At 42.1% G+C, this 60,948-nt stretch overlaps 1 protein-coding gene across 2 annotated transcripts; it reads left to right on the top strand.

The window, feature by feature from the left end:
• The first annotated feature begins 2,363 nt into the window (after nucleotides 1-2,363).
• LOC121447396 (pseudouridylate synthase 7 homolog) lies at nucleotides 2,364-48,568 on the top strand. Of its 2 annotated transcripts, XM_041650606.1 has the most exons (17): nucleotides 2,364-2,532; nucleotides 6,437-6,872; nucleotides 8,995-9,079; nucleotides 9,192-9,293; nucleotides 13,924-14,068; nucleotides 20,150-20,167; nucleotides 21,559-21,670; nucleotides 23,649-23,726; nucleotides 32,027-32,155; nucleotides 33,415-33,540; nucleotides 37,751-37,812; nucleotides 38,504-38,664; nucleotides 39,625-39,751; nucleotides 40,668-40,769; nucleotides 45,435-45,564; nucleotides 46,846-46,937; nucleotides 47,316-48,568. In XM_041650606.1, exons 2-17 carry the CDS (start codon nucleotides 6,469-6,471, stop codon nucleotides 47,450-47,452), a joined length of 2,010 nt encoding a protein of 669 aa, XP_041506540.1. In that variant the 5' UTR covers nucleotides 2,364-2,532; nucleotides 6,437-6,468; the 3' UTR covers nucleotides 47,453-48,568. The 2 variants fall into 2 exon arrangements, with proteins under 2 accessions (XP_041506540.1, XP_041506549.1); XM_041650615.1 differs by lacking the exon at nucleotides 20,150-20,167.
• Nucleotides 48,569-60,948: the final 12,380 nt, after the last annotated feature.

Genomic DNA, 60,948 nt, shown 5'->3' with positions numbered 1-60,948 from the left:
AATTAATAATAAGTCTTTGAATGGTTATTTGGGAAGCAGCTGGCTGAACAGAGCTGATCATGGTCCCGATGAAAAACTCCACCGCCAGGGTTTCGTCAATACAATGTTCACTGTGCAAGCATGAGTTCAGATCTTAGTACTCGTGTAAAAAGTTAGACACAGCAGGTACCTGTAATACAAGCATTAGAAAGACAGCTTAAGAGCCTTAAGCTCTCTGGCCAATCAGTCTAGTCAAATAGATGAGCTCCAGGGTCATCGAAAAGCTTTCTCAAAAAGTAAGGTAAAGGGATGATCAAGATGGCTCAAAAGGAGAAGGCACTTGCCAAGCAAGCCTGACAACTTGACTTCTATTCCCAGAAACCATGTAAAGGTAGAAGGAGAGAACCAACCTCTACAGAATTGACCTCTGACCTCCACATGTAGGCATGCACACACATACACACATGTCATAAACACACAATGGTAAAAATAAGTAAGTTGGAAAGCAATAAAGGAAAACACCCAATACGGGCCTTCTGTCTCCTTGAACTTAAAAGTGAACAAAGTCTTAGTGACTTTCTTGTGATAAAACCAGCTTAAGGGAGAAAGGGTTAAAGATGGCTGACAGTTCAAGGATAGAGTCCATTATGGAAGGGAAGCTAAGAACCCTGGTCACCTCACACCCACAAGTGGAAACAGACAGCAATGAAAGGGTCATTAGAACTCCCAAGAAGGGGGCGGTGGTGGTGCACACCTTTAATCCCAGCACTTGGGAGGCAGAGGCAGGCGGATCTCTGTGAGTTCGAGGCCAGCCTGGTCTACAAGAGCGAGTTTCAGGACAGGCTCCAAAACTACAGAGAAACCCTGTCTGGAAAAACAAACAAACAAACAAACAAACAAAAAACAGAACTCCCAAGAAGGTCATGACCCACAGGTTGAGAGCCTCTGATTTACATGGTCCAGAATTCCAGCCAGAGAATGATGCTATTCATAGTATGTGGGTCTTTCCATTTCAATTAAATCAACCAGGATAATTCTACATAGGCATGGCCAGGAGCCTGTCTCCCAGGTAATTTTAGATTATGTCAAATTGACAAATAAGACAATCATCACATATGTGAACATAAACACAGAGATACAACAAACACAACACATGTCTAAGAGAAATACAAAGATTTGAAATACCATTTTTATTTGAGACAGGCTCTCACCTAACCCATGTTGATCTGGGATTCCTTACACAGCCCCAAAGGACCATAACCTTCTAGTCCTTCTTCCCCCATCAACTTTGTGCTGGGATAACAAGCTTGTGACACTCCATGTTTTAGTTAGGGTTTCTGTGACTATGAAGAGACACCATGACCACAGCAACTCTTATAAAGTATAACATTTAATTGGGGTAGCTCACATACAGTTCAGATAGTCAGTCTATTATCCATCATGGTGGGACATGATGGCATACAGACAGACATGGTGCTGGAGAAGTAACTGAGAATCCTACACCTGGCAGGCAACAGGAAGTAGTCTGAGACACTGGGTAGAATTTTGAACATATGTGAGACCCCAAAGTCCACCCTCCACAGTTACACACTTCCTCCAACAAGGTCACAACCACTCAAAGCCACACCTCCTAATAGTGCCACTCCATTTGAGAGCCATTTTCTTTCAAACCACCACACTCTTACATATCTTGATTTATTTTATTATTTTTTCCCTGTGTTGAAGTCTGGGTGAAAAATTACATCTGAAATGTTATAGGGTGTTTTGATTTGATCAGTTTGCTACTTGAAGCGCATAAGAATAAAAATACATTTTATTTTTATTGACCCCAAAGCATAAACCAGCAATGATGGGGTTTCTCTGGCAGTCCGACTAGGGAATTCTCAAATGTAAGAAGTGTCAAAACCAGACTGAAGCAGCAGATTGCCCTGAGTTCCAGGCCTACCTGAATTACAGAGTAAGAATCCTGTCTCAAAGAGGGATTGTGAGAGAATGGTATTCTTAGATATTGTTATGTTTGTAAGTATCAAGTTGTAGAAGAGAAAATAATTCTTTTTTCATTATTGTTCGCTGAGTGATGGGATGCAACAAGAAAGAGTCATAATGTCTGAACATGACCAAAACACAACACAAGCATCGAATTGATAGGAAACTCATTCAATTAATATGCGCTCTTACCTATAATAAAAGGCGAAAGAAGCTTTCACTCAAGCGCAATTAACAACTAAAAATGCAGTCTCTGGTTTTTTTAAGTCCTAAATAAGCTCAGAGCCCTTTGCCTGTGGCGAGAGACTTCCCAGGCACCGGTGGGCGGAGCGTCCTCCTGGGACCGCGGGTGGGTGAGGCGGGCTCCGCCCCAGGGCGTGGTCTGCGCAGCGCTGCGCCGCACGTGTGCAGCCCGGCGGCTGGTGGGAGATCTGGTACGAGTGGGTTTCCTCGCGGTGTAGCCTCTGCGGACTGGCGCTGGCTGCGGTCTCCTCAGAGTGGCCGCCGCTCTCCTGCGTCCAGAGCGAGCGCCTTCTTTGCCGCCTGGCCCGCGCCTTCAGGCTCCGGGTAAGTGCTCGGCCAGGCGGCACGGCCCCAGGCCTTCGGAGAAGCACGCGGCCGGGAGGGTGGCTGGCCGCGGTCGCAGCCCGCGCCGTCCCCTGTTTTTCCGCCTCCGGCTCCACATTTCTCGTTCTCCGGTATCTGCTCCAGGCTCCCCGATCCCGGATCCCAGATCCCTAATTCCCGATCGGTGCTCCGGGACCCCGGCTTTTCGCCCTGATCCTGGCTGGTCGTTAGGCGGCGCTGCGTCCCTAACCCCTCTTTGGACGCTGCTCTGTGGACCGGAACCTTTTCCTCTCCTTCCTTGCTTGGAGGTGCCTTAGGCGCTCCCCAAGCTCATTTCCTTCTTAGAAATACAAACCAACCGTTTCCCCAGCCCTGCTCAACCCCCCAAATTGTCCGACCGGCGTGCACGGGTCTGGGCTTAGTGCTGGTGTTGGCCGCAAATGTTTTACGTTCTAGGCCGGCCTCGGGCTGCTGCTCTTCTCACCCTCAAGAAAGCAATCAGGCTTTCTGGGGTCTTTTCTCCAGCCTTTGCTGTGCAGGCAGGCTACTTACCCTTTGGTCCTTACCACAAGCCCTAAACTGAGGGGGCTTTAAAAAGCACATGGTTATTGCTGTTAATCAGCGCCTGTCAAGAAAGTAGGGTTGGGAGAGAGTTACAGGCCATTTCTTAAAAAAAATAAAAATAAAAAATGAAATTTAAAAAAAAAAACTAAAATGTAGGTGTTGTTCTGATTTGTTCCCACTCTAAAATTACCACCACCAACAATAACAACAACAACAAATACAAAATCTGTGGCCATCTGTAAATTGGTATACCCCGGTGGCAGGGCAATGTTTTTATTGAAGGAGCTGTCAAAATTCAGACTATTTGCTTTAGTGAGAAAGAGGGAAATCATGTCCAATAATTAGCAAATAGCCAACAGACAGAAACTATTAATTTAACAAGCTTATTTGGACACATAGTTTTGAGACAGGACTTAGACTGTGTAGACCAGGGTGGCCTGAACTAGAGAGCCTCTTGCCTCAGCCCCCCAAGTGCTGGTCTTACAGGAGAAGGACATCCACTGTATCCCCCTCTGAACTTGACTCTCTCTTTTTGTGGAGGAAGGGTTGAGACAGTCTCCCTACTGTATAGCCTTGCTGTCCTGGAAAACTCTGTAGACCAAGCTGGCCTGGAACTCACGGGCTTGGGCCATCACACTCTACTGTTCAACATTTTTGTTAGAGGATGGGGCAATAGAAGGCACTAATGAAACTGAGATTTTTGCACCCTGGAAAGAAATAACAGACCAGTTGGTCTGTTAGCCTAATTTCTACCTGTGATCTTTACAGGTTCTATTCTGCCCCCGTGGGACTCTCAGGGTCTACTGAGAGTTTTTCAGGTCTACTTTCTTCAAGTCTTTAAAACATCTTTATGGAGGCTTCACACAAAATGACCCTTTCTGCTCATCCATCCCTTTCTCTGCTTTTAACTGGCTTACATGTCCTCACACAGGGTTTGTTTAATTGTATTCTGCTTCTGAGAACATCCCCTGCAAATTTATTTTGTTTTTGAATATGTCCACAAGTAGAATGTCATCTGTTTCATTGCAAGAAGTCATCCATTTTCATTCAGTGCCTACACAGGATATATATACTCGCTATATGTTAGAGTAAATTTTTCTTTCTGAATAGGATGTTGGGTGTGCTCTGCCCTTAAAGAAAGTGTCTCTAAGTCATGCATGCTGCTGCAGGCCTCGGCAGGAGGATCACGAGTTCAAAAGCAGCCTGTAAGGGTATTCTAAGCAATTTAGGAAGACCCTGTCTCAAAGTAAAGACAAAGGTCAATGTGGTTCATTGTTAGCACACTTGCTAACATGCACAGCCCTTCATGAGACCCTCCCTGTCTCAGAAAGCAAAAGTATTTAAAGGAACAAACCATGAGTAAGCATCAACAATAGCTCAGGAATCAAAAAGCAGAGCAAAACCAAGTGGGAAGTCCAGAGATATAGAGAGAGTAGGCAGAGTCAAGGAGACACCATGTAGCTGCCAAAGGAGAAGGATGCAGCAAAGGACACCTGCCAGAACCTTACCTTGCTGTCTTACCTTACCCGTAGTCCACAACCTCGTAGTGATACACAGATAATTAGAAATGGGTTAATTCACGATGTAAGACCTAGCTAGAAGTATGCCTGAGTTATTGGCCAAATAGTGTTGTAATTAATATAGTTTCAGTGTAATTATTCTGGTCTAAGCTGTCAGGAAATGAAAGACCAGTCTTTGACTACAAGGAGACACCTCACTGACTAAGCCACCATCCCTTGCTGTTTTGGAGTCTGAATCTCTTATAGCTCAGGCTGACCTTGAACTAGTCCTTTAATTTCTGCCTCTCAAGTGCTGAGATTACAGGAGTGTGCCATCATACCTGGCTGATTTCTTAGGTACTACATAACAGTACCCCTCTCGTTAATATGCTGCTGTATTTTACCAGTTTTGGAAAGATAATACACGTGCCTGGGACGAGGTTATAATAAAACAATGGTAGTATTGAGTGAAAGCACAGCTATAGCCACCTAGGTCCTCAACTAGAAGTAACCGCCTGTTGCAGTTCCTCGTCACTTGTATCTACATATTATTCAGCTTATTTATATTTCATTTGTCTTACGTGCGTGCATGTGTGTCTACACATCTGTGTGTAAGAACAGAGCTCAGAATCCCCAAGGACTCGCATTGCAGGCAGTTGTAAACCCACTACATGCGGGTGCTGGGAACTGAATGTGGAACTTCTGAAAGAGCAACAAGAACTCTTGACTTCTGAGCCGTCCCTTCATCCCCCGAATTTATATTCTCTTTGGTTTGGGTTTGTTTTGTTTTAATTTTTAAATTTTTTTATGTATGAGAGTTTGGCCTGTGTGTATATAGATACACCACGTATATGTCTGGTTTCTGCAGAAGTCAGAAGAAAGCATCAGATCCCATGAAACAAATTTGGGATAGTTGTGAGCCACCATGTATTAGGAACAAAACCCAGGTCCTCTGCAAGAGCAACAAATGCTATTAACTATTGAGCCATCTTGCCAGCCCCTCTCTAAATTATGTTCTTAAGATAAATCCCTTTTGGGCTGGAGAGATGGATCAGAGGTTAAGAGCATTGCTTGCGCTTCCAAAGGTCCTGAGTTCAGTTCCCAGCAACCACATGGTGGCTCACAACCATCTATAATGGGGTCTGGTGTTCTCTTCTGGCCTGCAGGCATACACACAGACAGAATATTGTATACATAATAAATAAATAAATATTTAAAAAAAGATAAATCCCTTTAAAAAAAAACATTTCTAGCTTAAAACTACATTTAAAGTTTTTTGTTTGTTGGTTTATTGAGGTATAGCCCCGACTGGCCTGAAACTCACAGAAAACCCACCTGACCTGCCTCCCACATGCTGCGATTAAAGGCATGTACCACTGCACCTAGCTGTTCATGAGAATGTTGGTGCAAATTATTGTACTTGTTTTCTGTTTTTATACTTTTGAGTGTGTGCGAATTTCAGAATTACTTACTTTCTCATTAAAAAGATACTTGCATGTTTTGTTTATCTGAATGTGTGTCAGTGAATGCTTCATGCATGTGATTGCCTTAGAAGGCCAGAAGAGAATGTCTAATCTCCTAGAACTGGACTGGCAGGTGGTTATGACCCACCTGATATTAGGTATTAGGAACCACCTGGTATTAGGAACCAAACTTATGTTCTCTGAAAAATCAGCTAGCATTCTTAACCATTGAGCCATCTTTCCATACCCCTGAGAATTATTGTAATAAATGGTTTTTTAAAGGACCCTCTGAACAAGGTTCATTGTGCTTCTGTTTGCCAAAAATCAGCTTCTTTATGGGAGATTGTTAACTTCTACTCTTTTCTCCTCTCTAAAAAGGTTCTCGTAAATGTTTTCTTGGAACCTTAAAGATGGAAATGACAAACGTGTCCCTGAAACGTGGGTGCCTTGTTGTGGAAGATAATGACGGTGTGGCCTCGCAGGAGGAAACAAAGAAACAGAAGGTCTCAGAGTGCTGTCTGATCGACAGTCAGGATGGAGTAGAACATGAAGGTCTGCACAGCAGTAAGGATGAGCCTGGGCCTCCAGAAGCTGGAAGTACAAAGAAAGATGAAAAGAATTCCAGTGCTCATGTGCAAGAGGAGGAAGAGGAGGAAGAAGAGGAAGAAGAGGAAGAAGGCCTTCCAGAGACAGGGGAAGAGGAGGAGCCAGAGAGCTTTGCAGACATGATGAAGCATGGGCTCACAGAGCTTGACGTTGGCATCACCAAGTTTGTGAGCCCTCATGAGGGCTTCTCAGGGATCTTAAAAGAAAGGTGTGTTAGTGAGCATTATGCATGCTAGCCAAGCTCCTCAGCTACTGAGCTACAGTTCCAGCCCCCAGTTTCCATCTGTCTTTGCTCCCTCTTCCCCTTTTTTCAGTCTTACCCACCTTCTTCTCTTTAAAAAAGATCTTTTTGTTTGTTTTTGAGGCAGTGTCTCTCTAAATAGCCCAGGTAAACTCAGAAGTTGTCTTAAACTTTCAATCCTCAGCCTCTTGAGTGTTAGAAATTTGGGGGTGTGCCTTTACACCCAACTTTCCATTTGGTTTTCTAACCCCAAGAGTTGTTTGCGTTTCTGGTCAGTTTCAGGGACAGTGTGGGAGAGCTGCCTGAGTAGATGGTCTTGGGTTTTAAACGTGTTTGCTTTCTGTGGTCCTGGGCCTTGAACTCAAGGCCTCACGCACACTGGACAGACACTCTTACTATACTGTACCCATTATATTTCTTTTTTTTTTTTTTTAAGATTTATTTATTTTGTATACAACATTCCTTCCATGTGTGCCTGCAGGCCAAAAGAGGGCACCAGATCTCATTACAGATGGTTGTGAGCCACCACGTGGTTGCTGGGAATTGAACTCAGGACCTCTGGAAGAGCAGCCGTTGCTCTTAACCGCTGAGCCATCTCTCCAGCCCCCCACATTGTATTTCTTGCTTTCTTTCTGTTTCTTTTGCCTTTTCTCTCATTATTTCTTGACAGAATCTTGCTGCTTAACCAGTTTGGTCTTTAATTCTCAATCTTGTCTCATGATGAACTCTTAGTTCTTATCAAGGACAGACCTATCCCAGAACTGTTTAAATAAATACTGTTTCCCAGTGGTGCAGATTGTTCATGTATGGGGGTGATATTTGTTTTGTTAAATTCTTTTAGACATTTTCAAGGTATTTATTTTTCTGAATTCATCTTATAATCTTAAGCTGTCTCAGATGACTAGACCATATTTTCAGTAGGAAGTTGTTTGGAGCCAGAAAGATTTAGGTATGACTCTGTTTAGATACTTAATAACTGAATCCTCTGAGCCTCAGTATCCACATCCACAAAATGGGTACCAGTGTCACAGAAAATGTAATGATAGAAACAAATTTTGTGGTAGCTTGTGACAGACTTACTGGGTTCTGATTTAAGTAACTATTTTTTAATTAACTTATTATTATTTAGCTTCAGTTAACTAACTGTATTTACGACTTGATTTAATATGGATTGTATAAGCGTAGGAGTGTATATATGCATGTGTATTTCGAAGCCAGAGGTTAACCTCAGGTGCCCTCCTCCGTAACTCCCCACGTGATTACTTTTAAAGACTGATTTTTATGTGTGTGGTGTGAGTGCCTGCATGTAGTTATCTGCACACATATGTGCAGTGCCCACGGAGGCTACAAAGGGGCACCAGACCCACTGGAACCGAAGTTACAAGCAGTTGCAGGCGGCCATGTAGTTACCTGTGCGCTTAACCATTGACCTCTCTCTTCAGTTCTTCTGCATTGTTTTTCTGAGGCAGTCTCGAAACCCGGGCCTCACCATTTTGTATGGGCTGAGAGCTCCGTAATCCTCTTGTCTCTGCCTCCCCAGCAGATTGCAGGCGTGTGATACCATACTTGGCTTTGTCTTATGGGTGCTGAGGTTCAAATTCAAGTCTTCATCCATGCTTGCTCCTCAAGTGCTATACTGATCGAGCCCTAAACATTGGTGAACTTTTACTTTGCATTTGTTAGTATTCTTTTTTTTTAAATTAAAGATTTATTTATTTATTATGTATACAACATTCTGCTTCCATGTATGCCCGCACGCCAGAGGAGGGCGTCAGGTCTTATTACAGATGGTTGTGAGCCACCATGTGGCTTCTGGGAATTGAGCTCAGGATCTCTGGAAGAGCAGCCAGTGCTCTTAACCATGGAGCCATCTCTCCAGCCCCTTGTTAGTATTTTCTATACTAATATTTTAGTCTAGTATAAAACTGTACGTGTTTCAGTATTCATTAAAATAAGAGAAAATTTCTTGGTAATACTTTACAATAGAGATTCTCTTTAAATCTCTTGTTTTGAATGAGTAAACTCTGTCCTAAAATTAGTAAACAGTAAAATATACACTTATTGAAAACTTTGGTTTTCTTTTTACTAGATACTCTGACTTTGTTGTTCACGAAATTGGAAAAGATGGGCGGATCAGCCATTTGGATGACTTATCTGTTCCAGTGGATGAGGAGGTAGAAATCTCTCTAGAAAAATCCATCTTTTGTAAACAATAGCTCTTCCTAAAGATCCTAGAAAGGTACTTGTACTATCTCTGTGTAACTCACGTGCTTTCTGTGGTAAAAGGACCCTCCTGAAGATGCACTCACTGTTCTGACAGCTGAAGACAGACAGCAACTGGAGGAGCTACAGCTTTTCAAAAATAAAGAAACCAATGTTGCCATTGAGGTAAGAGGTGCAAGAGTGAGGTCTAGGGTTTGTGTGATTCCCTCCTGGTGGGTTCATGAGTAACCACAGAACAGCTACCTGGGCTTTAAAAGGATGGCTTGTCCTGTTGCTCTCAAAGGACAGTCTACTAGTTTTTGGTTTTGTTTTGTATAAATCAGGGCAAAAAATCAATTTCAAGATAAATATGTCAGGGAAAATTTGGTTTGTTTTATTTTTGTTGAATAAACAAGAATAAAAGGATCTCATGGTCCAGCCTGGACTTGGATTTTTCCTCCTCCTGTCTCCATCTTGCAAATGCTGAGATTACCGTGTATTCCAGCACACCCAGCTTTTGTGTTTTTTGGAGAGTTGGTATCTGTCTATAACTCCCCTCTCCCCTCAACCCCCCATCCCCATCCCCTGATGGGCCTTACATTTTGTCTCAGCATCCACCCTGCCTGACTAGCAAAGCTGTGTTTTTCTAAATTCTGTGGCCAAAATGTATCAAAGAGATGTGTTGTTTAGAACCACAGGATGATAGTTCCATGGCTGCAAAGGACCATGGTGGTCAGGTGCCTGGTCTTGGCAGGAAACTCTGGCTTTATGGCTTCTTAGTCTGTTGGGATTAAGAGGGAGAGTCTCAGGGGAAAGAAGGGAGGAAGCCGTTACTCAACCTGGATCTACTGCTAGCTGAGAAATAGAGAACTTAGGTGATAGGTGGAATAGCAAAGGCATTGTTCAACTTTCCTATGGCAGTTCTGTTTTTCCAGGTTAGTCCATCTAATGAAATTGTGATGTTAACCAAACGTGGTACTGGGGACAAAGCCAGGGCTTTATATATGCTAATTGTGCATTGTACTATTTCACTTTTTTGTTTTGAGACAAGATCTCGTGGCCCAGGCTGGCTTGGAACTGAACCTCACTGGATAGTCAAGGATAGCTTTGAGCTTCAGACCCTCCTGCCTCTCTCTCACTCCTAAATTCTGGAATTATGGACACCGTACCCGATTTATAAGATACTAGAGATCAAACTCTGGACTCTGCATAAGCCTAGCATTTTACCACTGAGCTACACTCCCAACCCCTTTACCACATTGTAATGAACTAATAAATTTTAGATTGTCTAGAATTTCTCCTTTTATCACTCAGTGTCATAGAGGAGACACTATGACCACGGCATCTCTTACAAAAGAAAGCATTAAATTGGGGACTAGTTTACAGTTCAGAGGTTTTGTCCATTGTCATCATGGTGGGAAGCTTGGTGGCATGCAGGCAGACATGGTGCTGGAGAAGTAGCTGAGAGTTCTACATCTGGATCAGTAGGCAGCAGGAAGAGAGAGTGACACTGGTCTGGCTTGAGCATCTGAAACCTCAGAGAAGCCCCTCCGTGGCACACTTCCTCCAACAAGGCCATGCGCCTTATAGTGCCACTCCCTGTGAGCCTGTGGGGGCCGTTTTCATTCACACCTCCGCATTCAGTCACTCCAGCTTCTCACAGCTCATTGTCCTCCTCCAGCATCACCACCTGTGTTCCCCACCCTCTCTTCCTGAAGAATACTGAACAATTCACCTGTCGACAAAACCCTTGACTAGGTTGTGGTTTCTCTGTCACTCATCCTTTGTTCTGCTTGTTTGGTTTGACTTTGTGTGTTTTGAAGTAGACTATCACTGTATAGCCTGGGACTCTTGTCCTCAACCTCCCAATTCCTGGGATTATGGGCACTCATCACATGTCCAGCCTTTAAATGTTTAACTGATGTCAGCTGGACTTTATCCCAACTCCTAAAAATAGGGTTTGTTTATTTATTTATTGGTTTTACTTTGCTCAAATTAATTTATTTATTTGGTTTGGTTTAATTTTGGCTTTGGTAATTTTTTTTTTTATTTGAGACAAGTTCTCATATAATTGATCCAGTCTCAAACTCTTGATCCTCCTGTCTCTATCTTCCAAGGCAGAGGTTACTCCTGAGTGCTAGGATTATAGACATGCACCATCACATTTTAAAAAAACAAAACAAAAAAAAAACTTTTAAATTAAATTTAGAATTTTTTTTTAAACTGTCATGAATAATAAGTAGTTTCAAAGCTCAAACCACCAGTTAGCTTCTTCAGCTTCTGGATCCTGCTCCTGTGCCCTCTTCCCTTTCCCCTTCCTCATACTGCCATGGCCAACAGTGACTACCAGAGTCAAGCCACAGATATAGTAAGAAAGGGGTTACCTGTGTTTTTAAGTCTGAATTTAAGAATTGTGTAGAGCAGCAGTTAAGGCTGGAGAGACAGCCAGCAGTTAAGACCCCTTGTTCTTGCAGAGGACCTGAGTTCAGTTCCCAGGACTGGCTCACAACTGTCTGAAATTCCAGTTCCAGGAGATCCAATGCCCTCTTCTGACCTTCTCTGGCAGCAGGCACACGAGTGTTACAAATACATACCTGCAGGCAAACACACACACACATGAAATAAAAATAAATACAGTTTTAAAAAGAAAAAAGAAAGAATTGTCTGTAAGAGCAATTAAAGATAGAGCACATGTTTTCGTGCATGTGTAATAGGGTTGTGTCTTAGGCCCGTGTACATATCCCACGTATGGCAAAACTAGCTCATATTCTGAAAGCTCTGTTGTCGGCTCACAGTTTTAACTTTATTTATTTATTTATTTTTGCTTATGTTTATGGGTGTTTTACCTGCATGTTATATGCCCATGTGCTACGTACGTGCCTGGTGCACAAGGAGGCTAGAAGGGATTACCATCTCCTAGAACTGAAGTTACAGGTAGTTGTGAGCCGCCATGTTGGTGCTGGGAATGAGACCCAGGTCTGGGAAGACATCCAGATCTCCTACCTGCTGAGCTATCTCTACAGCCCCCAGTTTTAACTTTCAAAGGGCATGAATTATGGGCAAGTTACCTTATCTAGTAAATGAAGAGGAAATACTTTGTAGTTTTAGTTTAGTGGTGTTGGTTTGGTTTTTAAACATTTATTTTGTGTATATGCATGTCTATATACCACCTGCATGGCTGGTGCCCAAGGAAGTCAAAAGAGAGTGTCAGATTCCCCTGGAACTGGCATTAGTGATGGTTATAAGCTGTCACTGGTTGCTGGGAACTGACCCAGGTCCTCTGCAAGAGCAGCAGATTCTCTTAGCTGCTGAGCAATCTCTGTAGACTTAGTTTTGTTGCTTTGGTAACCATCTCGTACCCATCATGAAACACACTATGTATGTAGCCCAGCTAGCCTTGAACTTCTGATCGGTGTTGGAAGTATAAGCAGATGCCCTGCCTTGCTAGAACTGGCTAAATTTTCAGTCTAAATATATGTTTATATATGTAAACTGTTATTCCAACTTGATGCTTTCAGCCATTGCTGATCTTGACTCTGTGCTGTGAAGAAATCATTTACCTATGGCTATGAGTCATTTTATTTTTTATATCATTTTGTTTTGCTAAGGTCTAGGATCTAGTCTCTGTGTTGATGTTTTCAGCTTTTAGGTTGCAATAACTAAATCAGTCTGTGAAATCAAATTCATAGATCTCACAATCAGCGCTTTTAATTTTTCTTGCTGTCAGAGGTAAGGAAAGTGGCCCAGTTAATGTATTCCTTTATAACTTGAAAACCTTCATAGTGCGTGCACATGTGGACATCAGAGGAAAATTTGTGTGGCTAAGTGCCTTGACCCAGTGAGCCATTTTGCCAACCCCACTATCAACATTTTTAAGAGAGTGAATTAGAAAAATACTTGTTCACTGAGTATAGCATTAATGTGTTTTGTAAAATCTTTTTTTGTTTTTAAAATATGGCATATCCAGCCTTTTGTGATGTTGAATAGAGGTAAAATCTGTTTCTTGGTGTGAAAAACTTCAAAAGCTGACAAAAAGTTGTCTAAATGATAAGTTTAAATAAGTTTAAATGTTCTTTTTTTTTTTTGGTTTTTCGAGACAGGGTTTCTCTGTGGCTTTGGAGCCTGTCCTGGAACTAGCTCTTGTAGACCAGGCTGGTCTTGAACTCACAGAGATCCGCCTGCCTCTGCCTCCCGAGTGCTGGGATTAAAGGCGTGCGCCACCATCGCCCGGCAGTTTAAATGTTCTTTATGTTGATTTTCTTTATTGTGTTAGATTTTCCCCCATAAAATAACTTAATATAAAATAAAGTCCAGTAGGAGGCAGCTGTGGACTGAGTTGGCAGAAGGATTAACTTTCTGATACCCGGAAGGCTTGGCTCTCAGCATCTTGTTCTGTGACTTCCCCATGCTGTTTATCTGGAAGAGACACCAAAAGCAGCTTCTGGGGGTGATCACAGAGACTACCTGCTTCATGTCAAACCCAGCTCTTGTACCCTGCCATTATGTAACTTCAAACGCATTCTGTCACTCTCCCGAGCCTCCTTCTGACTTCCACATGACACAGTGGTGGGTTAGCAGGGAGCTCGTGGAGAGTGAAGGAGAAGGTGAGTCTGAGGTGCTTGTGAAGCATCTGGAGATGCACTGTCCACAAGCCCATGGCGTTGTCATTATCAGGCAGCCCGAAATGTTTTCTGAAATAATAGCCAAGTGTTCTTGTTGACTTTTGCATAGTTAATAGATTGAGCCATGTCTTCATGTTATCTTCCTATTGATGCTTGTTATAGAGTGTTTGTTACCTGTCTTCTGTTTTCCATAGGTCATTGAGGACACCAAAGAAAAAAGAACCATCATCCATCAAGCTATTAAATCTCTCTTCCCAGGATTGGAGACAAAAACAGAGGATAGAGAAGGAAGGAAATATATCGTAGCTTACCATGCAGCTGGCAAAAAGGCTTTGGCAAGTAAGCATGACATTGGCCCGCTTTTTCCTGTCAGGCGAGCAGGAGGGGCAGGACCTCCCACTCCCACCTCCTTTGCTTTGCTTATTCACGTCTTGCCGTTGTACAAGAGGGTCATGTCACGTCTTCAAAAGGTCAAAAGTCCTTTCAGATGGAGAGCAGCTCTGCACACTCTGTCTGGTGGACTTTCAGTCTTGTATGTGAGTGCAGATTTACAAAAACTACAGTGGTGCCTGAGAGAATCCTGAGAGCAGAGTGAGCTGATTGCCAATTTAATCAGAAAGGGGGGGGGGGGGGTTGTTCACTGCATGCTCTTAAAGGAAGAAGAAGCCTTTCAGATGAACAGAAATGCTGACCTCCACCTCCCAGGGACATATGTCCTGTTCGACTTCCCAAACATGGGTATCTTCGTTCACGTACATAAAACATGGGGTTTTAAGAAGTTGACCCTTCATCTGAGTCCTTTTGTTCTCTGTTGTACAGTCAGTGTGAACATACTGTCGATCACTTTGATGTTTAAGTTCTCATGTGTTCTATACAACCATGAGAATTTCTATTTGCCTAGACCCCTAGAAAAATTAGATATTTCTTGTTTTCCTTATCAAATCAGTACATATGTTTTTCATGAAAACTAAACAGAAGACAGTTATGTCTTGATTTTCTTCCCCTACCAGTATCTGGTGCTGTGCGTCTCAAGTTCTCCCTATTAGCAGTCAGTTACTTCAAAGTACATGTGTCACCACAAACCCGCAGGGTGTTGTTGTAAGAGGCTTGGACCCATTCGGACCTGTCAATATCCTCTAAATGAATAGAGGTAGCGTAGTATATGAATGACGATGTTTGTAATGATGCTTCCAGGAAAATGAAAGGGCTTATGAATAGAGATAGCGTAGTATATGAATGACGATTACATGTTTGTAATGATGCTTCCAGGAAAATGAAAGGGCTTAAAAAAAAAGCCAGGTTGGCCACCTGGAAAAAAAAATCAACCATCAGTGAGAAGTTTTGAGTAATCGGAGGAAAAGGTAGAGACCTGAGGATGCTCAGTTGATACAAAAAAAAACAAAGCTGGGCATGGTGTCACTGGCCTGTAATGGGAGGCTGAGGCAGGAGGATCTACTGTTACTGTTTGCTTCTATGTAAAGTAGTATCTCAACATCCCCCTGTCAGCCAGCAATGCAAAGGAGTCCATGCCGGGGGAAGTGATTTCAGTGACTCTGTTCCTGTATTTTCAGTTTTCCCAAGGGCAGTATGTCACTATTCCAGATGAAGGACAAAGGTGACTTATCACATACAATCATGGGCATATTGGGTCTTAATTCTCTCATGGGTACATTTGGGGAGGCTGTAGTTGATCAGCATTTGATTAACAACCACTCTGCCAAGAGGAAAAGCAAGGTCTTATTCTGCTAGTGTGGTCATGAAGTTGCAGATTGTAGAAGGTACAAACTGTGTTTTTGACTGATTGCCTCTTGAAAATGACCTTCATTTCTTGGGCAATACTATATTTTGTGCATGGAGGACATAGCCTTTATAGTTTCCCTTATGTAACAGAGCCACATCTTGTTCTGTTTACATCTAGGATTTCTGTGCTTATGTCATAGCTACCTTTTTTGTTTGTTTTTGAGATGGGGTCTTACTGTGTAGCCCTGGCTGACTTTGAACTTACTAAGTCTGTCTAGTCTCAAACTCAAGCGATCCACTTGTCTCTGCCTTCCAGGTGTTGGAATTAAAGGCCTGTGACACCACACCCTGCTCGTTCTTGCGCTCGCTCTCTCTCTCTCTCTCTCTCTCTCTCTCTCTCTCTCTCGTGTGTGTGTGTGTGTGTGTGTGTGTGTAATTAAGATTTTATAAATGAGTTGTGTATACGAAGCACCTCCTCCCCATCTCAGTTTGAACATCCTGAGTAAGGCAGACTATTTTACCTTTTATTTTATTTGTTTTGTTTTGTTTTTCGAGACAGGGTTTCTCTGTAGCTTTGGAGCCTGTCCTGGAGCTAGCTCTTCTAGATCAGGCTGGCCTCGAACTCACAGAGATCCGCCTACCTCTGCCTCCCAAGTGCTGGAATTAAAAGCGTGCAGCACTACTGCCCAAGCAGATTGGAATAACATTTTCAGTTTGGACTAGCATTTTCAGGTGGGGCTAGCATTTCCCCCGAGGCCTGAACCTCTTGGACTTGAGGGTTATGGTATATAGTCAGAGTTGGACTAAATCTCCCTTCTGCGTTCTCTAGCTGAGATGGTCACTTGGGAGTCTGCATTCAACCTTTTCTCATGCAGTTTTCCTGCCCAAACTGAAAGTGGCCTAAAGGAAAAGTCACCAAGAGCTCAGGGAGAACAGGTGTCTGGAGACTGATTCATGGCCCTGAGAATGGAGCCCAGTGCCAATGACAGTTTGTTCTCCTGGGCCTTTTAAAGCTTAGCAATTTGTTTTGAAAGCCATCTACTGCCAAACCCTGGTATAAGGTGTTATTTGTGGATCATATATTATTAAACAAATTTTCAGCATTCCTTTTTTATTTATTTATTTTGGTGTGTCATGTAGCCCAGGCTGGTCTCAAACTCACTATGTAGTAACCTTGAACTCTTGATCCTTCTGGCCCCATTTCTGCTGGGATTATAGTTGTCCACCACCATATCCAATTTTGTTTTGTTTTTCAAGTCAAGATCTCTCTTTGTGCCAGAAGCCAGCCTGGTCTACAAGAGCTAGTTCCAGGATAGGCACCAAAGCTACACAGAGAAACCCTGTCTTGGGAAGGGCGGGAGGGGGTGGACAAGAAAAACCTCTCTTTGTAGCCCTGGCTATCTTGGAACTCGCTGTTTAGACCTGGTTATTGTGGAAACTCACTCTATAGACCAGGCTGGCCTGGAACTCACAGAGATCCACCTGGCTCTGCCTCCCAAGAGCTGGGATTAAAGGGGTGTGCCACCACCCAACCAAGACTTACGGGATTTTTATGCTTTCCCCAAATAGAACTGTCCACTGTGAAACATGATATGATAATCCAGTCTAAAAGTGACACATTGCTTTATTTCAATTTGGTAAATTGTATATAATTATTATAACATTATACAAGCAGGTAATACATTGTTATTTTGAGATTATATGCATCCTAACTGCTTTCAAGCACTTGTTTTTAACCACAGACTTAATAAAAGAAACCTGGGCAGCCATTGTAGCGTACTTGTACCTTCTCAGCATTCAAGAGACGATGAAATCGTGAATTTGTGGCTAACCTGAGCTACAGAGTCCAAAAGGGCTATTGCCTCCAGGGAGAAAAAAACCTGTTTTTATGATATATACAAGTTCTTTGTGCTTTCTGAAGTAAATGGTTCTCAGGCAGGGTCTCTGCACCTAGAGCTCTACCTACCCAGAATAGAGCGACACTGGTCTTTCTGGGACAGACCACACAAAAGAAGAAATTCCAGAGGCCACAGAGAAAGTGTTCCAGATTTGATGAAACAGGAACTTAAAAATATGCCCATCACTTAGCAACACAAAAAAATGACTAATGTCTATTAATTAAGCTTGGTATTGGACTAATTAGACAGAAATCAGTTTACACAGTAAGTTGAAACAGAAGGCAAGATATACAGTGTGGTTTTTAAATTAAGCAGTAAAGCAAAGGGAGAGGGGAAAATATAGTAAGGAGAAGACATGCTTGACTTTGAAGATTCTAGAGTCATGAATGTATTTATATAGGAAATGAAAGGGCCAGAGAAAGGGGAAGGTGGAAATTTAAGGACAGCAGTAAAGACAATGGATGGAGCAAGATATTGAGAAAGCTGAAAGGTTGGTATATGGGGCGCATTAATGAAGATGACTTTGAGGAAGCAGAAAGACTTCTGCCCACCACCCCATCTCATCCTCAGGCTACTTCCATCTTTCTTCACCGGAGCCCCTGCATGGTTTCCCTTGTTAATTCGTTTCCTTCTGTGTAGGTCTGGACGGTGATGCCATGCCTTCAGAAGGTAGAACTAGCCTTCTGGAAGTAGGAAGTGAAATGCCAGCCTTAGAATTCTTTGCGAATATATATTTTGGTTTTTTTCAAGACAGGGTTTCTCTGTGGCTTTGGAGCCTGTCCTGGAACTAGCTCTTTGTAGACCAGGCTGGTCTCGAACTCACAGAGATCCGCCTGCCTCTGCCTCCCAAGTGCTGGGATTAAAGGTGTGCGCCACCACTGCCCAGCTATTCTTTGTGAATATATTATAAATTGGAGTGACTCAAAAATATGTGGAAGTCATTCTTCCCTGAACTTAAGTGTTCTTGGAGGCTGTTTTGTTTTTGTTTTTTTTTTTTTTTTTTTTTTTTTTTTCGAGACAGGGTTTCTCTGTGGTTTTGGAGCCTGTCCTGGAACTAGCTCTTGTAGACCAGGCTGGTCTCGAACTCACAGAGATCCGCCTGCCTCTGCCTCCCGAGTGCTGGGATTAAAGACGTGCGCCACCATCGCCCGGCCTTGGAGGCTGTTTTTATAGAGTTTTCTTTTTTTTTTTTTAATATTTTTTATGGTTTATTTAACTTTATTTTATGTGCATTGGTGTGAAGGTGTCAGATCCCCTGCAACTGGATCTTCAGACAGTTGTGAGCTGCCATGTGGGTGCTGGGAATTGAACCCGGGTCCTCTGGAAGAGCAGTCAGTGCTCTTAACCACTGAGCCATTTCTCCAGCCCCTAGAGTTTTCTTTATAGAGTTTTTGCTTTTGCTTATTCAGAATATTTCTAGTGCAAATGTTTTACTCTTTTATATTTTATATTGAGCATTCTTAGAAAATGAATATTTGTATTTGTTAGTTGCAGAGGTCATTGAATTCATGTTCTGTGCCTAGGTTTCCTAATAGAAAGTGCATGTTTGGGGGCTGGAAAGACGGCTCAGAGGTTAAGAGCACTGGCTGCTCTTCCAAAGGTCCTGAGTTCAATTCCCAGCAACCACATGGTGGCTCACAACCATCTGTAATGGGGTCTGGTGCCCTCTTCTGGCCTTCAGGCATACACACAGACAGAATATTGTATACATCATAAATAAATAAATATTTAAAAAAAGAAGAAAGAAAGTGCATGCTTGTAAACCAGACTCACTGATTTGTCCTGGTTTCTGCTAAAGGAAAATAACATTTAGGTTTTTAGTCTTGTGGCTGTATTTATTTCTTGCCTTTGTACTTACATGTGACTGTGCTAAAAACCAGAATTTAAAAAATATAGCCACACTTCATCTTGTGTTACACAAGATGATTTTAGCTTTTTATTGTGGACGTTTTAAATTCTGCGTCCAGATAGAGAATGCAGCCCTGCGTATCCGTCCATCACCTTCAAGATGACTGACATTCCTTTATTTCTGTTTAGTCCATTATACCACACACACCACACACACTTTTTTCCTTTTGGGAGCACTTTAAAATAAGTTAACATGACATGTCATTTTACTCAAATTCTTCAGTGTCTCACAGATCATCTCTTAAATCTTTTAATCTGTAAATTGGTGACTATAGGAAAGTTCTCTCTACTAATCGTTCAACAATGTTCAGTTTTTTGTGAGATTCTTTTGTGTAGGGTAGGGTGGGAGGTTTGTTCTGGAGCTCTCTCTGTAGCCCAGGCTAGCCAAGAGCTCTCGGTGCAGGGAGTACTGGGATTAAAGGCATGCGCAGTCCCCTTGTCCCCCCATTCTCCCCCACCAGCTAATGTGAACGATTTTTGCAGTTCAATGCAGGAAGCACACAAAAGAGGCGTGATGCAAAGCAGCATCACATTCTCATCACAGCAGCCACCCAGTGTTTCAAACATGTCCTAACATGTTTGCTGAAAACCATCTGTTGAAGCAGACACGCTCAATTTTAGTCTTGAAGGATGAATTGTCCTTTGTGAAGATGCAGAGTCAGGAAGGCTGTGCCTAGCGGGGAGATTCCTGTTTGTTTTCTGTTTGCCTCTACAACATCCCATTGTTGTGTCTGAGTGGCTGTTGACCCCCCACATAGTACCAAGTGCATTCCCTTACCATGCGATCATTTGCATGTTCACCTCTAAAGCACCTTAACGGGATTATAAATTAAACATTCCTCTCTTGTGCTCTTTATGCTGTGCATTTGGACAGAGGTCAGAACTGCAGCAGGTAAGAGCGATTGGTATTTCGTGTAGACAAGATGAAATACCAATGTTGTCCTAAGTACTGAGTACAGATAACTTTGCTTAAGTGGGAGTGAACTGGAAGGAAAAAACGAGAAAAGGATATTTCATTCATAACCCTAAGGAAATCGTGAGAATGTCACACCAAGAACTAAGGAGATACTTCTAATATTTTTCTATACATGACAGAAAAGACTCACATATTCATCAAGAAAGAAATTGATTTTCTAGGCATGTTTATATTGTGATGGTTTTGTGAAATGGGTTACTGGTTCTCTACGTTGCTTGGTGGTTTTTACATTGTAGATGAAGTCATTAACCTGTTATCAAAAGGTGCTTTTGCTTGACAAAGCCACATAGTCACTTACCTTCAGTCCCAGGTAGAAGAAGCCTCTGAAGATTCCTAAGTTTGTATGAAAAGATTTTTTAAGGACAATTTTCAAAGCAAGAGGATTCTTTCTAGTTGATTATGCAAAATACTTTCTCATAGGTTATCTCTCATGGAGTGCTTATATCATGAAACTAGACACGTTCCTTGAAAACCAGCTCACCTGTTATATAGGACTCATGAACTTTCTGTATCTGCAGACTGTACTTGTAGCTTATTTTTTCCAGAGTCCTGATTTCTTTACTCTGAGACGTTTACATCTAAATCTTGTGTTGTTTAAAATGTGTTTCCAGATTGTATAATTGAAATATTCAATTAAAAGAACAGTTTTAACCATCAGGGTATCCAGGTTATAGATTGTTTATCTATCCCCAAAGAGCTGGGCAGTCATGCTACACTGACTCAGAAGGTAGCATTTAACATGGCTTACGTTTTTACATACACTATAAGAGTCCGGCTTTAAATGCCAGCTACTTGCTCATGTAGATATCTTTGTAGATACTAACTAAACTTTTGTGCTAGAAATGGCCTTTGGAAAATTTACAAAGTCACTAAAACAACTGTCTCCATCTGTGCTACCATGTGTGAATTCCTAGCGGTGAAGCAGGAATAATAGGGTCTATCGTAAAGGTTTTTCCTCTTGAATGAAGAAGATACAGGGCCCCTTGGTTCTGATGTGTGCTGACCCAGGAACCCGCAAAGCCCTGTGGGTTCTGTGTATCAGCTATGAGAAGACAACTGCTGACTCCCGCTCATTTTCCATAGCACTTACACTTCACTTCTCATTTTAAATGTAGGCAGATACTGTCTAAGTGACTAGTTACAGAAAGCCTAGTATGTATAGTTCATGCGGCTAGTTATGTTTTGTGTCAGGCTACATCTGATTGACTATTGAACGGTTCTGTATCATAAAGTGATCTCCATAGAGTTCATTTTTTTAAAAAAAAATTATTATGATATATATGACATTTAAGTTTTTTGTTTTTAAGATCCAAGAAAACATTCTTGGCCAAAATCTCGGGGAAGCTACTGCCACTTTGTTCTATACAAGGAAAACAAAGACACCATGGATGCCATCAATGTATTGTCCAAATATTTACGGTTAGTGTCTCATTCTTGTTTTTACACAAAATCAGTAAAATAGGAATGTGTTCTCTCTTTCGGTGCCAGTGGGAAGAGATCAGTAAATGCCAAAAGTACTTCCTAATGGGAATGCTTGTGGGAAATAGATCAATAAACTTTTTATCCCTTTGCTAATAATTCAAGATAAAAGTTCTGGAAGTAAATAATTCACATACAATTACAAGTCAGGGAAAGGGATGAAAATACTGCAGAGATCACAGGTTTGGAGGCTAGGTGAAGTGCTATGATTCTTTGTGTGTTTGTGGTTTTAGAAGAAGTGAAGGGATGGCTCAGCTGTTAAGACCACTGGCTGCTTTTCGATAGCATCTGGGTTTAATTCCCAGCACCCACATCATGGCCTATAACCATCTATACCTCTAGTTCCAAGGAACCCGACACCTTTTTCTGGTCTCCAGGGGCATCAAGCATGCTTGTGGTACACATTTAAATGTATGCAGGCAAACCCTCATACAGAAAAAAATATTTGGAAAAGAAATGTTTGTAGATACCACAGCAAATTTGTATGCTATGAAAATTTAACTCAGGTTAAACATGTCTAAACAGGGCATGTGTTTTCAGATGAGCCAAACAAAGTAACCACTAAGTGGCTTACGTTGCAGAAGTTAGTAATAATTCTCTCCCAGTTCTGTAGCCGGGAAGTTCCAAGATCAGAATATGTAGTTTATTTTCTTTTGTTTTTTGTTTTTGTTTTTTTCTTTTTCTTTCTTTTTGTTTGTTTTTCAGACAGGGTCTCTAGCCCTGTCTGTCCTGGAACTCCCTGTGAAGAGTCCATCTGAGAAGCCACATTCTATCCTGGTCATCTCTTTAAAGGCCTTGTTTCCAAATGTTATCTTATGTGATGCTGGGAGCCAAGGCTTCTGCCTAGAAGTTTGAGAGAACGCGGGTCAGCCCTGAATACCACACCTAATTAAATAACATTTCACTTTTTTTATTAGCTTCCTAAAAAAAGTCTGTGGTTTCTTGTTCCATCTTCAAGAGTGTAGACGGCCTCCTAAGGATGTAGACAGGAGGAAACGGTTCCTCTAGGATGTACAGTTGGGAATTCTGGGAGTATGCAAATATTCCTCTGTAGAATTTTGTATATCTCCATACCAGAACTATTTAGCCACTCCTTTAATCCCAGCACTCAGGAGGCAGAGGCAGGTGGATCTCTATGAGTTTGAGACCAGCCTGGTCTACAAAGGGAGTTCTGGAACATCCAGGGCTACACAGAGAAACTCTGTCTTGAAACACACAGACAGACGAGGAAGGTTGTGGGGAAGAACTATCCAGATCCCTGTTTTAGCATTTGACTTTTTTTAAAATACAGAATTGTAGTTTATATTTAAGGTTAAAAAAAAATCACATTACTGTAACTTTTTGAAAACTGAAGATATAAAATGTTCAGAGTGCTACATTATATCTCTGGAATATTTTCCCTTTTATTGTTAACAGTTTTATGCAACTTAACAAATTGTTCTTACTATGGACTTTTGTTTTTGTTAGTTACTGTTTAGCCAAGTCTGAAAGCCAGGTGATTCCCTGACAGCCAGCAAGGCTGGGAATCAAGCCCTGCTAAGAAAGCAGCTGTTGCTGCTTTATTTATTTTATTTTATTTTATTTTTTTTTTTGCTTTTTTTTTGGTTTTTCGAGACAGGGTTTCTCTGTGGCTTTGGAGCCTGTCCTGGAACTTGCTCTGTAGACCAGGCTGGTCTCGAACTCACAGAGATCCGCCTGCCTCTGCCTCCAGAGTGCTGGGATTAAAGGCGTGCGCCACCACCGCCCGGCTGTTGCTGCTTTAATTTGCATGTTTATTTAATTTTTTCTCAATAAAATTTTAACTAAAGTTTCTCCTTATTCTCTTAGTATGTTAATAAGTGTATTTTGAAATAAGTTATTAGAAATGTACTTTGGTTAACATATGTAACTTAGGAATGCTTTGATTCTGTCTCAACAGAGTGAAACCAAACATTTTCTCCTATATGGGAACCAAAGACAAAAGGGCCATCACAGTCCAGGAGATTGCTGTCCTCAAGTAAGTAGAGTTCCCTGAGATTGGCTCTGCAGAGGTCCTAGCACTCACTCCCTTCAGAGGCCTCGGGCTTGCTTTATGAAATTGACCACTTTCAACTTTATATGATATCTCTGCCTTTTACAAACATTTTAGACATTTTTTATTGTATTTATTTATCTGTTTATTATATTGTGTGCATATGTATACACACACTGTAGCACATTTGTTGAGGTCAAGGACATCTGGAGACAGTAAGTTCTCTGCTACACTGTGGGTCCCTTGGACTGAACCCTGGTTGGTAGCAGATGCCTCTTATCTGCTAAGTCATCTTGCCAGCCCTGCTTTGCTTTTTTGTAAATAGTGTTTTTCTACTTCATTTTTTTTTTACCCTGAATCTCTGCTTCCTAATCTTATCAAATATATATTTTCTGAGTAATTTTACAAAGCTGTTGGTGATACAGCCAAAAGAATAGGTGAACTGGGGTTGGAGAGATTGCTCAGTGGTTAAAAGCACTGGCTTCTCTTCCAGATAACCTAGTTACAATTCCCAGCACCCACAAGGCAGCTCACGGTTGTCTGTAGCTCTGGTTCTAGGGCACCTGGCATCCTCACACAGACATATGCAAGCAAAACACCAGTGCACATTAAAAAAGAGAGAGAGAGATAAGTGCACTGTTGCTTTTATCGGCTGCTTTGTCCCACTGAACTTCCCCTTGGGGAAGGGGACGAGTGGGGGTTGTCAACAGCTCCGTCTCTGGGAGACTGGCTGGCTGTAGCAAGCACAGTTTATTTTAGAAAAGGGAAAACCTTCTATGCCCCCCACCCACCTGAGGGAGGGGAAGCAGCAGCGCTGGTATCAGGAGACTGGTTCGGGTCGTCTTGTCTCATGGCATGGCAGCTGTTGCGGGGGCCCCTTGGCAGACCTAGGTTGGCTTAATTTAGGGAAGTTACATACTGCATGCTCAGATAGTCAGTTTAGTCTGGTTTAAGCCACCTAGGCCCTTTGTGCCTGGGCAGATATCCCCCCCCACACACACACACAGTGCACCTTTCTCTCTTGTTTATTAAATATTACAAAACAGTGAATAATATATTTTGTTTGTAACAGACATGCAGATGAAAAAGGTCTCTACTTTTAAAAAAGTTATAGGACAGAAAATAAGTAGGACCCTCCTAGAGTGGGATGAGAGATGAACTAGGGTATGCCTTAGTCTTGATTGCAGACCTGGGACTATGAAGGACAGTCAGGGAAAGTTTGCACAGATGACGGGATGGGATACTGTGGTTTTAATTTAAATAAAGGCATCTCATCTCTACGCTATGTGCTTTTTCAACTGGGAAAGTCTCTGTTGTGGTAACTGGTCCTATTCACTATAAGATATCTACCAGCCTCCCTGATCTCTGTCCTTTCTGTACAACAAGCACATAATAAGTCCCTGCTGCTCATACAGTTGTGAAAATTAAAGCCATCTCCAGACTTGTCAAAGATGCCCTACAGGGGGCAGTGTTGCCTCTGGTAGAGAACTAATAGTGGTCTTGATTCTAGAAGGATGAGATGATTCTTGGGGCATGGAGGTTGTTATTTCCAAGCCAATAAAATAGCTTATGAAGATATTAGAAGGACTTACAAAACACAACACATTTACTACCTGGTAAGCAGTTTTGTGGACATGTAGCAAGAAATAAAGCTTTCTATGTACTCATTTCGATGGCTTATATGCTAAAATTGGAGTCATACAGAAGAGCTAACATAGCATCCACACAAGAAAGACAAATGTTTTGGGGTGTTTGTTATATTTTCAATAAATAGATACTACAGAAGAACATTAGTTATGCAAAATGCCTAAGACTCTGAAAGACAAATATTATACCCCTCCCCATATGTGGACTCTTGGTTTTAAGTGTATTGGTGTGGGGGTATCATGGGAGAGGAAGAAAAGACCTCAAGAGGGAAGAGAGAGAAAAGGGATTGAAAAGGAACATGTGTGGTAAAAAGTGGGGACTATTTCTGAGAATGTTTGGAATCAGCAAGAACTGTGCAGTAGAGAAGGTGGGAAGGATAAATGATGAAACAACATATATCTAAGAAAGTGAATAAGGAAACACATTCACTTTGTATGCTAAACTTAAACGAATAATAAGAGGAAAAACAAAAGTAGATTAAGACTGGAGGAAGGAAAGGAAAGAGGGTGGCTGAGGGAGGGCAGGATCCAGATCCTGAGGACTGCATAGTTTATGTTGAGGTCCGTGTTACAACTGCTTGTATTCCAGCCCTCTTCTGTGGCCTGAGGCAGTGGCCCCTCTCCATCATGTAGTGTGTGTGTGTGTGTGTGTGTGTGTGTGTGTGTGTGTGTGTGTGAGTGAAGGTGTTGCTTTGGTTGGAACTGGGTGAGGATGCTAATTTGAGGTTTAAAAACAGGCATTTCACCAGCCAGCAGGTGTCAGACTTGATCAGGGTACTGGTCTACCCTCATAGACCTTTTTTTTTTTTTTCTCATTTTCCTGTTGACTTTCAGTAATCTCAGCAGGCTTTCTAAATGCTGCCCTTTTGAAAGCACTTTGCACTTATCTCGCGGATACAGGCTGCACCCAGCGTTTGCTCAATGGATCTGTGTGGTAGTCAGATTGGCCTTTCCCACGAGAACTGGTGAATAAGAAAAACCCATTCTGCCACACAGAGATTTTAATTATTCCTGCGTTGATCAATCCTGGGATAAGCAGCATTTCTGTCCACTTTCTTGCAACTCTGAAATACTTGGTAATTTCAAACAGGATCTCCAACTGTCTTATTCAGACTGACTTATTCCTTTTCCTGCCTGTTGCCAGCCTCTTGTCTGAGCTTGGGCCAATATTTCTCCGGCTTTGTTTTTTTTTAAAAAATATTTATTTATTTATTTATTTATTATGTGTACAATATTCTGTCTGTGTGTATGCCTGCAGGCCAGAAGAGGGCACCAGACTCCATTACAGATGATTGTAAGCCACTATATGGTTGCTGGGAATTGAACTCAGGACCTTTGGAAGAGCAGGCAATGCTCTTAACCTCTGAGCCATCTCTCCAGCCCCTCCGGCTTTGTTTTTAAAGGCTTCTGTGTAGCAGGTGTTTGTTAACCCTTATTGCTTAAAACAAGATTGTCACATGTGAATTTACAACCAAAAATACTTGATCTGCAGTCATTAAAATTGGTGAACAGTATTGTCAATACGCACCTTCACCTTCAAGAACTAAAAAGTAGCTCTGTACTTTTGCCGGATGGATGCAGAAATGACTGTCCATTGTATACTGAGGGAAGAGAATATTATTCAATATAAAAAGAGTGAGATACCGGTATATCTTATAGCATAATAAGCTGTAAGAGTTTTGTGTTGTTGGGCATGTTGGCAAAGTCCATTAATCCTAACACTCTACAGAGTGAAGCAGGAGAATAGCAAGTTTGGAGCCAGCCTGTATACAGGGGGACCCTGACATTTAAAAAATGAAGGGAGGGCTGGAGAAATGGCTCAGAGGTTAAGAGCATTGCCTGCTCTTCCAAAGGTCCTGAGTTCAATTCCCAGCAACCACATGGTGGTTCACAACCATCTGTAATGAGGTCTGGTGCCCTCTTCTGGCCTGCAGGCATAATGCAGAAAGAATATATTGTATACATAATAAATATTTTTTTACCCTGTCTTGAAAAACCAAAAAACAAACAAACAAACAAATATTTTTTTTAAAAGATGGAGAAAGGGAAGAAGAAAATTACACTAAGTAGTTGGCCATTAAAAAATCGCTATTTGATTTCTGTTCACATGAAATGTTCAACATGGGAAAATTTGTAGGCAAAAAGTACATTAACAACTACAGTGGCTGCAGGGAAGGCCAGAGGACATGGAGTCAGGGCTGAGTGGATGAGGGTGGTGATGTAGATGCACTGCACACATTGTGAGTATACACTAAAAACCCTGAAAACAAATAAAATGGTGATTTTTTTCTCTTTTTATGAAAAAAAGTGATTTTTATGTATTCTTCTGTCATGTATGTTGGATTGCCTGACTGAGGGTGTTGAATCCCTTGAAACAGGAGTTATAGACAGTTGTAAACTGCCATGTGGGTGCTGGGGATTGAACCCAAGTCTTCTGGAAGACGCAACCAGTGCTCTTAACCACTGATCCATCTCTCTAGTCCTCCCCCCCCCCTGCAAAATGGTGAATTTTATGTTTTTAAAGAAGAACAAGGCTTGGCACTCACCTTTATTCCTTCCCCTCTCCCCCAACACACATACATGCACGCACACTTGAGAGGCAGAGAAAAGCAGATGTCTGAGACCAACCTGATCTACATAGTAAGTACCAGACCAGCAGGGCTACATAGTGAGACACTGTGATGAGGGACAGAGAGACAGAGATGGGGGGGGGAGAGACACTTTCCTGGCATTGGCTAGAAGCTGTCTCCAAGGGTTGCCAGGACAGCCAGGAGCTTGATTCTTTTTTGCTCCTGTCTTTTTTTTTTTTTTAATATTTATTTATTTATTTATTTATTTATTTATTTATTTATTTATTATGTATACAATATTCTGTCTGTGTGTATGCCTGCAGGCCAGAAGAGGGCACCAGACCTCATTACAGATGGTTGTGAGCCACCATGTGGTTGTTGGAAATTGAACTCAGGACCTTTGGAAGAGCAGGCAATGCTCTTAACCACTGAGCCATCTCTCCAGCCCGTTGCTCCTGTCTTTTGCTTATTTTTATTTTATCTATTTATTTTGCTCCTGTCTCTGAAATATTGTCACTTTCTCTAGCATTGTCTCCTGACTAAAGAACTCCTTTGACTCATCCTCACTTCTTATGCTAACCCAGTGCTGTTTTGAATTATTTGTGGTACAGTTTCTGGACTAACTCATGCCTTTGACTTTCAACATTTTCCCTCTACATCTCAATTCAAGAGCCTGGTGCCCTTTTTTTCCTGCCACTGACTTAGCAACTGGAACACACCTCTCCCCTACTTGAGGTTGGTTTATGTGAGGTCCTCGGGATGCACAGGGAGTAAGGGACCTGAATGTACAGGTTCTCTCCATTTCCTGACTCTGGTGGCTATCTTCCTACCTTTTCTATTACTTTTTTTTTTTTTTTTAACTTAACAAGGCTGGAGGTGTGAGGCTCTGGGGTTAGTACCTAGCACTGACCAAAAGTGCAGGAGGAGGTTAAGCAATGAAAAGCTTGGGTAGTCTGCTTCCCTACATTTCAGATGAGGAAATAAACAGGCTGATGTCCATCAAGGGGTTGATTGTCTTCAGAGAGTATTGGGGTATTTTTGCTTAAAAATTCCCGAAGAGCTTAAGGGGGTATGCCTGCCTGGCATGTATGAAGCCATGAACTCAATTCCCAACACTGAAATAAAAAGAATTCCAGGAGCTCAGATATTATATAGGTGATTTTTTAAGCTGCGTTTTATTTTTATGTGTATGAATGTTTTTGCAGCTTTTGTGTGTGTGCACTGTATATAGTGAGTGCCCTCGGAAGTCAGAAGAGGTGGTCAGATCTTTTGCAATGGAAGTTAGGGGTGGTTGTGAGCCATGATGAGGGTGCTGAGGATCAAATTTGAGTCCTCTGGCCCTCAGCAATGGTTAAGAGTGCCAAACAGTTCTTAACCATTGAGCCATCTCTCTAGCATGAGGAGAAAGTTTTATTTTTAATCGTGTGTGCACTCTTTGTGGGGCACCTTCAGAGGCCAGAAGAAGCCATCAGATCCCCTAGAGCTAGAGGTGCAGCTCCTTGTTAGCAGCACAGTGTGGGTACTCTTAAATGCTGAGCCATGTCTCTGCCCTATATACATGAATTCTAATTTGCGTAGCTTCACTTTGTGTATATGCAGGGGTGCGTGTGTGTGTGTGTGTGTGTGTGTGTGTGTGTAGAGCAAGAGGGCACCATTACTTTCCCCCGTGTGTTAGAACTTGAGAGGCCTATGGAACAGTTTGATGACTTGAAACTTTGGGGTAGAACTCAGTTGCTGAGGTCCACACCCAGACCTCCTCCAGTCCCATATTCATAGACATAAATATACAAATAGACACACACATACATATACTGTATGTACACAAAACATGAATATACTGGAAGCCACTGGGAGACTCAGGCCAAACTCAACCCCTTGCCTCTGTTACATGACAAAGTAACTGTCTTTTTAAAGGAAACAAGGACATAGGAAAAATTAAAACCATATTCTTAGGCACTGTGATGTGCTGTATGGTACAGTGTTCTGTCTGCATGTATGCCTGCAAGCCAGAAGTAGGCACCAGGTCTTATAGATGGTTGTGAGCCACCATGTGGTTGCTGGAAATTGAACTTTATATTATACTTTGAACTTTGAAAAGTTGTTTTTTTGTTGTTGTTGTTTTGTTTTGTTTTTTGTTTGTTTGATGTGTTGGTTGGTTATCTTTAGGTAGTCTCACTATATTTTTATTTAATTTATATTTTATGTAAGAATGTTCTGCAAATATACCTGCAGGCCAGAAGAGGACACCAGATCTCATTATAAATGGTGCTGGGAATTGAACTCGGGATCTCTGGAAAAGCTGCAGGTGCTTTTAATCTGAACTGTCTCTCCAGCTCTGCAGGGTCTCACTATGTAACCTTGGCTAACTAGGACTGGCTGGCTATATAGCCAAAGATGGCCTCTTTATAGCCCTTAAAGGATTTGGATATTTTGTGTGTCTGTGTGTGTGCTTTGTTTTATTGTTTTTAGATTCATCTTATTTTATGTATGAATATTTTGCGTACATGTGCACCATATGCAGGCTTGGTGCCTGTGGCTGTCATAAGAGAGCAGATGGTCATAAACCACCAGTGGGTACTAGGAATCAAACCCTAGTCCTCCGTAAGAACAGCAAGTATAGCATGAATAATAAAAAACCCAGAGTCAGATATTGAAGTTCAAGCTGAAGATCAGAAAAGCAAAGTGGCTTCCTTTGATCAAAATAAGTGATCCTGCCTCCATGAATCCTCATGAGACTGAGAGTAAGACCTGTCTCTTCCCATCTTATATTCCTCTCTTGGGCTGGGATTAGAGGCATGCACCACCACCACCTGGCCTGTATGACTGACTAGCATAACTGCTGTGGTTAAAGGTGTGTGCCACCACTGCCTGGCATGTATGGCTGACCAATGTAGTTGCTTTTCATTCTGATCTTCAGGCAAGCTTTATTTATGAGCGCGTACTGGATTGGAGAGGAAGTTCAGTGGTTAAGAGCACTGGCTGCTCTTCCAAAGGACCATGGTTCAATTCCCAGCACCCACATGGCAGTTTATAACTGTCTTAATCTTATTTCAAAACTTTTCCAGGCCAGGAGGCAAGAGAATTTGTTCAGCAGTAAAGAGTGTGTGCTGTTCTTGCAGAGGACCTGAGCTTTGGGTGATTTATGACCTCCTGGAACTCTGACTCCAGGGGATCCGGTGACTCTTGCCTCCAGGAGTACCTGCACTTATTTACACAGACAAACGCACACATAATTAAAGTAAACTAAATAAGCCAGGCGATAGTGACGCACGCCTTTAATCCCAGCACTTAGGGGGCAGAGAAAGGTGGATCTCTGTGCGTTTGAGACCAGCCTGGTCTACAGAGCAAGTTCCATGGTAGGCTCCAAAGCTACAGAGAAACCCTGTCTCGAAAAATAATAAATAAAAATAAATAAATACAAAATGAAAAATTAAAAATATTTAAAAGAAAGTGCTGCAAGTCAGGAGAGTTGTAGAGATAAAGAAAGAACAAAGACTTTTCAGTGTGGTATTTGCTGTTCTGTGTAGATTTTCTGTTGAGGAAGATAAAGACTTTCTAATGAAACAATTTAACAGCATGGGAACACTTCTGTAAAATGATAGGAGGATACAGGTTTGTATGATTGTAGGTATATACATCTTCAATATGTTCTGAAAGGATAAGGAAATGCAAAAATCTAATGCTTTTTCAAGGGATGAACCAATGGATTTTCCTTCTTCTCGGTGTTTTTGTGTTTTCCAAGGTTGTCTTTTGGTTATAGGTTTACAATATTTTTTCTTACTGTACCAATTATGACTAAACCTTTTTTAAATGTTAGAACCCACTCTTTACCTTTCTGTGGGATTGCTGTTTGCTACCGTTCCCTTTGTTACCTCCTGCCCACAGAAAGTAGAATCCTCTACATCTCTTCCTTCTGTGTTCCCATTGGTGTTAAAGTCTCTTCATTATAGTACTGGTACCCATAAGACAAATCCAAGGGGGAAGGAAAAGTGCACCTAATGCCTTCTGCGTGTGCCCTTGCCTTCTGCAGGATCTCATGATCCTTTCTCTACTCCTTTTTTCTGTAAAGGATAAGTGCACAAAGACTCGCCCATCTGAATAAATGCTTGATGAACTTTAAGCTAGGGAATTTCAGCTATCAGAAAACCCCTCTGAAATTGGGAGAGCTTCAAGGAAATCACTTCACTGTTGTTCTCAGGTAAGGTACGCAGGTAGGAGTGCAGACCTGGCTGGCTGGGTCTCCGTGGTCTGTTCCTGTGTGTGTTGATAGGTTACAGGATCGCTGGTACAGAGAGAGGGCTGGCTGGGAGAACAAGGACTGTAGAAGTGAGGAACAAATACTGTATAGTGTTTCTCCTGATAAATGGTCTTTGTCCCTCCCTCCAGAGATTCTTACAGCCATCAGAAACACTGTTCTTCAGATCCAGTTTTGAAAGATAAGGAGCCTGTGAATTAATCCGTTTGAGGTGCCTAGAATGGGCATATTCATAGAAAGATTAGGTTACTTTAACAGAGAATTATTTGTTGGTATAAGTTTCAGTTTGGGAGCAGGCATAGTTGTAAATGCCTGTAATCTCAGTAGGCAAAGGCAGGGGATCACGCGACTCTTTCAAGGTCCATCTGGTTTGGTCTCTGTGGTTTGCAGGCTGGCCAGGGCCTATATAGAAGGACTTGCAAAATAAATTTCATTTGTGAGCAGTGAACAATTTTGGTAACTATGTATATAACATTCTGCCTCAATGTATGCCCGCACGCCAGAGGACGGCACCAGATCTCAGTACAGATGGTTGTGAGCCACCATGTGGTTGCTGGGAATTGAACTCAGGACCTCTGGAAGAGCAGCCAGTGCTCTTAACCTCTGAGCCATCTCTCCAGCCCCCCCTTTTTTTAATATTTATTTATTATGTATACAATATTCTGTCTGTGTGTACGCCTGCAGGCCAGCAGAGAGCACCAGACCCCATTACAGATGGTTGTGAACCACCATGTGGTATGTGGTTGCTGGGAATTGAACTCAGGACCTTTGGAAGAGCAGGCAATGCTCTTAACCTCTGAGCCATCTCTCCAGCCCCTCCAATTTTGGTAACTACGTAGTTAAATCTGCACCACATTGCACGTGTGCTTCATTCATCTTTTAATAATTTGTACTTAAAACTGATTAAAATGAGATGGGCATTGGTGGTTCATGTCATTTATCCCAGCACTGAGGGTGAAAGGACAGAGGCAGGGGAGTCTTAGTGAGTTCAAGGCCAGTCTGATCTACAACACAAGTTCCAGGACAGAGAGATCCTGTCTTTAAAAAAAAAAAAAAAAACTTGATTAAAATAATAAACCAGCAAAGTCCTCAGAAGGTTAGAAAAGGTTGCAGAGGTGAGATAAAAAAGCCACTGTTATGGTATGCATCAGAAAATGAGATTACTGACCATTTTTTCCTCTGGTCAATTTGGGACCTTGCAGGAATATAACAGGAACTGAAGAACAAGTACAGCAAGCCATGCAATCTCTGAAGGAGACCGGCTTCATTAACTACTATGGCATGCAAAGGTTTGGGACCACAGCTGTCCCTACGTACCAAGTTGGAAGGTATGTAATTGATTTCTAACTTTTAGCTTTTTTTTTTTTTTTTTTTTTTGGAGTTTTGTTGTCTTGGTTTTTTGAGACATTGTCTCACTATGTAGCTCTGGCTGTTCTAGAACTCACTGTGTAGACTAGGCTGGACTTGAGCTTACAGAGAGTGAACTGCCTCTGACTTTTGAGTTCTTTTTTTATCTAAAAGAAGACTCAAAAAGTTTTCGTTGGTCAAAAAGTTTCTATTTAATTTTGTAATTTCTATCTAAAGGATATTTTTATTTATTCTCACATAACAGAGAAGTAAAATTTTTGTTAATGGTGTATTGATTATTTCAGGATTCTGTCATGTTTAGAACAAACGAACTACTGATCCATAAGTTCTTTGTAATATTTATTTTATTTCAGTTAATGCATACAACAGTATTTTTTTTTTTTATTTTTTGGTTTTTTTCGAGACAGGGTTTCTCTGTGGTTTTGGAGCCTGTCCTGGAACTAGCTCTTGTAGACCAGGCTGGTCTCAAACTCACAGAGATCCGCCTGCCTCTGCCTCCCGAGTGCTGGGATTAAAGGCGTGCGCCACCACCGCCTGGCAACAGTATGTTTTCTAAAAAAGAAAAAGAGGTCTGGAGAGACAGCTCAATAAATTGCTTGCTACACAAGCATAAGGTCCTAGGTTCAGATCCCACTGCTACTTAAAAGCTGAGCGTGGTAGGACACATCTATAACCCCAGTGTTGGGAAGGTGGAGACAAGCAGATCCCTTACTCTCTCTAGCCAACAAGACTAGCCTATCAGCTAGTGAGGAGGGTGTCTGGCTTCTAGAGGCACATATATAGCACATACATGTGCACAGTTGAAGATGTAACCTAAATAGTAAGTTTTTCCTACCGCTCTTCACCGCCCTTTCAAGGGGTCTCTTTTACTTTAGTTTGTTTTTCTTTTTGGTGTTTTTTGTTTTGTTTTTTGAAACAGGGTTTCTCTGTGTAATCCTGTCTGTCCTAGAACTCACTCTGTGTAATGGTAAAAGTAAAATGGCACTGTGCCCCTAGGGGCAACAGATCCCAGGCAGGGAGCCACGCGGCAGGTGAGAGACCTCAGCTGGGCAGCCAGTCCCACGAGAGGATGAGAGACAGACAGATAGACATGCCATGCAGAGTGAGGTTGGATATTTATTTAGTGGATTATGAAGGGAGAATGGGGGAGGGGAGAGATGGAGAGAGAGAGAGAGAGAGAGAGAGAGAGAGGGAGAGAGAGAAATTGGGTGGAGGAGAGGAGCCACAGTAGCAGCTACCTCTTTTGGAGAGAAACAGAAAGGAAGGAACTCAGCCTGGATGCAGAAGATCTTGCCTCAGCAGACTGGGGTGGGCGTAGAGGGGTGAGTGGGCCTGGCTTTTCTCTTAAACAGACAGGACAGACCCTTACAACTCTGTATACCAGGCTGACCTCAAACTCAGAGATCAACCTGCCTCTGCCTCCTGAGTGCCAAGAATAAAGGTGTGTGCCACCACACCTGGGATCTTTTTTACTATTCAGCAGGTAAGAGGCCAAGTGTAAAAAGCCGGGTAACACAAGCCTAAGGCATGCTCTCCAGAGTAAATTAGAGTAAAAATCTCATCAATAAATACCACTTGGTTTCACAAACATACTGTGAGAATCCTGCTGTCCAGCAGAGACTGCTACGTAAAGTAACTATTCATACAGGATTTAGAGTGATACGGGCTACAAACTGAAGGCTCTCTGAGAACATTTGTTCTTCATTCTGTTTCAGCATCTTGTCCAGTTTTTCAGTATCAAGTTGTATCTGCTTATATGATTTTACAAGAGCCCAGAGATTGGTCTGCTGTGCAGCAGCTCCTTTCCCTCTCGGGCAGTGTTGTAAAGTGAGGACTGGGTTCTGAGCCTCAGACTGCTCCCCTGTGAAGTAGAAATAATGCCAACTCCATGGAAGGCTGGGAATACAGATGGTGTTTATGCAGCACCTGTTTCTAGGCTTAAAATGTGCTAAGTCATTAATAAATAGAAATCTCTCTAAATTAAGGCCAGACAGGCACAGTGGAGTCCAGGACACCTACCTGGGCAGCCGATTAGGACTGTGAAAGGCCAGACCAGCCTGGGCAGCATAGAATGATCTATCTGCTAATTCAGAACAAGAGCAGCAAGAGGAAAGTTTACGACTAGAATGTGGCTCAGAGTCATATGCCACCTTTTTGGGTGACTTATATGTTCCAGGTTAGGGGCGTGAGGTTTAGAAATGTTAGATAGAAAGACCAGAGGTACAGAAGAAACAGAGACACAGGATAGTGACAATTCGGCAAATACTGAATGCTAAATTTTCCCCCACATTTATCTTCCATACACTTTTATACCCCAATACAAAAGACTGCTCTAACAGAACACAAAGGACAACCAGTACAGTTACTTGCTTCAATACTTGAGACTTCAAGCCATTATTTCCTGAGAAAAGTATTTGATGTTTGGGACAGTGAGCACAACCTAGACCAAGTATCCTGCAATCAGCCACTCCCTAAGTCAAACCTCCTATTTCAAAAGAAGGAGCAGAATATTCTGGACTTCTCTGATGTTTGGTCAGGGTGGACCAGCTCTGTCTTTATGGACCATCTTAAGGTTCAAAACACCAAGTAACCACACCCTAGGTCAGGATAGCTTGTCTTGTAGCCTACCTGTTATCAACAACTTTGAGCCCAGCCAGCCTTTCATCCCAGCACTCGGGAGGCAGAGGCAAGTGAATCTCTGTGTGTTTGAGGACAGCCTGGTCTACTAAAGCTAGTTCCAGGACAGGCTTGGACAGGCTCCAAAGCTACAAAGAAACCCTGTTTCAAAAAACCACCAAAAGAAGAAAAAAAACTTTGAAAGAGCAAAAATAAGCTCAAATTCTCTGATCTTCACACAAGGTGGAACAGGCTCACATTTTTGGGTTCCCACAGCTCAGCTAATAGAGTGCTTGCCTACCACACACGAAGCCCTAGACCAGATAGATCACCAGCACTGAGGAAGGAAAATCTGAAAAGGAAAATACAGATAAGCACACTACAGATGCTGATTGTTGTAGCACAGATAATTTAAGGAAGGGTTGTATCAATCTTTGCATTTTTAGGTAAAGCAGAAGCCCAGCCATATGACCCTATAGTTTTGTATCCCAGCGAAAATTAGTACAAATAATTGATTAGTAAAATGCTGTTAGATTTATCCAGAAACAGAAGTTGTGTAATGTGCCCAACTTAGTTCCAAACAATTTATTTTCACAGCATCAGACTGTTTTCTGCCTTCATAGAACTTACAGTATCACCATAGGATTTCCTAAGGGGAAATGCCAAGTCTCAGCATACAGTCAAACAGAAGATGAATCCAGAATATATCAAGATAATAAATGAAAATCTCTTCTACCCCATAGCAAAAGGACAACTGGAACTTTTTTAAATGTTTTTTCTTGGCATGTATTAATTACATACTCCAGTTGGTTTCATTATTTTCGTACCTATTCATTCATATTCTCCCCACACACGCCCTCTTCCTCCCTCCCTCCCTCCTCTAATCACCTGCTCCTTCCCAGCTTTCTCCACATTTACCTACGTGTATCCTAGCTGTGTCCCATTGAGCTTCATTAGAGTTGTTTACAGAAGCATGGGCCACTCCTCACTGAATGTGCACGACCCCACTCCGTTCTGTGACCATGTGTGAGCAGTCACAGCTGCTGTGTGTTCAGGAGTGCGACGGTCATTTCATGCTCAGACGTCAGCTCTCTCCTCAGCCCTGCCTCCTACTTTTACATTCTTCCCACTCCTCTTTTGGTGCTCCCTGCTCTTTGGAGGAGCTGAAATAGTTGTCCCGTGTATGACTGGGCATTCAGATACTGAATCCAGGTCTTCTGCAGAGTTTGTCCTGTGTGGGTTTGTGTGTGCTGAATATAGGGAGGGCAGCAGACCCACTGGAGTCCAGGCAGCTGTGAGCTGCTGGATGTGGGTGCTGGGAACCAAACTCAAGCCCTCTGCAGGAGCAGTAAGCACTCTTGATAAGTGAGCCCTCCTTCCAGCCCCAGAGAAGCCTTTTATGGTAGACGATGGTCACTAAAGTCTGTGTCATCATTTTCCTACATGCTTTTAAATTGAATGAGCTAATAAGTGTTTCTTGTTACCGTCTTAACAATTGAGCATTTAAAGCTTATCTTATGCAAAGATAAGCCAGTAAATCCTGTTTAATTCTAGAGCTATTCTACAGAATGCCTGGACAGAAGTCATGGATTTAATACTGAAACCCCGTTCTGGAGGTGAGAAAAAGATTTGTGTTGAAATAAAGTGCATAGAATGTATAGCTAGATACTCATGGAATTACTTTAAGTAAAAGTAACTGAAGGTTGTTATTTTAAAGTTCTTAGTGGGTTTTTTTTTCTAATTTTTAAATGCCATTTCATTTTCACAATTTTACACATGATTTTGAAATTTTAAAAACTATCTCCTGGTTCTAGCTCTTTATTTATCTGATTTATTAATGCATGTTTAAATGTATGTTCATTTCTCTTCAGTCACTACAAATTCTCTGAGTTTATAGATAATGTGTATATATATATGGCTATTTTGTTAAAGCATAGTATAATGACTAAAATTTTTCCAGGAAATATCTCTAAAACTATACTGGAATTCCAAAAAGGGATTTCACTGATACTTTATAAAATGTCAAAATATTAATACTCATTTTAGGTAACTATTTATTTTCAAGCTAAAAAAAAATCTGTTTTTAATTTTAAAGCAAGCAGTACAGGGGCAAAGAGAAGGGAAAACCTCCTTAGCTGAGGTGATATGAACTCTTGCTGTTCATGTATGGGGCCCATGGTCTTGCTTTTGGGCAGCTGTGAGCTTCAATGCACATGCATTTCCCCAGTTCTGTGCTCCATATGAGGCATGTGAAGTGATGTACACTTCTGTTGGCCAAGTTTGATCGTAGCTTCTCTTCTCCCATAGCTGAAAAGGGGTACTTGGTGAAATGCAGAGAAGAATGGGCCAAGACCAAAGATCCAGCCTCTGCCCTCAAAAAGCTACCTGTCAAAAGGTGTGTGGAAGGGCAGCTGCTTCGAGGACTTTCAAAATATGGAATGAAGAATATAGTCTCTGCATTTGGCATAGTGAGTGCAATTTGTGAAGTCAGGCAATGACTCGAGGCGGTTAATGCTTTTTAAACATAATCTTTAAAAAACTTGAAAGGGCATCAAGAATCCTTTAGTGGTCTTCAAAGAAATTTATTTGAGTGTACCTCATTCTGACCCTGAAAGGTGATGAGCTGGTAGAGGTGGGGATGTTGGTCGTGTTTATTATCATTGGCACAAGAAAGTGTCTATGGAAAGTATAATTGCTAATTGAATTTAATGTAATTGAATGGGATTTGAAAGTTTTAGAACTCAGTCGGGCGATGGTTGCAGACGCCTTTAATCCCAGAATTTGGGAGGCAGAGGCAGGTAGATCTCTGTGAATCTGAGGGCAGCCTGATCTACAGAGCAAGTTCCAAGACAAACAAACTTCCAAGCTACAAAGAAACCCTGTCGCTGTCATGAAAAACTGAAAGGGGCGGGGGGGGGGGGGGTTCCTACAGTCATGTCTTTTAGAACTTTAATTTGTGTCTGTGCCTATGCAGAGCATGGTCATGGACTTGAGCACACAGGCCAGGACAACCTTCAAGAGTTCATTCTCTCTTTATAGCACGTCTGTCCCCAGAGATCAAATTCAGGTGGTCAGTTCAAGGCAAGTGCCTTTACCTACTGAGCCATCGATATGACCCCATTATAACCATCTGCAAAGGAGCTTTAGATTGCCTCAGGAAGGGAGTTCAACAGGAAGTAGCTAAGTGGTTTCCTGTTAGCATGTTTTCAGTCGAGGTGCCACATTGGTAAGCATAGTTCATATCTGTGTGTAACACAGGACGACACTCTGAAGTGCTTCCTCACTGGGCTGTATTTCCAGCCCCACAGTCAGACCCAGTCTGAGGTTCCTGTGTTGGGGTTACCATTAAATGAGTAAAATATTTGGGGAAACAACACTTTAAATGCTCAAGATTGTTCTGGTTTTGCCTATTTCTCCCTTCTCTGCAGATACCAAGAAACAATCGCTTAATGTATATCCATAGTTATCAGAGCTATGTGTGGAATAACATGGTGAGCAAACGGATAGAGGACTATGGGCTGAAACCTGTCCCAGGGGACCTTGTTCTCAAAGGAGGTATGGCATATATACTCTTGTTATTCAGACAGATTAGGACTCAGATACTTTATAGCAGTGTTTTTGAAATCCATCGTGGCTACTAGGTAAGAAAGAAATGTGTAGTAAGTGGGAGTTGGAAGGTCACATGAGGTCAGGCAGATAGTTTTTAATCACCAGTGAAAAAATACGTATGTGTTTTGAATACACAGCTAAGTCTGGGCAGTATAACAGAATAACCTTTGGGCTACGATTGCCCAAAGCCCTTTACAAGCATGAATCTGGGTCTTCAAAATACGTATATTTGTATGTTTAATATATATTTATATATTTGTGGATGTGTCACAGCATCTCATCATGTCATCGGGCAGTTTCTTTACTAAGTATGTAACAGAATGATCTGAAACATTAACATAAATGTTGATATGGGTCTAGAGCGTTGAGTCGGCTGTAAAGAGCACAGACTGTTCTTCCAGAGGAGCCAGGTTGATTCCCAGCACACATGGTAGCTCACAGCTGTCTGTAACTGCATTTCAGGGATACAGTGCCCTCTCCTGGCCACCGGGGACACTTACCACACATGATGCACAAACATACATGCAGGCAAGACATCCTTACACACAAGATTATAAAATAATTTTTAAAGGAAATGCTAATATCCTGTCCGCTATCAAACATTAACTGTGTTTTGGTCTTAACACTAGTCGCTTTCCCTGTGTTGCTCTGTTGTAGCGCTACTGGGAAGTATTCTGATTTTTACAAGATTTAGCGCCTTGCTCAGGATTCCAGCTGATTAAAAAAGGAGGGATTCTAAGCTTCCTGGGCCTCTGCACCTGGACACCTTGTGCTTTCAGCTCACTGAGATATATATAATTTTAGGATCGTGAGTTCATGAAAATGCTTTTTCTTAACCTGCTATTTGCTTGTGGATTTGCAGCCACAGCCACCTATATTGAGGAAGATGATGTTAATAACTACTCCATCCATGATGTGGTGATGCCCCTGCCTGGTTTTGATGTTATCTACCCCAAACATAAAAGTAAGTTCCATGTTTGAGCCAAATATTTAAAACAAGTGTTATGTGATTAAGTTATCAGTAACCAAGAGTAAAGCAAGGGAAAAATCAATATTTGAATTATAGTCTTAAAACTTTCTTTATAGCACATGTAATGGCTAATCCCAGCAGAGGCTGGTAGATCTCTGTGAGTTCAAGGGTAGCCTGGCCTACAAAGCTAGTTCCAGACCACCAAGGGCTCTTATATAGAAAGCTCTATATAAAAGTGTGTGTGTATGTGTGTGTAAATTTCTTTAGTTATATATATACTATGTATATACACATAATATACACATTACACACACATATATATATGTATAATATATATAATTTTATGGTCCTGGAAAGGAATGTATTCAGGAGAATAAATTAAAAGCTACCCCTGTGATCCCAAGTGCTGAGGCTGGAGGACTGCTTCAGCCTATAAGTTGGATGCCAATCTGAGAAAAGGAAATGAAAGTTAGAATCCTCTGCCATTACTTCCTATTCTCCAGACTTTTTGTCATTATTTTTGTTAGATTTTTTTTTTTTTTTTTTTGGTTTTTCGAGACAGGGTTTCTCTGTGGCTTTGGAGCCTGTCCTGGAACTAGCTCTGTAGACCAGGCTGGTCTCGAACTCACAGAGATCCGCCTGCCTCTGCCTCCCGAGTGCTAGGATTAAAGGCGTGCACCACCACCGCCCGGCTATTTTTGTTAGATTTGTGGATGTCATTGGTGGTAAAGGGGAGGACTTCATTGAAGAGAAGGGAGTGTGGACTGGTATAAGAGAGAATAAGGAAGGTGGGCAGGGAAGAGCATAGTCTGTTTCTCTTGGCAGCAACCAAGGAGAGGGCTCAAGATGCTAAAGCTGTTAGCGGACCATTACGGGGTTAAGGAAAAAACTCATGCCAGGAAAACTCGCAGAAATCCACAAGGATGCCCCAGCTAAGACTTCTAGCAGTAGTGGAAAGGGTGCCTGAATTGATTTATGTCTACCCTAATTGTTATCATAGAGCCTTCATCCAGTAACTGAGGGAATCAGATGCACAGATCCACAGCCAAGCCCTGGACCAAGCTCTAGGAGTCCAGTTGACGAGAGGGAGGAGGGATTATATGAGCAAGGGGTCCAGATGTGATGGAGAAACCCACAGAGACAGCTGATCTGAGCTTTTGGGAGCTCACAGTCTCTGGATGAACGGCTAGGGAGCCGGCATGGGACCAGCCTAGGCCCTCTGCGTGTGGGTGACAGTTGTGAAGCTTGGTCTTCTGTGGGGTCACTAGCAATGGGACCAGTACCTGTCTCTGAGGCATGAACTGGCTCTTTGGAACCTATTCCCTATGGTGGGATGCCTTGTTCAGCCATGATGCAAGGGGAAGGAGATCGGTCCTGCCTCAGATCCCCTGAGAGGTCTTACCCCTTCTGAATGGAGACGGAGCAGGAATAGGTAGGGAAGGAAAGGGGAGGGAACAGGAGAGGAAAGAAGGGAAACTGTGGTGGGTATGTAAATTTAATTAATTAAAAATAATGGAAAAATTCCTATAATGGTAGATATTAACATTCTCACCAATAAAAAATGATCCGTGTCAAAGGTGAAGAAGAAGAAAGAAAGATGCTAAAGCTATCGGTTGCCACATAGCTGCCATGAGGGTCTGTTGGTTCTGCCTCTTTCTGAGGTGTAACTCCCCCCCCCTTTTTTTTAAATGCAGGCCAGACCACAAGTGTACTTTTTTGGTAGTTTGGATTTCTTTGCACTTTCTCTGAGCACCCCACCTCACTTGTTTTTGCCGTGTGGCTGACCTCCATGCCTGACTCATGGCATGCTTACTGTATTCTTCTCCATTTCCCTCCTGGACAGCTACTGAGATCTACAGCTTGCCTTCTTTAGAATTTTTCTTTTAAACTCTGAAAAAATTGTCCTCGTGCTTTTAAGAAAAAGAAACATGGGAACCCTTGTTTTAGTCAGGATCCTTCTGGAACAGATAGCATAGAGCTAAGAAAGGGATTTATGAGGCCCTGGCTCACTTGATGATAGCTTCTGGAAAGTCCCAGGCATCTGCCTGCTAGAGAGACAGAGAAGGCATTGTCCTGACTGTCCGTCTGGGGCTAGTAGTACAAGAACCTAGAGAGCCAGAGAAGGCATTGTCCTAACTGTCAGTCTAGGCTAGCGGTACAAGAACCTAGAGAGCCAGAGAAGGCATTGTTCTAACTATCAGTCTGGGCTAGTAGTACAAGAACCTAGGCTCATAAAGTCCAGGAGCAGGAGAAAGGTAGTGTTCCAGGTCTTTGCCTTTTGGTCTGTTCAGGGCATGTCCACATTAAGAGTGAATCTTCCACACTGGCTCACTCACCAGTCTCTTCCAGAACCACCGTCACTGACACGGCTGTGGTGGACCCCTTAGTTGGTCTGATCAAGAGCAGATCCCCTGGGTTTCCCCATCAGTAGCAGTGGGACAGGCTCAGCAGAAACGTGAGAATAACTAATGTTTACTGGTTTGCTGCCCGAGTGTCCTAGTTTCTGTTCCTGTGATAAAGCACCCTGATCAGAAGCAACCTAGGGAGGAAAAGATATCTTTGGTTCACACAGCCCAATCACACTCAATCGCTGAGAAAAGTCAGGGCAGGAACTGAAGCAGGAGGAGATAAAGGAACTGGAGGAGAGCTGCTTACTGGCTTGCTGCCTCCTTAGGACAATCCAGGACACCCTGTCCAAGGAGAGCACCGCGCGCCCTGGGCTAGACCCTCCTACAGCAACCAGAAATCAGGAATATGTGCCACAGAGACGCCACAGGCCAGTCTGAAGAAGCAGTTCCTTAGTTAGTTGAGCTTCCCTTCTCCCAGGTGACCCTAGTTTGTATCAAGTTAAGGAGAACTGATTTGTACACCACGTCAAGCTGATAGCCATCACAAAAAAAGGCCAAGAATGTTCCCCCCTCTCTCTTATTCCTCTCAGAATCTGGAACTTGGCTGGTTCCAGTAAAAATAAATTTAGCAGAACATTTGACAGTGCCATGGACGAGATAGAAGGGACACTAGGAAGAGTTAAGCATTTGGACCTTTGATAACATGGGCACGTCTAGTACTGTAAGTTCTCAGGAGTGTGGTGAGACTGTCTTCTTTCCTTGTCCCTGTATTTCAAGCATTTGTAATGGCTAGTTTGAATAAAGAAATGAGGTGACTGTGTTCCTAAGTCGTCTTATATTTGTAATAATGTAAGATGAAGTTAATGTTAGTAATCGGGAAAAGGCTCCTGAGCTACATAGCAACATTCTAGAGAGATGGTCCTGTGGTCAAGAAAGGTTGTTACTCTTTCAGACAACCTGAATTCAGTTCCCAGCACCCAGGTGGCACACATGAGCCTGAAACTTAAGCCCCAAGGGTTTCCAGGACCACCTTTTGACCTCCCTAGATACCCACATGCACATATACATATATTTACACACAAACATACATACATTTCCATAAATAAAACTGATTTTGTTTAATCATGAAAAGAAAATTAGCTTGATGGTAGCTTATAAAAAAATTAAAGGCCATGAATCCTGTGCGTGGTGACTCAGGAGGTAGAGGCAGGGTAATCACTATGACTTTGAGGCCAACCATGGGTACATAGTGAGGCCTTGTCTCCAAGAAAGAAAAATGTTAAGGGCCAGCAAGATGGGTAAAGGCACTTGCCGTGTGACATTGTATTGCTAGAACACATGTGAAGTCAAGGAAAGGACCAACACAAGTGTTGTCCTCTAACCTCCATATGTGTGCCCTGTCTTCCACACACGCGCCCACACACAGCGTGCTTGTGCTCACTCTCATACACACACACACACACACACACACACACACACAATTAATAAAATGAAAAAAATGAATTAAAAAGTATCTGAGTTGGGTGTGGTGGCCCATGGCTTTAGTCCCAACACTCAGGAGGCAAGGGCAGGTGATTTTCTAAGTTTGAGGTCAGGCTGGCCTACAGAGCTCATTCCAGGACAGCTACAACTGCACAGGGAAACACTCTCTCAAATAAATAGAAAAGCAACAACAACAAAAATAAAGTATCTGGAGTTACTGTTGAGTCCTGTAACCTGGGGCAGATAACCGAAAACGTTAGAGGAGAGACAGTTGAAAGGACCAAAGTCAAATGAAACAACAACCTATGGCTCCAGTGCTTATGGATGTATGTAGAGGCCAGCTAATCTACCATGTTTCCAAGAAGTCAATAGAGCCCATAAGAAAACAGAACCAGTTTGCAATAGGAGGAACTTTCTCATGTTGTGGCTTGTGTAATAGTCCCCACACAAGTCTCCTACGATGTCACGTGGGAGAACATTAGAGAGTCATGGCCTAGATGGCTTCTAGGGTCTTATGTTTTTGAACATTTAGAGTCACTGTATAAATTGTGTTTAGAAACTCCATGTAGAGTGACCTTTGGGAGTTAGTTTGGGAACTTTATACCACAAGCCCTATAGCTGATTACAGAAATAAAGTCATGGATGACTACACTAAAGCTGGAGGCATCTTCTAGACTAAGTTTTATTCCCTATGGGTTACAAACTAGAGTTAACTAACTTTATTAGGACAGTCTGACGGGACTTACCACATATTATGCCAGTTCTACTATAGTTCAAGCTAACCTGCTGACAGACTGCATTCCAGTTAACTGTTTGTGTTTTGTACCAGTTAGTGAAGCCTACAGGGAAATGCTCACTGCTGACAATCTTGATATTGACAACATGAGACACACAATTCGAGATTACTCTTTATCAGGTGCCTATCGAAAGATCATTATTCGGCCTCAGAATGTCAGCTGGTGAGTACAGAACTGGGACATTTTATAGAACGACGGGTTTTTGCTTTGTGTGTATGTGCTCCGTAGCTGTTGACTGTCCTGATTAGTGCTGTTACTACTGCCACCAGTTGGTATTTTTCAAGTGACCAAGAAATTAGTGTTGACCGAAGTCATATAGTAAAAGTTTCTTCTTTTACATTTTGTTGGTAACCCTGACTTACTGATATACAGAAAATGATCTTTCTTACCTTTATCTGTAAAACTTCCATTTGTTCCTGGAGTTAGAAAGGTGGTTAAACAGTTAAGAACACTGACTGTTCCTCTGGAGGACCAGGGTTCAATTCCCAGCATCAACACGGCAGTTCTGTCTGCAACTCCAGTTCCATGGGATCCACACCCTCTTCTGGCATTCACACATAGTGCACAGATACACTTTCAGGCAAAATACTCATACATACAAAATAAAATTAGAATTATATATATATATATATATATATATTAAAGATACTGTTGATATTTTTACTATTTGCTGAAGCTTTTCTATGAAGCTTTAAAATGAAATCCTGAACTAGTTGCCCATTGCCAGGAAATTTTTTTTCCTCCTCCTCTTTTTCCTCTTGCTCCTCTCCTTCTCCTCCTCCTCCTTATTCTTCCTCTCTTCTTCTTCTTCTTCTTCTTCTTCTTCTTCTTCTTCTTCTCTCTCTCTTTCTTTCTCTTTTCTTTCCTGACAATGGGCACGGAGTTGGCAAAGTTGGATTTTACCTTCCACACTCTGGAAAGCAGTTCCTCTCATAAGAAGGTGATGGTGGGGGTGGGGTGGAGAATTAAAAAATAAAAATAAAGGCCGGGCGGTGGTGGCGCACGCCTTTAATCCCAGCACTCGGGAGGCAGAGGCAGGCGGATCTCTGTGAGTTCGAGACCAGCCTGGTCTACAAGAGCTAGTTCCAGGACAGGCTCCAAAACCACAGAAAAAAAAAAAAAAAAAACAAAAAAAAAAAAATAAAGGTGATGTCAGTGGTGCTCACTGTGGAGGATATGTTAATGTCATGGTTACTTCCAGTTCACCTGTACGAAGTAAAGCCACCATGCTAGGGAAACCTTCCAAGTCATTCCATCACCCGATAGCATTTGTCATCTGTTATGAAGTAATAGAAAGGCAGTCATGCATAGAATCTGGCCTGTTCTGTTCCGGGGGACACCTACTAGTCAACCTGTATGTTTTTCTGGCTCTACAAAGGGGGATAGAGAGCTTTGTGGCGTTTGTGAGTGCTCACATTCATGCTCATCTTTATTATTTTGAAGGGAAGTCATTGCATATGATGATCCTAAAATTCCACTTTTCAACACGGATGTGGACAACCTAGAAGGAAAACCACCACCAGTTTTTGCTACTGGTAAATCAGCAAGATGTGTGTCTGTCTATCTGTCTGTCTTCCTGTCTGTGTATGTCTGTACACATGGCACACATGTATAGATTGGAGGACAACACTATATGGGTCCTAGGGATCATATTCAAGTCATCAGGCTTAGTGACGGGTACTTTGACTTGATGAGCCGTCTTGCCAGCCCTGCCTGCCCTGTTATCCTGAGTAAAGTTACCGCATCCACCCAACTCGTTCGTACCCTCCTGTGCTCTCATTTCCGTTATTCTCTGAGGACCGTTGGGGAGAAGAATCCTAAGGAAAGGGTGTAGCTTTGGGGGGAGTCTTGGGATCTCTGGTCAGCCTGCAGCCACAACAGTTTTGACCATGCACTTCTTTCTTGCCTGGCAGAGGGCAAATACCGGGCTCTGAAGATGGATTTCTCTCTTCCTCCTTCTACTTACGCCACCATGGCCATCCGAGAAGTGCTGAAAATGGACACCAGCATCAAGAAGCAGACCCAGCTGAATACACACTGGCTCCGATGAGTAGCTGTTCAGAGAGAGACACAGACAAATGCCTGCTCGATGACCTGTTCTTTTCTTTTTTAATTCTTCACCCATATTTGATTTTTAAAACTTTTATAGTAAAGGATTATTTGTATTTTTTAAAAACTTTTATCAGCTTAAAGAAATAATTTGCAATATTTGTACACACACAAACCCTGAGGATCCTAATTATAGCTCAGAAGATATAAATTGGTCAGAATATACTTTAGGTACTTAAATCCTAGTACACTATCAGCATTATGATTTTGTAACAATAAAAGGGGGACTTTGGTTTAAAGTAGCAGCTTTAGGTTTTGCTGTGCACCTGAAGTACAGCACCAGGAATTTTTATAAGTCCTTAATTGGAGTACACAGTGGTTCATCTCAAGAGCAATTGTAGCAAACAGATCTCAAGTAGAAATTGGAGTCCATACTTAACCCACTGTACTCATGTTGGTCCAATGGTAACAAAACACCCACAGGTCTATAAATATGACATGGTCTTCACTGTGTGACTGTGTGTCAGATTCAGGTAAGCGTTTCTACATCTTATCTTGAGTGGCTCTCATGTTGATAGTATCAGTGCTTTTCCAGGGAGGTTTTTTCTTGATGGAGAGATGTAGTTTTTTTTAACCAGGCAGTGATGGCACAAGCCTTTAATTCCTGCACTTGGGAGGCAGAAGCAGACGGATATCTGTGAGTTCAAGGCCAACCTGGTCTACAAGTGCTAGTTCCAGGACAGGCTCCAAAACTACAGAGAAACCCTGTCTCAAAAGAGAAAAAAAAATATTATTGGTTAAGGTATAATTTTCCTCTAGGTGCCTTTTACTTTCAGGACTCTTTCCACTGGACTCTAAAGTAATTAGTGATCAAAAAGAAAACATGGAAAACTTACAAGGGCTCCCGTCAGCAATGCTAACCTGTCACCAGCTGCTTCAGCATTTCCATCTTGGGCGCCACCAAAAAAACCTTTCTCCGAAGGAATGGATATGCCTTTGCAAAATTGTATGACATGACTCTACTTATTTCATTTTCTATTATTTCGAGAAACAAATGTAATAAATATTTTTTGAGAATTCCTTTCTTCTAATTATGTAAATAAATCAAATAAATATTCTAAAACTGAGTGCATGTAAACATCTTGTCCCAGACTAAAGGAAAGTAAGGCACTCAGTGAGTGAAGGATCCTTGGCCGAGGTGACATGCAGTGTCTTGATGAGCTGTGGAATGTGAGAATCACTGGGGATGGCATGGCCTGGGCTCACGGCATCCCTCCCAGTGTGCTTTCTGGGGTGTAGAGAAATGACTGGGGAAGAGTGACTGGCGTGTGACCTAGAGCTGACCCTGAAACACCCCTGAGAACCTTTCTTCATATTGGCCTGTGCTCCTGCTAAGACGGCAGAGGAGTGAGAAACAGAACCAATAACTTATGAGAAGACTTGGTCTCCTGTTGGAAGTGTTTGCAGTGCTACATGTAAATTAACATTTAAACAAAAAAGCTCAGCTTACAGTCCTCATCTGGGAAATACTTTAAGGCCTGTGTGCAGAGTTAATTTTCCTGGTCATGTCAGCCAATTTCACCAATTTGTTTATGTCTCTTTGTCTTTTTAAAATTACATTTTATTGTATGTGTGTGCATGCCTGTTTGTGTGTTCACGTACACGTCTCACAGCATACATGTGGATGTCGGAGAACAATTGCAGGAGTCAGTTATCTCCTTCCATCATGGAGTCTCAGAACCAAACCCAGTCATCGGTCTTGGCACCAAGCACCTCTGTCCACTGAACCATCTCATTGGCTCCCTGTATGGGCATCATTTTAAATATTAACGAAAAAAATAATGATATGAGTCAGATTCTTCAAGCTATTTTGAGATTTTTTTTTATAACAAGATACTTTTTTTTAAAAAATATTTATTTATTTGTCATGTATACAATATTCTACAAGCCAGAAGAGGGCACCAGACCTCATTACAGATGGTTGTGAGCCACCATGTGGTTGCCGGGAATTGAACTCAGGACCTTTGGAAGAGCAGGCAATGCTCTTAACCACTGAGCTATCTCTCCAGCCCGCTATTTTGAGATTTGAGAATATATGTTTAGCTATAGAAATATGATGTTGGATAAGCCATCGCCTTGGCATGGAAGTCAGAACACTTCCCTTGATGTTAACAGTAGGAAAAGGACAAACTGGAAAGTTTCCTAACGCAAAAGTACGGTGAAGCTTAGTGTGGTGACCCGTGGTCAGCAGTAGGGAGGCTGAGGCCGGATTGCCGTGAGTGTGAGGCCAGGTGTACACTTGAGAGATGCATAAGTGAGTTTTAAAGAGGCAGGGCTTGGTGGCTCGTGCTTTAATCCCAGCATGCTAGGCAGAGGCAAGCGGAACTCAGTGAGCTAGAGACCAGCCAGGGCTACACAGTGAGACTTGCTCACAAAGAAAAGAAATTTCTTTTGACAGTTTTTATTTGGTCAGCCTTAGAGATTTGGTTTGATTTTCAAACGAACAAATTCTAGCCAAGGCTACCTTGGAACTCACTATGTAGCCAAATCTAGCCTTAAACTCCACAGTCCTAGCTGGATTTCCCAAGCCCAAGAGTACAGGCATGAGCTACGTACCTGAGCTACATGCCTGGCTCCTATGAAATGTTTTATTTTTAGTTTTCATATTACAGACAACTATAGTACTAGGTAGCCGTTATTAACTGTAGGGTGATCCTTCCATAAGCTCTGACTGTATGTTGCTCTCATTGGTTAAATAGTAAAGCTGCTGTCTGATGGTGGTGGCTCAGGCCTTTAATCCCAGAGGTAAAGGCTTAAAGGTAGGATTTCTAAATTCAAGGTCAGCCTGGTCTACAGAGTGAGTTCCAGAACAGCCAAGGCTACACAGAGAAACCCTGTCTTGAAAAAACAAATACATAAATAAACAAGTGATAAAAGCTGCTTTGGCCTATAGCCAGGCAGAGCACAGGTAAAGCCACGAGACACATGACAAAACATAGATTGATAGAAATGGGTTAATTTAAAAGTAAGAGCCGGTTAGTAATAAGCCTGAGCTGTTTGGCCAAGAATTTTGAGTGATTACTTAAAAGTGGCTGTGGGACAGGTTGGAACAGAGAAACCTCTATTTACAATTAACAGACCCAAACAAGAAACAAAACTCCTAGTTCTCCAAGGCTTAGCGATTATTTAATTATCGTTATCAAAGGGAAGGCAGGGAGAATATAAGAACCAGAAGGTGAGGAGAAGGTCTATGAGGTTCTATCTTCTGGAATGGCATGGTCATTACAACCATAAATCACATAGCAACTGTGTATGTCAAGGGCCAGTCATGCAGTGCGAAGAGATTCACAGGTGGAAGGGTGACCAGAGATTGATCTACGAAGTAGTGAGAGTAATTGATGCATTTTTATGTATGTGAAATTGTCAAACAGCAAATTTAATTCAAGTGTTTTAAAGATGGTTGATTTCAAATATTCATATAGGTGGCCATTAATCTAAAAAAAAAACAATTCCTAGCAGATATGGGAATTTCTGTAGTTGAGGTACTGAGAAATTGAGGCAAGAGAATTGAGAAATTGAGCAAGAAATTGAGCAAGAAAATTGCTTAATTACAGGAGTTTGGAGCCAGCCCAGGCAACAATAGTGAGCAAAACCCCAGCTCAAATAAATGGATAAATAAATGAGCCAGTTGATTCCTAGATCAACCAGAATTTGGCCTCAGCTGCAATAGTACATGTAGTATTTATATTAGGATAGATTCTGTGGCCAATTTGAATGAAAAGAATGTGCAAAAACTAAGTGAAATAAGAGTTTCCCAAGTACTGCATATAAATGTGATCTGGGTGCCAGACTGTGCTGGTTTGAGGTTTTGTTTTATCTTGGTATTTTGAAACAGGGCCTCATTAACTTTTGCCCTAGGCTGTTGTTAAACACAGTTTCCTTCTGCCATAACTTCCCAAGTGCTAGAATAAAAAGTGTGTACCACCATGCCTGATTGTGTATGTGCTTTTTATTTGTTTTTCTGAGACAGGGTCCCTGGTTACACTTGAACTCGTAGCAATCCTCCTGCACCACCCCGCAAGTGTGGGGATTAAAAGCATGTGTTACCATGCCCAGATTTAGTATGTACATTTTTGAAACATGAAAATGAGTTAAGACCAGGGCTGAGAATATGACTCAGGTGTGGGGGGCTCGCTGAACATACAAGAAGTCCCAGGTTCCGTTCTCAGCACCACTTAAAACTGGGTCATGTTGGGTAGAGGCAGGCGGATCAGAGGTTCAGGGTTATCCTAGGCTGCGTGGTGAATTCTAAGCCAGCCCACGCTAGATGTGACCCTGTCTCAAATGAAAATAAAAGCGGTCAGGAACATGAACCATGTCTTGTTTCAGACATCAGAAGTGAGATGGGAGCAGAGTTCCCAAGCTGTGTGGCCAAGGTCTGACCTGTTTATTGAAAGGGATTTGTGGAACTGGCAGGGTAATTCATCTGGCAAGGCATTTGTTACCAAAATGGCATGAATTCCGTCCCCAGAACCCACATGGTGGAATGCAAGAACTGCCCTCCACAAGCTGTCTTCCAGCCTAACACACACACACACACACACACACACACACACACACACACACAGTAAAAGCTGTAAGGAAAAAAAGAATTTGTTTACATAGTGAAGGATAACAAAGCTTTTTCTTTATTCAGTGAAACCACCTTTCTCACTTCATGGTGCTGCGTTCCCACAGGATAGGAGTTTTTGTTTGTGATCATGAACTCTTTGGAAAATCTGGTGAGAAGAATGATACACTGTCTCCAGAGAAGAATGAGAGAGGCTTGCTTTTGTATTTCTGCCGACTTTAGCTCCTCCGTCCCAGCAGCAACAATTCAGCCCTTCACAACCAGATATGTAGGCAGCGACTCCATATTGGAAAGTAGTGCCCTAGTTAACAAACAATCGGCCAAGACACATTTCTACTCAGGGCAGGTCTTACCTGTGATGCGGATGACTAAAGGCAAGTGCACTGAGTTCCAGTACGGCGCTGTGCAAGTGGGATTCAATTGCAATTAGATACTAAGGCTCAGGATCTCTCACTTGAAATAGAGCTTGCTTAAATTTCAGCACTAAGGAAGCAGAGGCAGGCAGATCTCTGAGTTCCAGGGCAGCCAGGGCTACACAGAGAAACCCTGTCTTGGAAAACCAAAAAATAAAAGAAAGAAATAGACCCCAGCAGGGCATGGTATTGCACACCTTTAATCCCAGCATTTGGAAGGCAGAGTCAGGTGTATCTCTGTGAGTTAGGGGCCAGCCTGGCCTACAGAGTGAGTTCCAGGATAGCCAGAGCTGGCTGTTACATAGAGAAACACTATCTGGGAAAAAACAAAAGATGAAGGAAGGAAGGGAGGGGGGAAGAAAGGAAAGAAGGAAGGGACCTCACTTGAGGAGTCTCCCTTTAACACACCTTGCTTCCAGGCTGCTTTTCTGACTTCCTCTAGGATCACCTGTTAACCCTTCTGTCCACCCTCCCCACTAGATACCAACATCCACAGGTTTAGTCAAAGCAGATTTAAAGCTGGGTTGTTTTGCTCTGTACTGAAAATGTATTCTCCAGAAAATCTGAACTATTGAAATTCAGAACTTCTCCCCCTAGCCAGGCATAATGGAGGCAGAGGTAAGAGGATGCCTGAGGTGCAGGCCAGCCTGGTCTATATAATGCATTCCAGGATAGCCACAGCCAGGGCCACATTGAAAGACCCTGTCTCAAAACAGAAATGATAGAAACTTCTTCTTTCATTGCAGTTGGAAACTGTGTCTAGACTCTAGGTCAATGGTTCTCATAATGCAGCGACCCTTTAATACAGTCCCTCATGTTGTGACACCCAACCATAAAATTTGCATTGTGACTTCATAGCTAATTTTGCTACTGTTTTGAATCACAATCTAAATTTGTTATTTCTGATGGTATGTGGCCCTGTGAAGGGGTCATTCAACCCACATAGGGGTCGAGACCCACAGGTTGAGAACTGCCGTGCACAGGGACCATGTTATGGTGGTGTCTTGGGAGACTGTGGTGCTGGCTTTGTGTTGTGACTTTTCCACCTGTGCTAAAGACTCCTGGGAACTCACCAGTATGTGAAAAGAGACAACCGGAAACTGTAACCTTTGATTCCTGGTATATATTTACCACCCCACTGAAAAACATACACTTCTTTAAGCCGGCTCTCCCCAAGAGAGATGGAATGTGAGCCACATGCAGTACCATCCACAGGAGGATGATCCCTGACCCTGAGCCTTGGATGGCAGTGACCCTAGACACAGTGGGTTTTTTCTTATCCAAACATAAGGCCATAATTAGATTAGAAATAAGAGAATGGAACAATTTTAACAATATTACAAGATTTGGATGCATGTGCTCTTTCCTCCCCCAGCATCTTACTGCACTGGACTGGACTTTCAGATAACAGTTGGTTTCAAATAACTGGAACCCAAGCTGAAGAAGAGGGGCTGCATAACTGAGTTTTCCAGTAACCACATGAGAAGTGAAATTAATTGCATGTAATTTGCTCAGCATATCCAAAATGTCATTTTAACTCGTAATTGATATAAAGAACTAAACATTTTACCTTGTCTTTTTTGTTGTTTTTGGACAAAGTCCTCAAAACCTAGTGTGTATTATAATTAAAGTGCATGCTGGGCTGGGGAAACGACTCACTGAATCAAGGGCTTACTATGCCAGAATGAGGACTAGAGCTCAGATCCCTAGAACACATGTAAAGCCAAGCAGTTGCAGCGCTACCTATAGTCCCAGCATTCAGGGAGACAGACAGGATCCCAGGGCAAGCTGGACAACTAAGCTAGGAAGAATTGGAGAGTTTAGGTTCTGCAAGAGCACCTGATGAAGACAAACGATGTGTACTTTGGCTTCCAGCTGCACATCCACAGAGGTGCAGCCACCCTCGTGTAAACACAAGGATACATACACAACACATACAAGAAACAAGACAATGAACCAATAAATCTTAATTTGGGCCTGTCCTAGTTCCAGTGCTCAGTAGCAATATGACCAGTGGCTACCATATTTGCTTATCAACTTCAGAAAGATCACTTGTTCTTGTCACGTGTCACCAGTGTAAAGGTAAATTATCTTGAGTATTGAAGTTTAATTTGAGGTCTGGAGAGATAGCCCAGAGGTTAAGAGCACTGATTGCTCTTCCAGAAGACTTAGGTTCAATTCCCAGCACCCACAAAGCAGCTCACAACTGTCTGTTACTCCAGCTCCAGGGAATCCAACACCCTCACACACAGACATACATGCAAACAAAACACCAATGCATATAAAATATTTTTAACATTTTTAATATTTAATATTAAAAATAAAAATTTTAAAAATAAAGTTTAATTATTAAAACTTGGAATATATAAATTGGAAGTCAGGCTAGGTAAATGTGAAGCTTTTTGTTGTGGTGGTGGTCGTGTTTGTTTTGTTTTAAACCTGGGTTTCACTATGTAACCGTAGTGTCTGAAATGCACTATGTAGACCAGGCTAACCTCAAACTCAAAGATAACTACCTCCTCTGTCTTCTGAGTGCTTGGGGTTATAGGTTTGAGCCACCACACCAGACCTAAAACTTTTAAATTATAATTTGTGTGTGTGTGTGTGTGTGTGTGTGTGTGTGTGTAGGTGCAGGTATAAGTGTAAATGCATGAATGGGTGTAGAGGTCAAAGAAATTTTGGGAGTCAGTTCTCTCCTTCAGTTATGTTGAACTCAGGGATCAAACCGTGATTTCGGGCATGGCAACAAGGGCCCTTACTCACTGAGCCATGAATGTGGTTTCTTTAATCTGTGTACATACATACATTTATGTATGATGTGTGCTCACATTTGTTGTGTGAATGATGACTTATGTGGAGGTCAGAGGACAACCCTTGGTGTTGATGCTCTTTTTCTACTGGTTTTTGCTACTATTTATTGCAGGCTAGCTGGCCCGTAAGCTTCCGGTGGATTCTCATTTCTCCACCTCCCACCACACCATAGGAACCCTGAGATTACAGAAATGTGCTGTCTGCCTTTCCATGGATTCTGGGGATCCAAACTTGGGTTCTCATGCTTGCACAGTAAGCTCTTTACCTTTTGAGCCATATCCCCAGTCCTAAATGTAATTTTGAAATGCTTAATGGATTATTGAGATTTATTGTGTCTGGGATTAAATAAATTTGCTGTCAGAACACATAAACAAACATGGTTGCTAATTGGTTCTGAAATATTTTAGGAGGCTTCAATTCCTGTTCTATAAACAATACTAAGTTAATCCTCAGCACAACTTGTTTAGATTTTAGATTACGGATTCACAGACTATGAATTGAGGTTTGGGAGGATGAAAATGAGGACAGTATGAAATAATAAAATTGTGTGAATGGCTAATAAAGCTAATAACTCAGGCTAAACACAATGATAAAACTATTGGAGACTGAAGTGTTCATCTATTTGGTAATTACACCTTTAATTCATGTGCCCACAACTCCCAGATTTAAAATATAATGCTTAAATATGTTTAGTGATTTGGAGTTCTACAGCCGTTATCATAATCATTATTACTATAGTTTTATCACATCCCTAGAAGGACCTCCGTACTCCCCTCACTTCAAACCCCCAAACATGGAAACCAATGCTTTCTTGGCAGGAATTCCTTAAGTCTGTAGAGTTGTCTAGTCATAAATGAAAATATGTGATATTTGGGACTAGAGAGATGGCTCACGAGTTAAGAGCATTGGCTGCTCTCTCAGATGACCCGGGTTCAATTCCCAGCACCCACATGGCAGTTCACAACGGTCTGTATCTCCAGTCCCAGGAGATCCAGTACCCTCTTCTGGCCTCTGTGGGAATCAGGCATATACATGGTATACATACCTAAATGCAGGCAAAATGCCCATACACATAAAATAATAAAATAAAAATGTCTCAAAAATGTAAGTGCTTCCTTCCTGAGCATCTCAGCTTCGTTAGGGTCCTGCACAGTAATTAGGAGAAAGTTCCAAAAGTGGAAATTTGAAATTAGGTAAGCTTCTTTAAATATAGCTCAAGTTATTGATATATCTATTTAGCTTCCATTTTTAAAAAAAGGCATGCATTACTCATCCCGTAAACATTTGCTGCATTCCTCATTTGTGGAAAGCACTGTGCACAAGAGGTAGAGGCAAGAGGACCATCACCAATTCAAGGCTAGCATGATCTCCACAGTGAGATGCAGGTTGGAACAGGCTACATAATGAAAGTGTTTCAGAAAAAAGGCACTGTATTCATATCTATAGGTACATCTCATCTCAGGGACTCCTGAAATGAATGTTTAACACTCGCTGGCATACACCAACTGATGACGGGAGAAAATCAGTTTGAAGGCTATTGACAAACCAGACAGGAAAGCCTGATGGTATAAGAGATTTCATTCATGAGTCACTAAGAATGGAGATTAGTTTGAATGAGAAAGTAAGTTAAGAATGTAGCTCTCAAGTGTGTTAGTTTTATTTGTCAGTTTGACACAAAGCAGAATTACCTAGAAGAAAGACCACTGAGAAAGCCTGTGAGAGATTAATTATATTAATTAATGTGGCAGAATCTGCCCACTATGGGCACAGCATTCCCTGTGCTTGGGGTCCAGGAATGTATACAAATAAAGAAAGCTTAAAATATTAAAGGGGGGTTGTTGAGGAGATGGCATGTTTTGCTCTTGTTCAGTTTCTAGCTCTCAAGTTAGGCAGCTCACTCTTCCAACTCAGAGGGATCTAATGTCCAAGGGCATCTTCACTCATGTGAGAATGCCTACGTAGACACACACACACTTAAAAATAATGAAGAAAGATGTCTGAGCACCAGCAAGTATGAATGTATGAAAGTATGTATGAATCCCCTGTTCTCTGCTCTTGCCTGTGATGTAATATGGCAGCTGATTCCAGTGCCTGCCTCCCTGACTTCCCCACAATAAAGAACTGTAACCTGAGGTTGTGAACCAAATGAACCCTTTCTCCCTTTGTTCGGGTATTTTGTCTCAGTAACTAATGAGAAAGGAAACTGACCCCTCCAGTCCGACCTATTGGTGCACTCCTTTAACACCAGGACTTGAGAGGTGAAGGCAGGAAGATTGGGAATACACCCCGTGCTGCATGAGAACCTGTCTTAACAAAAGAAGCTTTGGGGACAAAGATGGGAGGGCTCTGTTTTGTCTGATCCTGTTCTGACTCACTACGGTTTGCTAAGACCAGTGGAGCAGGTACTGGTGGTACAACCAGGCCTACAAAGTGAGACAGTGTCTCACAAACAAAATCAAGCATTTGCTTTGGTAGCATAAATACTAGAACTGGAACAAAACAAAGAAGTTGGGCTTTTATGTTGGTGTACAAAAGAGTTCCACAATAGCTTGTAATGAAGTATAACAAAGGTTATTTTATTTATTTATCTGGGGATAAACTCACAGAGTAATGATCCACAGTCTTCTGCGTGTGCATCCAAGAAGCCAAGAGACCTGTGCATGCTTTTCATCTGCATTTATAGTACATGCGACCACATCCAAAGTTGGCCCGTATCTTAAAGGCTATTGACTGATGGAGTTCTTACAGCACCTCCCCCTTTTGTCTAAATAAGAGACTTCTGAGCCTAAAATTATATACAATAAGGACATGTATCAAGCATTGTCTAGGAAAAAGAAGAGGCAGAACCATATATAAAAATCAGAATTGCTGAGCGGTGGTGGCGCACACCTTTAATCCCAGCACTCAGGAGGCAGAGGCAGGCGAATCTTTGTGAGTTCGAGGCCAGCCTGGGCTACAAGAGCTAGTTCCAAAACAGACTCCAAAGCTACAGAGAAACCCTGCCTCAAAAACCCAAAAGAAAAAAAAAACGGTTTGGCTCAGTCATTCATTCATTTCATAATTCTTTGTGTCCATTTGAGTACTGAGTATTTGGGGGGAAAGTCAGAGAACCTCTGACTCTGAGAGGTACTCACGATGCTACGTCCTTTGCCTGTACCGCCTCTCCTTGCTTATCAGTTTCAAATCTTTTTATCGCTATCTTTTGTAAAGCCTGAATCTCTTGACCTGTGAATATTTGTAATGATTTCATCAAATAAATTAATTTATGGTTCTCATTCTGCACATGTGATTCCAAGTTTTTAAATCTTTCCATTAATGATATCTTCTCATCCTTAGCTATTATTTGGATGGCATGTGGATTGCCTTCCTGGAGGGATGTTCTGTCTGATAGCTTATAACTTTTTAGCAGATTTTTTAAAAATATTTATTTATTTATTATGTATACAACATTCCTTCCATGCCTGCCTGCATGCCAGAAGAGGGCACCAGATCTCATTATAGATGGTTGTGAGCCACCATGTGGTTGCTGGGAATTGAACTCAGGACCTTTGGAAGAGCAGGCAATGCTCTTAACCTCTGAGCCATCTCTCCAGCCCTTTTTAGCAAATTTTGATTGTCTATTTCAACAGTATGAATCCCTTCAGATACTCTCTCAGTACCATTTTGTAAGGTTTCATAACCCATTGACATGGATTGAATTTTGCCTGTCAAATTCAGGTTATCATTTTCAATAGTATCCTTCAGCTAAATAAATAGAATCCTTTCAGCTAAAGACTGTACCATTCCTAAAAAGTTCTCACTCATGACTCTGTTATTAAACCATTTCTTTAAGGATATAATATGGGCCAGGCAGTGGTGGCACACGCCTTTAATCCCAGCACTCGGGAGGCAGAGGCAGACGGATCTCTTTGAGTTCGAGGCCAGCCTGGTCTACAAGAGCTAATTCCAGCACAGGCTCCAAAGCCACAGAGAAACCATGTCTCGAAAAATCAAAAAAAAAAAAGGATATAATATGAAGAACAAAGCTATTAGCCACCATCGTCACAAAAATATATGCACAAGGTAGCTCATATAGCTCTTACAGAATTCCATCCATAGTAGAAAAAAGGTTGTTAAATTCCTGGATGGTGATATTACCTGCATTATATTGGTGTTGGTGTACAATTTTCAAATTGATTTATTAATCAAATTAACTTCCGCTATAATTTTCAGGAAATTATTGTAAGTGTAATAATTGTGATTGGCCAGCAGGTGTCGCAGTTTCGGCACTAAGGCAGGTCCTAGATTAGTACCTGAGACTTAGAAATACTAACAAATTTAGTTAATTACTTAAGAGCAACACGTCTGCATACTGAAGTTTTAATATCATACTGAGGGCAGAATATCAAGGAACCCAGAGCTTGCAGGCAGTAAAGAGCTACGAAGTTAATGGCCAAAGTTCACGTCAGGCATTCGCAGATCTAAACTGGGAATGCAAGCCTGTGTTCCAGGTACATGGTTAGAGCCCCTATTCCAGAGTCCGAGCTCGGCCTTATTAGAACAGGCCTGGCAGAAGCCAGAGAAGCTGTAGAAATCAGCGAGGCGGCAGTAGCAGGCTGGACCAATGCAGGCCATAGGCAGCAGTAGGTGGGACCAAGCTATGTGGACTTGTGCTGGCAGGAAATTGCCAATTCACCAAGGTGAGCCAGCCGAACCAACCCTTGCACAGCTGCCCAGAGGGGTAGTTACCAGCTGCAGAGGGGTAGTTCAGCCGCGTGGTGTGGGAGAAGGTCGTGGGGGCCTGAGCAGGACCGAGCAGTGGCATGGATTCAGACCACATTGGCACCAATTCGTTGGCGAACAGAAGAGTTCCACAATACCCCAGAATGAGTAGCGATCCACAGCCCTCTGTGAGTGCTGGGAACTGGAACCGAACCCAGCAGCCAAGAGACCCAGGCACGCTTTGCATCTGCATTTATAGTACATGAGACCATGCCCAAAGTTGGCCAGTATCTTAAAGGCTATTGGCTGAAGGAGTTCCCACTACACCCGTATTAAACAAAGATGACACACAAATTCGCAACATGTTCAATAATTTTGAAAGTCATTATTCCAGATTTTTTACAAGTATCCTTTAAAAGTAATATTAGCATGGAAAATAATGAATTTCATTAAAACATTTTCCCTTTACAATTTTTCCTTGTTATTTTAAATTATATGCATACGAGTGTATGTGCACAGGAGTGCTGATGCGCTCAGAGGCCAGAGATACTGGATCCACCGAAGCTGGAGTTAGAGGTAGTTGTGGCCCACCTTACTTACAATAGGTTGCAGGATTCAAACTCGGTCCTCTCAAGAGCAGTATGCACCCTTAACCACCAGCCCCCTCTCCAGCTCCTCATATGGCATTTCCATATCGCTGTGTCTTATTTATATTTGCTCACCTCTGAGTCCCAGCCCTCCTCCTCCTCACCCCCTTTACACTGCCCAGCTCCCTAGTGGCACGGGGTCCTTACAGTCACATTCCCAAGCCCTTTCTGCTGTGTATTACAACTCCCCAACCTGATGTTACTCTCATAACTCGGAATAGTTACATAATAGACTAACTGCCAATAAGAAATTAAGGGAACTACTTTAAGTCATGGCTTCTTCCGCGTGTTTGTT

This window comes from Microtus oregoni, unplaced genomic scaffold (genome assembly GCF_018167655.1).
Source record: "Microtus oregoni isolate MIOR12 unplaced genomic scaffold, Mior012 000000F_ref0000247, whole genome shotgun sequence".
NCBI lineage: Eukaryota > Metazoa > Chordata > Mammalia > Rodentia > Cricetidae > Microtus > Microtus oregoni.
Note: the sequence above shows the minus strand (reverse complement) of the source record. Positions and strands in the feature narration are given on the sequence as shown.

Bases quoted from the DNA above. Each gene is read 5' to 3' on its own strand.
- LOC121447396 (XM_041650606.1), top strand. From the start codon at position 6,469: ATGGAAATGACAAACGTGTCCCTGAAACGTGGGTGCCTTGTTGTGGAA. The intron at 32,156-33,414 runs GTAAGGTACGCA...GGGACCTTGCAG, and splicing joins CACTTCACTGTTGTTCTCAG to GAATATAACAGGAACTGAAG. The intron at 38,665-39,624 runs GTGAGTGCAATT...CCTTCTCTGCAG, and splicing joins TAGTCTCTGCATTTGGCATA to ATACCAAGAAACAATCGCTT.